Here is a 52,653-nt window from a genome sequence, read left to right on the forward strand (position 1 = left end):
GACTTTACATCACTACCAGGTGAGACCTCAACCCTGCTGTGTGACGAGGTTTACAGGTGCCTATCTGCATTCGGTTTGGTGGATAAAGTGGTCGGCTTTTGTGCAGACAACACCAATACACATTTTGGAAGAAAAGCAAGACGAGGACAAAACAATGTTTTTCATAAACTTGATCAGGCCACCCCCAACGGTCTGGTTGGTGTAGGATGTGCAGCACACATAGTGCACAATGCAGTCCAGTCTCTAGTAGACACACTCCCCTGTGACATTGAGCACTTTGTTGTCAAGGTTTTTGGATATTTTCACATCTACACTGACCGAACTGAGGAGCTGAAAGACTTCTGTTCATTTGTTGATGTTGAACATGCCACTCTCCTTGGGACCAGCAGAACCCATTGGCTCTACCTGGCTCTCACTTATCCAGCACTTCAGTCCTACTTCAGGTCTCAGGAAAAAGCACCAAATTCAATCATCAAGTTCCTAGAAAACCAAGTGTGTGAGGCCTGGTTGTGGTTTATACACAACCAACTGTCACTGTTCAATGACACCATCAAAAAGATGGAGAAAGAGAAGAGCACAGCTGTCCACGCTGCACGGCAGCTGTGTGATCTACAGGAGAAACCTTTGGAGAGGAAGGACGCCCTCTTCATAGGATTAAAGGTGAGTTTAAACATATTCAAATTAAAAGTAATGTAAAAACAACGCTCTGATATTAATGCTTCATGAATTATTATTGGTGTTTTTTCAGGTGAAGAGCATTCTGACTACCCAAGAGCGCCCTCAAGTGGAGGTGTTTAAGCAAAGCGTCCACACCTTCTATGAAGGTTGCATCTCATATCTGCAGGAGTGGAGCTCCTCATGTACTGACATGAAGTGCCTCTCTTGGACCCTGCTCGAAGATCCACCAGGTTGGGATGAGGTCGAGAGCTCCCTGAGGGATGTCTCCTCAAAGCTGCCAAACATTCTCATCAATGAAACGGAGCTCTTCGACGAAGTTACTTCTGTCAAAACTTACACATCTGACAAGATTGGACAGTGGATTGGACAGCAGATGAGCGCTGGGCTGAAATCTTTACACATTTTAAGCATCAGAATGTCCCATTTAAAAGCGTAGCCGTCATCCGCCAGTTTGCCATGTGCCTACCTGGCACGAACGCCTCTGTGGATCGCATTTTTTCTCTCATGAACAACACTTGGACCAGTGAGAGAAATCGTTTGGGACCGGACACTCCGAAGGCACCGCTCGTTACTCGGGTGAACTTTGATGACAGCTGCTCTGAGTTTCATGCCAGACTTGTTGACAACCACAGTCTGCTTAAAACTGCCCTCTGTCCAGGAACTGTACATCAGCAGGACCAGGAAAAAGGCAGTGAATATTGTCCAAGATGCCACACATCCTGCATCTACTCTCTTCCATCTCCTCCCATCTGGCAGACGCTATAGATCGCTGTACACAAAAACTACCAGACACAAGAACAGTTTCTTTCCTTCAGCCATTTCTCTCCTGAATCTGTAGATTCTTTTAAAATCCTTTTATTATAGTTTTTAATACTTATTCAGTATGCTTATGGATATGTGTGTGTGTGTGTATATATATATGTATATTTGTGTGTGTGTAAATGAACATGTGTGTGGGTATACATGTTCTTATGTGTTTCTAGGTATTTTTATTCTCATTTATTGTGGTTGTTGTATGTTTTAGAGAGCGAACATCTACCGAAGACAAATTCCTTGTAAATGTAATTTCACTTGGCCAATAAATCTGAAATCTGAATCTGAAAAGATTCACTCAAACATGAAATACTCTTAAAGCGTTACAGTGACATTAAAGGGAACAACAGGGCTGTTCCTTTAGTGCAATATTTTTGTTTCTAAAAAACTTGAAGTCAGTGAAATACTTTTTTTGTTCACAAAAGGGCTACATTTAATATTGCCCAAACAAATGTGTTTAAAAAATACTGTATTGTTTTGGAAAACGATTGCACTAAAAATATTAGACAAACTGTCTTTATTTTGAATATAGATCAAATGTTTCTGCACATTCCACAATCAAAAGCTGTTATTAAGGTCAGTTAAATTCTTTATCTTTTCACAAAAGGGCTACATTTAATATTGCCCAATGTGTTTCACAAATACAGTATTATTTTGAAAAAGAAAATAACAAAAAGAATGTCCTTATTTTTAATAGGATGTTCAAATGTTGTTGCACTTTGTACAATAACAAGCAGTTATAAGTCACCAGCAAGGATTTGTCAGTCTTTACTTTTGTGTAAAATTTTGGTGTCCCAGCTTTCAGTCTTTTAAATCTGGTCACCCTAGATATGTCATTAAAGAAGGACATTATGGCACAGGAATTATTCACATCGTGAGTAAAGACCACTTTCCGTGGAGTCCTATAGTTCTGGTTGGTACCACAGGTTTAATGGTTACTTTGTGTGTTTGGTGCTGGACTACAACACAATCAGTGTCGCCTGCTGTAATCTCTCGTATTTTGCGGCCGCTTACGAAGGAAATCCCAATAAAACTTTTTATCAAGCCTCGAATGGCCTTAACGATCAACCATACGCAAAAAAAGATCCATCTGCTTCGCTAAATCCTCATCCAAACATGCAAAACATTTTAATTATAGGCCAAATACGTTGTTTCTTGCTACACAATCCCATGATGCAATATGAGAAACATAAACATTGATGTCACAAAAGATCTTTCGATTGGTCAGTGCAGTAGGCTTGTGTACATGAATCGTTTGGCTTTGAAAGCCAAGGGAGGGACCTAGAAGAAAAATAAAATATGAAAGATTATTTACATTTTATCATAGAACAGGGTCACATGGTCAAATTTAAGGATTTGTAAAGTTATTTAAAACTTGTACTATTTCAACTTGTCTACCACACCTTTAAAGTGACAATGCGTAGATTTTACCATTAATCTCTGGAAATATCTGTACAAATGTGGTTGTAAATGAATTAAAAGACGCTCAGTTGATGAAAAATATTGGCAGTTTCATAACAAATAACTATAAAAAATCTGTTCTAAAATACATGGGAGTGGGTCGGAGTCTCTGGGCGACGCCAAATTGGGTGCCATGTTTCCTTCTACAGAAGCCTGTGAGGACAAAATGCATTTACTGATTGGTAATAAATGGTTACAAAACTTTCAGCATTAATAAACGTTGTTGTTTTACACATTTACCTCTTCACTAGTTGCCGGTGATAAAAGGGAATCTGATGTTCTTGTTATTTTTCTGGAGGTTGTGCTCCCAGGGATCTTTGACCCTAATGGCCCTCCATTGGTAACGTCTGACTTGAACACAAAGTAACGCTTGCATGCAATTGCAATCATTTAGGTATGTACGGCCCCCTATCACCAGGGAAACTACACACTGTCACTTTTAGCATTATGATGACACATTATACTAATATTTGGCGCGTGTAGCTCCGAGTTTTCCCAACGCTTGCCTTGAGACATGGTGTTGCTAACTCCACAGAGAGAAAACTAGCTATTGTCCGACTGGCTGCTTGAATGGCTGTAAAATTGGATTTATGATAGAAATATGTTTCAGTTAAAACAATTCAAGAACTTGAGAAGGTTTTTGTAGCTAATGTAACCCAACCCGTGCAGGGGCCTACCTACACCCCGGACTCTGCATTGTGTAATTTTGTGTTGGATTGGGGTGCACAATAGAGAGACCAGTCGGACACAGGCGTTCAATTTTTGGCTCGGACCGCGCCGTCTTTTTTATTTAGATGATGGGGCAAACACCACTCCGACTCCGCTGCTGGCCCTTTACAAATACCATACCATACCATACCAATTTTATTTATATAGCACATTTAAACACGGCATGAGAGCCGACCAAAGTGCTGAACAAAACACACAATAAAAACAATCAAAAATAAAAACTAAATCCATTAAAATCAAGTAATCCAACCCTAAAAGGAAAGGTAGAAAGGGAATAAGTTAGACAGAATTAAAAGCCAGAGAATAAAAGTGAGTTTTTAAACGAGACTTAAAAAGGGAAAGAGAGGAAGAGAGTCTGATAGGGAGGGGCAAGTGGTTCCAGAGCTTCGGTGCACAAACTGAAAAGGCGCGCTCCCCGCGGGACTTACAGCGAGAGCTAGGGACATGTAGGAGGTGTTGGTCAGCTGATCGGAGGGATCTTGTAGGGACATATGGGTGAATGAGCTCAGACAAGTAGCCAGGTGCTAAGTTATTTAGGGATTTAAACACAAAAACCAGGATCTTAAACTCTATCCGGAGATGGATGGGGAGCCAATGAAGATTTGCTAAAACCGGTGTGATGTGTTCCCGCTGCCTGGTGCCAGTCAAGAAGCGAGCTGCTGCGTTCTGCACAAGCTGAAGTCGAGCGAGAGTGGAGGAGGAGATACCGTATAGCACTGAGTTAGAGTAGTCGAGACGGGAAGTAATAAATGCATGGACAAATCACAGTAAACACTGCATCATTATCAAATCATAGCGTAAGCCAACAACAAATATAAAATAAAACACATTGACCAAGAAATAATCATGTAGTCAAGGCATCTTTACACCATTCTTGGGTCTCAGGAATGAGTATGACCCAAAACACAGTTTGCAGGATTATCAGCAAACCGTAACTGAACCGCTAATGTATTACTTTGCCCGAATGGGGGCTATGCTAACTAGCGGGGATGTAACACGAAATTGCAGCTGATATCACACAACGAAACGTGCACACAAACTACTCATACTGTCATCAGACAACACTTGAACCTCCCAACAAACACACTATATGCTTAGCAAACCGCCATTTTACACAGTGGAACACTTATTTTAAACAAAACCATTGCAGTACACCACGGATAGTGCTTACCTTTACAAATCACAGTAATCCAGCTCAACAGCGACACCTTGTGACTTATTCCAGTCACTGCCTTACACTAACATTAGCTAACACACGAAAATGATCATGACTCGATCTGTTTTATTGACATTGAGCTACAAAAAAAATTGGATGTTGGCAGCTGATGCTCATTGACACTGACACACATTGTATGACCATTTTCTGATCATGCAAGTTTTGTGTTTTGAGTCAGGCCTGTTGGCATAACTCGTATCAACCACTTGAGAGAATTTAATAATGACTTTTATACCAAGTTGGCCATTGTAGAAAATCTTCCCAATCAAGCCGACACAGAAAACGCCTAAAACTGGGTGAAGTTAGAACACGTTGAATTTATTTTCAGCGTTGACTGCGTTAACTCATGGTAGTTAATGCACACATAGATTGGCACATTTTATTGGATAATTGATTTTACACAGAAGTGAACATTAAACAGACACGACCCAAAACTGACCCAGAATGGTGTTCATCGGAAAACGTTGTTTCTTTTATTGGCTGGCTAACTGAAGATTAATCCCAATCATAAATTAGAGCTGGTTTTTAATTTACCTGGGATTTCTCCCTCCTGAGCACTTTCATTGTCTTCGTTATCATTGACGTTTGCCCTTCTGGATGCTGGATGAATAATAATTAGTCTTCTTGCAGATGTCTCCTTCTTGTTTAACAGACAGCTCTTAGATGCTTTGCATAATCAGGGCTTTGTGAAGTCTTGGGGTACACAAAGTCCTGTTTATTAGAATTGCACGACTCTAACTTAAAACTGTATTTTCTGTGAGCACATCAACCCTAGGGGCCTCTACCAGGAACATGTTTGCTTTGTGAGGTCACTTGCCTTTTCAGAAGCAAAAACCGATAGGACACTTACCTTCAAACAAAGCAAGCTGACCCTAAGGTCCAACTAAGCCCAAATAACAGCTCTACTGCCAACAGGCACCGTGTGTCTGTTTGTACCCGAGCTTTCACTACCACCTTCCCGGAGCTGCACAACCAAACACTGAAACGAGGATTTAAACCAAGTCCGATTCACGATCCGTTTTCATCTGAAATAGGAACCGATCGGTAAGCTCCTGCGTGAACAGATACACCCAGAAGAAGAGTTTTAGTTTTGGATATCAGACCTTTTTTTTTTCTTAGATGACCCAACATGCCAGTGGGGTCGGTGAGACTGCAAAGCATTAAAAAGGTGGGACAGGATAACAGCAGCTATGAGGTTTCAGATGAAGGTGAGTCACTATTTCCTAGTTAGAGCGGTTTGTTTAGCAAAAATCAGGTTAGTCATAAATAACCTGATGTTTCATTTAGTTACTAACTAGAAAATTATATAATAAACTTGAACTAGACTGGAATATATTTTTGTTGTTGTGTTACAGAACCAGCTGGCTCCTACATGTAAGTAAAACCCTGTATGGAGTTCTCTATATGCCAAAAGTTATTAATCATTAAGAAAAAACCTTTCTGTGTCTAGTAGTCTGTCTACTGAGAAATTGTCTTAAACATCTGACAATAGTTTTTAAAAAAGTAATTAAATAATTAAAAAATGATTTATAAACATTTATAAAAGCACAAGTATAAACACGTATGTTTGTCTGATAATTTCTGTGTTATTTGGTGATAAATCAATCTGATACAATTGGAAAGCCCGATTACTTTCTTTAATGGAACTCACACATGGAAAAAAACCCACTAATAATAAAATTATTTTTAAAAAGTACAATAATAAAAGTAATAAATTTTTAAATAAAAATATATTACTTTTTTATCTAATTATATATTTTTACATTCATCATAATAACAATGAGGCAATCACCACGTGTAAAACAGATCCTTTAGTAGAGGGCAGAATTAGATAAAGCAGGGTTTTAAGGGAAGTCCTGTTACATGTGCAGAGCACTGATAATAAATGGTGCCCATCTGGTGACATTGAGGAAAAAAAAAGTAACTTGTGGCCACGAGATACTTAATGCGTTAATAACTCGTTCCCACGCATTAAGTATCTTGTGGCCACGAGTTATTTTTTTCCTCAGTGTCACCAGACGGGCACCGTAGAAATCATTTAGTGCAGCTTGAGTTATGCGCTAACAGTGAATCAAGCTACATTTAGCATATTCAAATTTCCAACTACTTGCAGCTAAAACTTCAAAGCATGCTAAAAATAAGCCCGATGCTAACTGATTTATTTTCTGACCTTATATAAAAGTTTTTTTTTAAATTCTGGACCGACTTCAGCCAATCGAAACCACGATAGTAGTCTTTAACACAATCATAAAGGCTAAATGGCTAACATTTAAATGCTGCAACGTCCTCATCATGAGAGGCTTTAACGAACTCAGCTCAGACTGTTTTTGTTTATTTTTTACACAGGACCATGTCTAATTCAAAGGAGAAGGAAAAGTGAGTAACAAAAAGCATCACATGTTCTGAGTACTTCATCCCTTCAGCTGATATTAATACAATGTTGGTTTCAGAGTTCAGGGAGATCCAGAGCAACCGGCCATTAGGGTTGGCTTCTTTCAGCTGGTAAAAAACTGTTTCATTTTCTCTTCCCCAACTGTAAGTTTTGTCCGTTTATTACAACCATGCGTTTCTGGTGTTCAGTTCCGCTTTGCTACCGGTAAGGACATGCTAATGATGGCGGTGGGTAGCGTGTGCGCGGTGCTGCATGGCTCGGCTCAGCCCCTCATGCTGCTGGTTTTCGGCCTACTCACCGACACCTTCATCGATTACGACATCGAGCTCAACGAGCTCAGAGACGAGCGGAAGGAGTGTGTCAACAACACTGTCCAGTGGAAGTGGAACTACACAGGGGTTCAAGACCTGACTTTACCCCTGAATCTGTCAGCCATAAGCAATTCTACTTTAGAGATGCTTGTTCCGCTGGCCAACAGGTCATGTGGGTAAGTGGGTCATGAGAAAATCATGAGCTTGGCTTTTTTTCATCATCAAATTTAGTATAAAGTCATTTTTAAAGATTTATATGAGCTGCTGGGGATCTGTGTGACTTTCTAGGTCGCATGCATGTTTTATTAACTGCACACGTGCTGATTTTCAGGCTCCTTGACATTGAACATGAAATGACCCTGTTTGCCTTCTATTACGTTGGAATTGGAGTATCGGTATTCCTGCTCGGGTATTTTCAGGTTAGTCTCGAAATATCAAATTGCCTTTGTATAAACAGACTTGTCTCTCATGAGTCATATCCACTCAAAAACAAATCCAATCATTCCAGACCGTGTTTGATCCTACTGGCTTTTCAGTCTGTAAAAGGTGTTGGCGTGCAACAACAGAAATCCTTCCCTACTGCCTCTATACCCCGTCAACGTGCTTTTCCACAGAGGTGACTACAGCTGGTGAAATGACAGATCTGAGACCAGTGGGAGGCTTTTAATAACAATAATAATGATAATAGGTAGTTGTCCAAGGCTTTACAACAGAGGGTTTGTTAAAGACCATTGCTATCAATCAAAGAGCAGCAGCATTGAACTCACCAAGTAAAATGATAGATTTTGTAATTCATTCTTGGTTTGCACATTTCACTCAGCATATGGAGATGTTTAAAATCATATTTTCATAAAACTCGTGAGACTTGAAATGTGTTGAAATGATAAAATTAGGTCATGACGACTGTTCTAACGTGGAAACATCTCTACTATTATAACTCTCTGATTTGTTGAGTTAAAGAAGCCAAATCAACCTCTGAAGTTTTGCTTCTGTATTAAATGCATCCAATCCCTAAAATGAGAAATGATGGAGACAACAGCCAATCGGTTCTCATATAGGGTCTGTATCTTCCCCAAGGAGATAATAGCAAGTTAGGATCTCCAGGTAATACAACTGGAATGCACCATTAATACAGGGGGAAGCATCAAATCTGGAAACACTGGTCAAAGGTGTTGTGTCTACCACTAGGTGGCAGTATTGAACAAGAAAACGTAGGTAAGAGGAGAGAAGAAGATTGACGAGTTCAGATGGATGCCTGATCTTGCTGCATGTGATGCAAGTTCGAATTAAGCTTGGAAAATGTATTCTTGCCTCCTCTTACTACTTTGTAATATAACGGCCGACCATAACAACAGATGCATCTGTATTTTTTTTTCCTTTTTATTTATTTTTTGTTCTATACTAATTAATTTGGGGCTACTTGTTTTAGATTATGAACAAAGTTCTATAACTTTTCTTCCCTAGGTGAACAAGTCTGAAAATTCATTCACAAAAATGTGAAAAGTGACTTAATTAAAAGATAATTAGCATTTAGATGTTTTGCACTTTGAGGCACCCTGTTTCTTTCTACTGTGGTTAGAGAATGGTAACTAAACATCCTCCCAGAGGAACTCCTCCAACCACCCGAGAACTTTCTTTTCCACCATGTTGGAGAACCAGACCAGACCCTAATGTCAGAACCAAGTAGCCAAATGTTTTCATTTTATGGCCAAGAAACATCCCAGACATCAATCCCACTGAAAACCTGCAGTGAATCGTCAAGAAACAAAATCCCACAAAATTCAAACTTCAACCACTAATGATGAAGAATGACCAGAAGTTGATTGACAGCATAGTATTGTGAAGGACAGAAGACGGGAGTTTCCGGATTCTGAGGGCGTGGTGATTGGACGCCGGCTGGTCCTTGTTATGGGTAATGAGGCCGGAGAGAACAAAAAGGTGACAAATCTACCAAGGTGGTGTGTGTGGTCGACCTGTCATTGTGGCACCAGATCCTGGGGGGTGGGATCGTTCGCAGTCATTTAGGACTGCCGGCGATGAAGATAGTTGAGCAGGTGGGCCGTGTTCCAGCGATAGGAGGGAAGGCTTGACGCCTTCTTTAGGTAGCGAGGGCTGGGAGTAGTTGGGTGGCGAGACCACGCCGACATCTGCCGCCACAGACTCTGGCAGCCGGACCTAAGATGTGGATTTGCCCGCCGTCCTCGCAAGCTGCACCCTGGGGCGTTGGACGGTGTCGGAAGCTCAGACCCCGGGAAGGGGGTCGCATCAACCGGGACAGCTAAGTACCGCTGCTTGTGTTGATTTATGCTGATCAGCTGGCTTTTAGTGTGAAGGACTAGTGTTTTATTATTGCTTGTGGTTGTTTTATCATTGCCGGTGTAAATAAAGGCTCTTTTGGATACGTTTTTACCTACTGGTGCTGTTTTCGGGTTCTGGCTGGAGGGCAAGATATTCTGCCCATGCTCCCACTGAAACTTATATTACACTATGGTTAACTGTAGGGATCTTGGAAAAACCCTGCAAATACTGTCTTGTTTCAGCAATGCATTAAAGCTTTTGACACGTAGGAACACCTGACAGAAAAGGCATGAATAAGAAATGGCAACATGGTATCCTACCCGTGTAACCTCCACCCTACCACTGACAGATCTCCATGTGGGTGACCGCAGCAGCCAGGCAGATTCAACTCATCAGGAAAATGTACTTCAGCAAAGTGATGAGGATGGAGATTGGCTGGTTCGACTGCACCTCTGTAGGGGAGCTCAACACTCGCATGTCTGAGTGAGTGTGAACGCCGTGACTTGATACCAAGCTGATGCGCAGCTTGGCGGTGTTTTTAAAGCGGCTGTATCTGCTTTTCAGCGACATTAACAAGATCAACGATGCTATTGCAGACCAAGTTGCCATATTTGTGCAACGCTTCACTACTTTTGTGTGTGGCTTCAGCATTGGGTTTGTAAAAGGCTGGAAGTTAACGCTCGTCATCATCGCAGCCAGTCCTCTGATTGGTGTTGGAGCTGGCCTCATGGCTCTGGTAGGAGTCCGCTTCCTTCGACATAAGTTCAAATGAAGCTTGATTTTGAGAAGATGGCTTTGCATCTTCACTTTTGCGACTTGATGTATTTATGTTGAACTTGACCTGAACAATGGACGTTTTGGGGAATTTAAGGCATCAACTTTGCCTCTGTTTTAATGTTAGTTTGTCGCTAAGCTAACGGGGATGGAGCTGCAGGCCTATGCGAAGGCTGGGGCTGTGGCCGATGAGGTCCTTTCCTCCATTAGGACCGTTGCTGCCTTTGGGGGAGAAAGAAAAGAAGTGGAAAGGTAGGAAATGGTTAAAACTGAAGAGATTTTATGTTTTTTAGGGTGTAAGATGAGTTGAGCTCCCGTTCTTCTCTAAAGGTACGACAAGAACTTGATCTCGGCTCAGCGATGGGGCATCAGGAAGGGTATAATAATGGGTTTTTTTACCGGATACATGTGGCTGATCATCTTCCTGTGCTATGCATTGGCCTTCTGGTATGGCTCCACTCTTGTAATAGACACAGAGGAGTACACACCTGGAACACTACTGCAGGTATCACCTTTCACAGGAAATGACATGGAACCATGACCAACTGTTGCTTCTTTTCATCTTGAATTTCAACAACTTTGACCTCTTTGTTTGGATTTCAGGTGTTTTTTGGAGTTCTTGTAGCAGCCATGAACTTGGGACAGGCATCTCCGTGTCTGGAGGCGTTTGCAGCGGGCCGTGGAGCTGCTACCATAATATATGAGACTATTGACAGGGTAGGGATTAGATACTGGTGGTCCAATTGAACGTTGATGCACACTGATTGGAAGTATTTGCCTCCATTTCATGACTGCCACTTTTTGAATGTCTTACCGCCAGGAGCCGGAGATAGACTGTTTATCAGAGGCTGGATATAAACTCGACCACGTCAAAGGAGATATTGAGTTCCACAATGTGACCTTCTACTACCCATCAAGACCAGAAGTTAAAGTAATTGAGTGATTATATCCAGTGTTGGGAGTAACGCGGTACAAAAGTAATTAATTACTGTAATGCATTGCTTTTTGCTGTAATGTGGTAATGTAAGGCATTACAGGGAAAGATAATGGTAATATTTACTCGGTACAATTGTCAGTAACGCGGTAATTACAATGCATTTATAAACCCAGAATCAAGCTGCGTTTCTTAAAAATTCAAATTGCGGGAAACCCGAAAAAAGTTCCAGTATCTGCATATATGACGTAATTTATGGGCTCAGCTTTGCAGGCAGAGAGGACGCAGTGGTAACGGCTCAAATACTCCAGCTGCATCTCCACTAAAACAAAATAATTCACCTGCAATCGTTCATATCAGCGCATGTTCTCTGGTATTCTGTACTTTTCTGACGTGCTTTGCCTCAGCTGAGTTAATCTGGGCTCCGGTGATTTCAACTCATTGCTGCTGGAGCGCCGCACATGTGAAGATCCCTTTGGCTGATTAGTTAGAAAGTAGGAAATCTAGGAAACGGGTTTTCTGGAAGACGGAGAAAACATGCAGCATGCAGGACGGTTAGAGAGAGAAAGGGCCGGAAATTATTCAAATAAAATCAAGAAAACAAAACAAAGTGCTTGAAAAGAAAAAAATGTAGGTAGATTTATCCCCAATACTTGAAAAGCAATAATATATAAGCATTTAATATTTATACGTGTGATAGAATCAGATCACCCCAGAAGTCAGTCCCACATCCAGGGCCGTATCAAGGCATTTGGGGACCAAGGCAAATAGGCTTGGAGCCCCCACCACCTCACTCGCCGCTCAGTTAATCTAAGATGGCAGCGTGCTGAGAGTACAGATTGTTGTTTCATTTAATTCATAAACAATCCTTCTAAAGAACAGTTTTTAACAGCATCCTAGCTCAGACACCACATCACCTTCCACCGGATGTGTCATGAGCTCACCAGGCATCAGATTACCAAACTCATACTGAAGTTGTTTTGTTGAAAGTAACTTAGAGTAATGCAAAAGTAGTGTAATGCCTTACATTTTAAAATCAGTAATATTGTAATGTAATGAATTACTTTAAAATGAGGGTAACAAGTAATAAATAATGCATTACAGTTTTGAAATAACTTGCCCAACACTGATTATATCCTTAAACATTTCTTGGATTAACAAAAAAACAAATTTTTTATTTTTTATTCGGAAAACAATTCATTTTGTTCTTAACTACTAAACCTGCTGTGGTCTCCTTGTTCTGCAATGTTTAAACTTTGATCTATTTCCACATCAAGGAGGGTTTCATATTCAACAAAAGTGTTTACAATTTCAATGTATTTTCTTTATTAACATTCTTTATTATCCTATAAATAAAATATTCCCAACGTAATACCACCTCAGTGGGGTTAAAATCAGGCCAAGTGGTATAAAAAATTTTTTTTGCATTTTTTTGCATGATTTTATGCAGATGGAGATGCAAAATGAATCTAAGAATGCAATAATTAACGTAACTTGACCCATGATCATGAATAAAATATAATTTACACAGTGATCATTTCAATTTGAATAATTTTCCCCATCCTAAAAACAAGAAATATTTGTTGTTTGTGTTTGTTGTGTTTAAAACACGATTCTTTGTGGATGCAATGCTGAAACAAACAAACCGAAAACCTTATTCCTACATGGCTAGTACCCAGTTTTACACATATGCTAGTAACAAAATTTAACTATTTTCCTCAGTATGTAAAAATATTTAGTTGTTTCTCGTAGAAAATGATACATTTTCGGTCATGTTTTTTAAAGCTTATGTTATGGTATAACCTCTGACCTTTCTGTATTCAGATCCTGGACCAGCTCAGTGTTGCGGTGAAGTCGGGAGAAACCACAGCCTTTGTGGGTCCAAGCGGAGCAGGGAAGAGTACTGCCATACAGCTGATCCAACGCTTCTATGATCCTAAGGAGGGCATGGTAGGTGTTAAACCCCCAAAAGGTCAGGCTCATAACAGACTGGGTTCTTTTAAGTTTTTCTTAGCTTCCTCCTTCCATTTCAGCCCTCAAAAATAACCTTTCCTCGAGGATGATAGAGGCACTTGGTAACCTGTTTCATTATTCAGTTAATGGCTGCTAACAGCCTCATTTTTCATTTTTATTGAGATTAGAGAGCCTCACATACTTTACTTTCTAATTCTGATTCCTCCTCCTCCTCACTCAGCATGGCCCTATTGAACACCCTCTCTGTTAACAATAAGACCTTCCTGCTCAGTGATCTAATTCTGTCTAAAAACCTGGATTTTCAGTTTCTGACTGAAGTTTGGCAGCAAACATCTGATTATTCTGGTCTGATTGAACTTTGCCTGAGTGGTTATTCTTTTCTTAGCCAGCCCCGGGGTTCTGGTCGTGGGGGAGGCCTAGCTGTTGTTTTCAGAGACCATTGTAACGTGAGGAAATATGGGTTTTCTGTCACAATGGTGGTGTTGGACGCAGCTGGGTCATAGCTGGGTCGCTGAGAACTTTCACCCACAGATTAAGACCTGAACGCCAGCGAGTCTGGGAGGAAACCATAACATCTGCCACCTGCAGTCTACCAGAAGATGTGTTTACATGAGTTGTACCCAGACTAAGTCAAAACATAAAGTTTAAACTTCTTTTCCTTGATTTTAATGTTAAAATAACCATTATCATTTTGCTCATTATAAATGTGTTTAATCAAATGAATGACTATTATGCTTTGGGGTAATTATAATGGATTAATGAATCCACACTTAAGTAGATAATGTTGAATGTGTGGTACTGACCTTCACACTCAAGCACACAAACATTCACACACACCCACACACATCTGCCCACAGTAAACTCCAGACACATTTGATGACGCACATGTTTTGCTTTGAGAAGAGAAAGGTTTTTGGTAAGTTTTCAGTCTTATGATTCAGTTCGTGTTGGACAACGAGAGAGTGTGGACCTGAAAACCGAAAGGGGGGCAGAGCCGGCTGGCTCGTTTCTCACCCCCCCCCCCCTTCACGCTGTTTCTGCCAAGCCAGGCAGAATAGCTGAATCGCAACTTCTAACGCAGACTCATTACCGAGTCTTTTGATTTCTGAGTGAATTAACTTAAGAAAGCGCGTCGACAAAACGCTTTACCATCAACGTGTACCGAGGGCAACTCTGGACCGGTTTGCAGCGCATCTTTGTCTTCTTTGCCAGCCAAGGTGCCCTGGATGAAACATCCTAAGGTGACGTCCTGGGTCCAACAGAGGGTCCAATTTTCGGTGAGGCAAAACACGACAGATAGCGTTTTGATGCATCTTTTCCACTAAACCTAAGTTTATTCAAACCATCACTTTTCACTCAGACACCTGTTTCTTCCTGAAGCAAAATCAGATGCACACACGAATCCATCTCACCTCAGATCACTCCCACAACATTCTCAATCTTCATAAATTCACCAGAAGGTCTATTTGAGCAAGAACAGCATATAAACTGTTAAAAGATTGTCCCACAAAGTTGCCAATGTGATTGTTATTTCCTGTTTGTCAATTTTCAAAATCATTAGTTTAATTTGAAGAATTAAAACTTTTAATCCTTCAAACTGGTTTCCTCATTGAACTGAAACACAGACACTCAGATATTATCGGCAGTTTATGGATGAAAACAACCTTTGAGTCTTCTGAACAATATAAAATTTGGTTATTGATTTATTAAAATTAATATTCCAAATTAATACGTAGCATGGTTTCTCTTTCATAAAAGAGCATAAATCCATTACGCTACACCATCTTCCATGTAGCACTGCCTCTCCATTCTGGACAACATCTGTCCAGTCAGAACCAGATCAGTTCCTGCAGTGAACCCTACTCCCTGGTTTACTGACAGCCTTCGCAGCCTGAAGCGCCAATGCAGAAAAAATTGAGCATTTGTGGAAGAAAACCCATCTCCACGTCCATCTGCTGCACCTAAAGGATCTTCTGACATCCTTTAACTCTGCAGTCAGAGATACAAGGGTTTCCTATTTCTCCAACCTGGTGTCCCAGAGCAAAGGGAACCCCAAGGTGCTGTTTAACACCATCAGCAGCATCGTCTCTCCTGCCTCTCCTACAGCCTCCATCCACTCTGTTACAGACTGTGAGAACTTTCTGTCTTTCTTTGTGGACAAAGTCAATAAGGTTAGATCTAGCATCTCTCCTTCAGCCTTATCTCTGCCTCTCCCGACTCCAACCAGGCCCATCCTCCTAGAAAGCTTTGCTCCTGTTTCTTTGCCTGAGTTAACCAAACTAGTTAACTCTATGAAGACCTCTGCATGCCCCCTCCACATCTTACCCTCATCTTTGTTTAAAAGTGCTTTTCTGTCCATCGGTCCCAGCGTGCTCTCTATAATTAATGCTTCTCTGGTTTCTGGTCAGGTCCCTGCTTACATTAAGAACGCTGTAATCCGCCCGCTTCTTACCAAACCGAGTCTTCAGACCCATCTCTAAACTTCCGTTCATCTCCAAGATCTTGGAAAAGGTTGTGGCTAAACAACTCACAGCTGCTCTTGATGAACATAACATCTATGATAGCTTCCAGTCAGGTTTTCGTAGAGCTCATTCTACTGAAACAGCTCTTCTTAGGGTCTCTAATGGGGGTTGAATGAACTAGTCGACTAGTCGACTTCACTGCTCTGTAGTGACTTTTTATGCCTTTCATTGACTAGTCGCTGTCACGTGATGGTGAGCGACAAGATGCAGTCCTCGGAAAAGACAGCAGGTGACGAGCCCCTGCACATCGGGAGGCAACGAGCTGTGCCAGAGCGTCGGTACTGACACCCGCCGTAAAACGGACATTTAACCAAATTGTGACGTTTACCCTCTTGCAATTTAACCTTCCCTTCACCCCCATCCTAACCTTAACCAGCTTGCGCATGCAAAGCTCTGATTGTTGACGCACTCCAGACATCTGCGTCCTGAGCACGGCCACAGTAACATCAAATTAGTTGTCGCCACCTCAAAAATAAATTTAACACGCGATCGTTCATGTCGGCTCATTTCCTTTTATGTTTTCTGTCTTTTATTTGTGCCTGATGCGTTTCGCTGCTGTGGAGCGGAGCGCATCACCTGTTTTGTCCTCCAATAACTTCACATCACTGATGCGGCCGGCGAGCACTCCGCTGTTTTTGCGGTCGGTAGATCTTTTAGAACTGCAGTTCAAAGGTAACTCATAAGGTGAATATATATGAACCCAGGTAGCAGTTTTTCTATAGGAATGAGAGGAGATGCAGGAAGATAATAAACAGACAGGACAGAAAAATAGTCAAATAAAAACAAGTTAGTTTTTGTACCTGGTGGTTGCAACAAACAGACACCACTGAAGGTAATCAGAAGTGAGGAACAGAAAATGAAGTAATTATTTTAATGTTTAGAGCAGCAGGAACTCCGAGAGGCTGCAGACGCATCAGTGAGTTTGCGGCCGCTGCGCAGGGGGAGGGGGGGAGAGGGCTGAAGCAGAAACTACCGTTGTTAAAAGAAATGTGTTTAACTTTGAAAATGTGGGCGCAATTGTAATTGTCAAAAACTCCAGCGACCCCCCCCCCCCCCCCCCGCGTGCCGCTTCAGGTGTATGACATCATCAACAACTAGTCAAAGTCGACTCGCATATCATTAAAAAATTAAGTCGTGCAGCCCCTAGTCTTTAATGACCTTCTGACTCACAGTGATGCAGGGGACTGTTCTGTTCTGGTCCTGATGGACCTGACTGCAGCCTTTGACACTGTTGACCATCACCTGCTACTGGAGAGGCTGAGAGACTGGGTAGGCCTATCAGGATCTGCTCTGGAGTGGTTCTCCTCTTATCTCTCTGAGCGCTCCTTTTCTGTGGCTGCCTCCAAGTTTAGGTCCTCTACCACCTCTCTTACCCATGGTGTCCCACAAGGTTCTGTGCTGGGGCCTCTGCTCTTCCTCCTCTATCTGCTTCCTCTTCAGCACATCCTGACCTCCTTCAAAGGAATCTCCTACCATCTTTATGCAGATGATATCCAACTGTACATCTCCTTAAAGCCCCATGAGATGTCTAAGCTGCAGCCGTTACACACCTGCTTAGACTCTATCAAAACCTGGATGGCTGGGAGCTTTCTTCAGCTGAATGAAGATAGGACTGAGATCCTCATCTGTGCCTCAGACAAGCTGGTTCCCAAAGTCAGAGACTCTCTTGGTCAGCTTGCTTCCCACACTAAACCTTCCGTCAGGAATCTTGGCGTGACCTTTGACCCAGCTCTCACCCTGGATTCTCATGTCAGTTCTCTTGTTCGCTCTTCCATCTCAGGAACATTGCTAAGCTGAGTCCCATTCTGTCCCGCTCTGAACTTGAGACAGTTCTCCACACCTTCATCTCCTCACGCTTAGACTACTGTAACTCTCTTTTCACGTGTCTGAGCAGAACCTCCCTGAACCGTCTACAGGTGGTTCAGAATGCCTGTGCTCGGCTTCTAACCAAGTCCTCCAAACACACCCACATCACCCCGCTTCTCCTCCAGCTTCACTGGCTGCCAGTCAACTTCAGGGTTCATTTCAAGATCCTGGTTCTGGTCTACAGGGCCTTACATGGACAAGCACCATCTTACATTGGTGATCTTCTTAGTCCCTACACCCCCAGCAGGTCCCTGAGGTCCAGTGATCAAAGCCTACTGGTTGTGCAGCACCAGGCTAAAGACCAAAGGTGACAGATCATTTGCTGCTGTGGCCCCCAGACTCTGGAACTCTCTCCCCCTGAGCCTGAGATCAGTGGACTCAGTGGTCTCCTTCAAAAAGCAGCTGAAGACTCACTTGTTCAAGCTGGCTTTTGTATGACCTTCTTCACCACTCTCTCTTTATTCTGCTCTCCCCACCTATTCCACCTTCCTCAGGATCCACTAATTTCCCTATTTCCAATTATCTCTCTCTTTCTTAACATTTTTTGTAATCACAATTGTCTATTTTTGCACATTTTAAATATATTTTAAACATTTTCTAAATGCTTTTATATTTTTACATTTTTTTTGTGAAGCGCCTCGTGATTTTTATCTTGAGAGGCGCTATGGAAATGATACTTTCTTCTTCTTCTTCTTCTTCTTCTTCTTCTTCTTCTCAACCTCTTGGAAAAGACATAACTCCTTATAGCTCCCTTAAGGTTATCCCTATGAAAGCAAACCCCTTTACTTGGAACTACTTTTGTTTAAAGGGAAACAGTCCAATCTTATAGTAGCACATTGGTTTAAGAGCACCATCCAGGTATAGGAACACCATTTTCTTTATGCCTGTTATTTAAGGTGACGATTGACGGTCATGACATCAGAGGCCTGAACATCCAATGGCTACGTTCTCTGATTGGCATAGTGGAGCAGGAGCCGGTGCTGTTTGCTACCACCATTGCGGAGAACATTCGCTATGGTCGCCCCGGCGTCTCCATGGAGGACATCACCACTGCTGCGAAGGAGGCAAATGCGTACAACTTCATCATGGATCTTCCACAGGTAGACAGTCAAATAGTGACAAGTGTATTACGAAATACCATAGAGTAATGTTTTGTATTTTATATCCATTAGAAATTCAACACATTGGTGGGGGAAGGTGGGGGTCAGATGAGTGGCGGGCAAAAGCAGCGAATTGCCATCGCTCGTGCACTGGTCCGAAATCCTCGAATCTTACTGCTGGACATGGCAACCTCTGCTCTTGACAACGAAAGTGAGGCTATTGTTCAAGAAGCTTTGGATAAAGTATGTCAGCCGTGTTTATGTTAATAATTATCATTGGGTTTAAGACATTCATAAACGTTAAAATCTCAAGGGAAGATTGTGTTATTCATATCTAATAGCAACGGGACCAAAGATTATAGCCAGTGGTCTTTCCCTGCAGGTACGCGTGGGACGCACCACCATCTCTATTGCTCACCGGCTGTCCACCATAAAAAACGCTGATGTAATTGTTGGCTTTGAGCATGGCCGAGCTGTGGAGAGAGGCAAACATAATGAACTGTTGGACAGGAAGGGAGTGTATTTCACTCTAGTCACCCTACAAAGTCAAGGAGACAAGGCTCTTAATGAGAAGGCCCGGCAGAGTGAGTATCAAATCTTAATGGATCTTTACCAAACCATTACTGTTACTGACTTGTCAGAAATGATCACCCTAAAATCGAATAGATTCAACCCTTACCTCAAAAGCATCCATGGCCCTTTCGAGGCACAAATTCCAGTAGACCTCTGAAGATAGATAGTGGCGCTAAGGTGTCAATGTTAAACCATTTGTTGCTTGTTCCTTACAGGGTTGCAAGGAACTGTTGCCTATCTCTAGTGGTCATTTGGTGATGGGGGAGGTCACTATAAACAGGTTGCCATTTGACAGATCCACTTAAAAAAGCTAACTATTCACGTTCAAACTCAAACCCAGGGCCAATTTATGGCAGGCAATCAACCCATCATACATATTTTCGTACCCAGAGACAACCCAGACATAGAACTAGAGTAAAGCCTAGATTTTCCTGCTCTGTCAGCAGGTTTGTACTCACACACACATATATTGACAGAGACTTTCTCTTTTATACTTCTCCGTTGGTGTGCCAAGCAATTCTCCGCCAGGACAGCAGGAGGAGTAGACCTTTCTTGGCACGTCAGACTACCATACCATACCATACCATACCATACCATACCATACCATACCATACCATACCATACCATACCAAGTGTATTTACAAAGCACATTTAAAAACAGCATGACAGCTGACCAAATTGCTGTATGGTAGTAATAAAAGGAAAACCCCAAGATAAAAACAAGATAAAGATCATAAAAGAGATAAAAGGGATAACTTAAAAATTTAAAAGAAACATACTAGAGTAAAAACAAAAGTCACAATAAAACATAATGCTAAAAGGTTAGCACATTTCAAGAGGGAAGATTCTAAAACAATAAAAGCTTGGTCATTGATCAAAAGCTAAATTATAGAAGTAGACCTTCAGTACAGTCTTGAATCGACCCAGTTCTGGGGCCTGTCGAACACTAAGGGGGAGAGCATTCCAAAGTTTAGGAGCAGCGAACGCAAAGGCCCGCTCCCCACGAGATTTGTACTTCATTTTTTGGATGCACAAAAGCAAGTGATCTGCTGATCTCAGGGCTCTGGGTGGAACATAAGGCTTGAGCAGTTCTGACAGATAAGCAGGGGCTTGACCATTCAGGATGTTGTAAACAAAAGTTAAGACCTTAAACTGGATACAACATTTAACTGGCAGCCAGTGCAAGCGTGCAAGGACCATTGCTTCTATTGCTGTGACGTCTCTGGTCGTAAATCTTCCACACCAGCTTTTCTAAATACTTGAAATTTAGAACTGGGGCATACTGATAGATACAAGAGCAGCTACCATACAAAAGACTGGGTCTATGGTATTTTTAGGAGAACGTTGTCTACAACACCACACTGTTCTGTTGGTTTATCTTCGGCTGAGAGAACACCTGAACAGTTGTAACAGCGTTTCTCAGCAGCCAAACAGAGATTTCCATGAGTCCACTATGGTTTTGGCCTTGGACAGAGGTCTTTTTTCATCATTTTTTCATTTACAATAGCTCCAACAAATTAGACCAGCCTTCTTTCCCATGCTCACCCTTATCAAAGAATAGGGTTTATGACTTGCACTAGACTTGGTAGTTTCTGAACATTGAAGACAATATTTTTGCTGATGAGGCAGCTATCAGTGCATGTTCCATTAGACAGGGAGGCTTTCTGGCTAAGCCCCGGCACATAAGCCATACAAAAAATTAATTAATGTTGGATATGTCAGTGTTTTACTCATTCAATACCTCAGTTATTTCAAGCTGCTCCAAACACAATGCAACAGCTTGACCACATCCTTTTTAATTCTAAAGCAGCTGCGTTGAAGTACTTCCTCTCCAGGACTCACAGCATGAGCGGCATGCCCCGAGCCGACTTGAGCAGAGCTGTAAATGAGAGCAATGAGCCAACTTTCTGACCAATTCACTATGGTAACATTCCAAAATGCATAAGAACACTGCCACACATAATCCTATTTCACAGTTACTGACTTCGAGGAGGAAACCGGTAACCTCGTTGTCTTCAGTGAGACATGACATAACGGACTGGAAGGCAGATGAACTGGTAGAGAGGGAAATTATGTTTGCAAATAAAACAAATTTCCGTAAACCTTTAAAACCCAATGTCTGATGTAGTCATTAAACATTCCAAAGCTTACCATTGATTTGATAATAAGTATACAGTACATAGTTTTGTATACAGTACATAGTTTTTACAAAACTATGTTCTGTATACATAGTGGAGGCAGGGTCCCCCAACCCCAGCTCCTACCCCATACCCATTTCAAAACTGATTAATAGCAAACTTTATAAAGACACATAGCGTTATAACACTTATGCAGAGTCTTGATTGTATTGTATCGGGTGTGGTAATGGTATAGTATAAATATAATCTTTGTAACCTCAGCACAAACTAATTTGTGGGGACCATTTTGGGGAGTCACAGACCCCAGGTTGGGAAGCACTGACTCAGGTCGTCTACCAGAGGTCAGATTTAAAGACAGTAGCAGCTTTAAATATGGGCAACGTGGGTGGTTGCCCAAAGCGGCATCACAAGGGGTGAGTGGTTGGGAGGTGGGAGGTGGTGGTTGGGGTGGCAAAATGGGCACCCCCCCCCCCCCCCCCCCAAAAAAAAACAACAACAACAGACAAACAAAAAAAACTTTTTCTGTAGCTTTTATTTCGGGAGTGCAGTGCTCCAATGTCAGTGTATACGTCTTCTGGTAATCACAGGCATCTATCAGTTCTCTATCCCCCATTTGTGGGTCAGGGAGCAGCAAGGTTTGTTCTGCTGGGTGCTGCAGAGGGAGGAGGGCAGGTCTGCTGAAGCATCTGGAAGTGAAAGAGCATCTAACAGCTTGCAAAAATAAAACAACAAACACAAAATCGCCATGGCAACACAAAGATGAACATGTATAATTACCACCGATGAATTTTTTTATTATAAATTAAAATTTTTGCAGCTGTTTGCACCCTCAGTGCACCTGCTAGATGCTGCCTGCGCCTGTTTCAAGAGGTGTGTGTGTGTGTGTGTGTGTGTGTGTGTGTGTGTGTGTGTGTGTGTGTGTGTGTGTGTGTGTGTGTGGTAGCAGCAGCTTTTAGCGTCTTTGCCCAAGACACCAAAAGGGCTAGGACCGCCCCTGTGTAATGGACTCAATACAGCAGGTTTTGGAGGAGTGTACTAATCCTGTAAAACTGGTTAACTTTTACGAATTAAAAAGTATACAGTTGGAATTATAGAGTTAAGCAACCACAGATTTTTGTGGTAGATTCGGTAAATCAAACGTATGTTTGGCAAATTGGTTTTTGCAGCTAACCTTGGCCAAAAAGGAAGACGTAAGTTTCCATTGTTTTCACATTTCATGTCACAATACTTTGAGCCTTTTCGCAATATATTATTTAGAAGACAGATGACCCATTATGTGTTAGTTATTTTATTTGAATAAGATTCACATTACCAGATGCCAAAGGTTGCCTGTCTCCAATACATTATTAGGCTTGTAGTTTCAGAAGTATTTGTACTACTAAAGATGCAACTAAATACAGTATATACTTCTTCCATGTCCTTTTCAATTAATATCCTCAGCCTGGATGGATAAATATCATGGTTACCATGGGAACAGATACAGAGCAAGCATCAAACAATGCATCACAAATAAAAACACAATGAGCCAATTATCTATGGTAAAATTAACTTAAGTTTTAATGCCAACAAGCCATTACTGGTCATAATCTTATGGCGGATGCAGTTATTTATTCTAGGGAGAGTGATGGTTAAAGGTTCTCCTGTGTTAGTGGCTGATGGTGATGAAGAGGAGACGGAGAGGCTGAATCTTTCCAGAGCAGGCAGCTATCGGGCCAGTTTGAGGTATTGTGCAAACACATTCTCCATCACCCCTCCACTTTATCAGTTCCTCGTTTACTTACTGCGGTATTTCTTCATTTCCTCAGCCCTGACTGAGCACCTAGATAGGTTTATAGCAGGACTCCTTTGGTGGCTAGAATTGACTGATGTTATTGCAGTCACAGGCATCATAATTGACTTAATTAGCCTCTTACATTTACTTCAACACTTGGACCGTTTAGCGGACATTATCATCCAGAGCCTCTTGAAATGTAGCGAGAGCAGAGATGTTTAAGGCCCCCTATCGCCACCAGTACAAGTACCCAGTAATGAGTTTAACCAAATCAACACCGTTAAGCAGCTACAATTAAGCAGACAGCTGGAAGTCTCAAGATATGAAAACAAGTGAAGAAACTATTTGTTTGAGCAGAGCCTCGATCCGCCAGCGTTCCCGATCCCAGCTGTCCAACCTTGTCCCAGAATCCTCCGTTCCCATCGCTGGAGATCTCAGCCCCAGAGGTTTTCCTGTGTCACAAGAAGAAAAGGTGTGGTGACGTAATTCTTTCATTTTGTGGGAAACTCATGTGACACCGCTACTGATTTCACAGTTTGACTGTACTTTAATGCATAGAATGCCACACCGGAAGAAGAGGACGGACTTGTGGAACCTGCTCCAGTTGCCAGGATTCTGAAGTACAACTCACCCGAGTGGCCATATATGCTGTTTGGATCTTTAGGGGCTGCGGTTAATGGAGGGGTCAACCCTGTTTACTCACTACTGTTCAGTCAAATCCTGGCGGTGAGGTTCAAGTTCAGTTCTCCACAATCTAAAAGAACCTCGTGAAACATCCTCGAGAGATTCACAAGGGAAGCACTAGAACTCATTTAGGCTGAAATATCCAAATCCAATTTGTCTGAAGACTGAAAACAAAATGTTCAAAAAATTATCAAAATGTATCAAAAAAAATTTCAAAAAAATCACTATACGATTGAAAAAAGATTAAATACTGAGAATAAAATGGACTGTAAGTCAAAAATTACTAGAACAAAAAGTTTTCAAGATAAGAGCACAAAGTTGAGCAAAAATGTCAATGTAGTATTTTGAAAATATTAAATCTCTAGATTAAATGTAGAACCAGTTTCCAGCAGATGGTCGGCAAGGTAGCTTTATTTGAATAGCATATTTCAGCTATTCAATGTGCTTTTTGTGTGCAGTAGAGGTGATGAAGTAGAATTACTGAGAAGAAAAGTGAAAATGTTGAGATAAAGTCGACTGTAATAGGTTTAAAACACCATAGGAAAAAAGTCCAACTGTTCGGAATGAAGTTAAATATTACGCCAAGACTCAACGTTGAGTTTAAAGATGGCTGCATGGAAAGTAGAAACTGTATGAAAATGATAAAAACAAAAAAATATTGTTTTGACTAAAAAGTACATTTCCGAGAACAATGTCAAACAGTTGAGAAGACACGGAGATGTCGAAATCAAAGTTATGCCAATTGTGAGAGCCATTTTAACTGAAGGTGTAGTTATTGGTTTTTGACACTAGACGGAGGCAAACCCACTGATCTTTTGAACAAGTCACTGTCTCCACCTCTATTTAATCATGGTGTAAAATGGGCACAGGTGTGTTGGATGGAGACGGGGGCAAACAGTTTTGGACCGTGCTGAAGCAGGTTAGATTATGGCCTAGTCCACACATAGCCGTTTTTTTTTTAAAACGAATATCCGCCCCTCCAAAAACTTGCATCCACACCACCTCGTTTAAAAAAAAAACTCTGTCCACACGTACCCAGATAAATACGTTGTTAAGGACATGCCAAACCTGTAGGCGGCAGTACTTCCCCCGTTCTTAACCTCGTCCTTCGTCTGTGGTCTTCCGCAAGGAGCAGTAATTCCGCTTGCAAAAACAAACAAGCAAAAAGCGCTTGGACAATTGATAAAGCGAGCGCAGCTCTGAGGGCATCCATGCTGTCGGCTAGTGTAAACACAGGTCGCACACGTGATGTCAGCATTTTTTTGTCACGGAAAGTGACGTTGCAGACCTTAAAACTCCGGTTTTGTCTGTCCACACGCAGACACCCAAAACGGAGAAAACGCAGATCTTCACTTTGGCCGGAGTTTTTAAAAAGATCCGTTTTCGTGTGAAAAAACTCCGTTTTCGTGTGGATGACAGGCCAAAACGTAGAAAAATATCTACGTTTTGGCAGAACCCCGGCTACGTGTGGACAGGGCCTAAGTTGGAGCTTACAGAAAGAATTGATTGACTATGGGAACAAATGTCCGATGGAGCTGTAAGAAAATAAAAGAACAACATTTTATTTCACCCCACGCGTCAACTGGTTTGTCCTCTTCCATCACTTGTGGTGGATGGGTTTCGTTTGGAGAAACTTTGGCCCCACACCAATAATAAAGTCAAAACTTTATTGGAAGAAAACTCAAAACACTAAAAAAAAATCAAAATGTTGAGAAAAATGTTGAAACAAGATGAAATTCTTGAAATTAAAATCAATATTTTTAGAAAAAGTGGTTTGTAATTAAGTTGAAGTAGTAAAAAAAATGTAAAATTTTGATAAAAAAAAAGCAGATATAGTATTTCAAGAGTAAAGTAAAATTTGATTAGAAGAAAGTTTTTGTTTTAAAACAGTCAAAAACTAAACCATCCTTTAAACTACATGATGAATATTTCAAAACAATCAACTGACCTTTACTTGGTAGACCAAATACGCCATTGTAGGTCAAAAACCAACACCGTGAAAAAAGTTTAGTCAAAATTTCATTAATGATCATTTATGTGAATGCACATTATGAAAATGTAGCCATGATGGTCCAGACTGAAATCCTTTTCCCGTCTACTTCCACACACTTCAGACCTTTGCTATAACAGACACGGTGGCTCAGAGGAACGAGATTAATGGAATCTGTGCGTTCTTCGTCATGGTCGGCGTCGTCTCTTTCTTCACCCAGATGCTGCAGGTAGAGAAGCTCTCTGGCAAGACTGATTGATTTAATGTTTCTTTACTGCTTTCAACTACTTGGGATGAAGGTTGAAGGAAAGTCGCAAGATACCAAATGAAGTAGATTTTCTTTACCTCCAACATGAACATAATTACACCGAGAGTTATTACTTTGTGTTGATCACATAGACACCGTTGGTTCTAATTCCTAATATATTTAACTTTACGCAGGAAAAAAAAATTGTGAGGGTGTTTCATGTTAAACAATAATAAGTAAGTACCCACGTCTACAGGGTTATGCCTTCGCCAAATCTGGAGAGCTGCTGACCCGCCGGTTGCGGCGGATTGGATTTCAAGCCATGCTAGGCCAGGAGATTGGCTGGTTTGATGATCACAGGAACAGCCCTGGGGCTCTGACCACGCGTCTGGCTACTGATGCCTCACAGGTCCAGGGGGTGAGTTACAGCCTCAAAAAGCACAAGCCAGCTGCAAAAAACCTTCACTGGAGAGTTCAGATTTAAGAGTGGAATTATTAGGAAATTTAACATTTTATTTAACAGTTTATTAAATTTAAACATGAAAATTCACACACACACACACACACACACACACACACACGCACACGCGTACGCACACACACACATGCACACACACACATTGATGCATCTAAACTCAAATAAATTGAGTATATTCAGTTAGTTTATTTAAGTTATTAGCTAAGCAGAGTATCTATGCCACGTTACATTTACCTGGGAAGTTGGCATCAGACACACACACACACACACACGCACGCACACACACACACACTCACACACACACACACGCACACGCACGCACGCACGCACACACATTGATGCATCTAAACTCAAATAAATTGAGTATATTCAGTTAGTTTATCTAAGTTATTTGCTAAGCAGAGTATTTATGCCATGTTACATTTACCTGGGAAGTTGGTATCAGACCTTATATAATAGAATAGACTTTGTTGATCCCACAATGGAGAAATTCACTCGTTAGAGCAGCACCAACACTTAAGGGAATACTTTGAAGAAAAATAATAACAAAGGTACATGTATGTACACATAGCCAGTAAGCTATTACTGTAGCCTTCATCCACAAAAAATACACAAATAAGAAAAAAAAACGTGGGTTCGAGAACGAGTCAGCATACTTTAAGGGACACAAACACGCAATGTAAATCTGGTATTGCACAAGTATTGAACACATAATGAATAATGCATTGTTGTTATTGTGTAACAGGATCATGCCAGTACCAGTTAAACTGAGGAGTTATACACTCTTACTGCAGAAGGGATGAATGACCTACGGTAGCTTTCTGTTTTACATCTGGGATGTCTCCGTCTGCCTCTGACGGAGCTGCCCATGGTCTCCACAGTGGAACGTAGTGGGTGGGGGGTTTATTTTTTTAAGATGGAGGTCATCTTCCTCAACTTCCGCCTTTCACACGTCGTCATCTGAATCCAGTGGGCTGTCCAGAACCAAGATGTCCATACCCTAGGTGTAAACCCAAAAGCTGGCAGGTTTTGGTTTATAGTGCTCAGTGTTCAAACTGAATACCATTAGCTATATAAGCTGATGAACACCTATTGTTCTGCATTCCAACACTATGGCAACTGTAAGCTTTGATTATGACTGGTTGTTGGTTGGTTTGAACAAAGGTAAGGTAAGATAAACTGGGTCAGTCACCACAGCTAGCACCAGCCTGGGGAAATCCGTTGCAGATGTCAAATATCAGAGTAAGTAACAGATTTTCTCCTGGATTCATCCAAAGGCTACAGGTTCTCAGATTGGCATGATCGTCAACTCTTTGACCAACATTGGCGTGGCCATCATCATGTCCTTCTACTTCAGCTGGAAGCTCACCCTGCTCATCCTCTGCTTCCTGCCCTTCATCGCTCTGTCAGGTGGCTTCCAGGCCAAGATGCTGACAGGCTTTGCTAAGCAGGACAAACAAGCCATGGAGGCCGCTGGACAGGTCATAAATCACACAAAAATCTATTTTCTCATGCCTTAGATGCTATTTCAAACTAGTCTATAAATATCACTGCTTAGATATTCGATGACAAGGAGCATTAAGGCATGGGGTTACGTCAGCTGTCTCTACTACTGACAGCAGATCAGAGGAGACTTGACAGTAGCGTTTATTTTAGGTTTTCCATCTTTGAAATAAAAGAAATAACATTTTTTGAGTGGAAAAGCACTGGGTGGATTCAAGCTTAGCAAGAGCCGGAAAGGTGCTCAAAAGTGAATTTACTATGAACTTTCCTTATGCCACGTTAATTGTACCATTCCAGTAAACTCCCACCTGCTGTAATGTGGATTAGTTGATAATATAAAGATCCCCATGGGGAGACATCGGCTTACTGCGGCAGCACAAATCAGATAAGAACAGAGCAGATGGGTTATCTACGTCTTATTCTTCTCCCATTGAGAAACACGTGAAGAAGAAACCGGTTCTCATCATCTAATCGTATCAACTTGCAGATCTCTGGCGAAGCCTTGAACAATATCCGGACCATTGCTGGTCTGGGCAAAGAGAGGAGCTTTGTAGAGACATACGTAGCTCACCTAGATGCTCCATACCAATCAGCGCTGAGGAAGGCCAATGTCTACGGAGCTTGTTATGGTTTCACCCAATGTGTGGTCTTCCTGACCAACGGTGCTTCCTTCAGATTTGGAGGCTACCTAGTGGAACAGGAAGGGCTCCATTTCAGCCTGGTGTTCAGGTGAGAAGATCTTCTTTAAGGGTGTGAAAGGAATATATGGGAATATGGATATGTTCTCTTTTTCTGACCAACATCTGTAAACCCCAGATGGTTGTGGGTGAAAATCCCAGCAGATCAGCAGGTTCTGACATACACAGACCAGCAAGTTGGTGCCAAAAACCATACCTGTTCAAAATCATTGAAACCTCCTTTCTTCCTCTCTATCTTAGTTACTTGATACTGTTGAATTAGGTTGTAGCAACCCTCAGTCATAACAAGGGGGAGTTAGCATGTTCTCCTCATGTACGGGATTTCTCCAGGTACTCCGGCTCCTTCCCACCAGCCAAAACCATCTGGATTTAGGTTGGATTGTAATTTACTTTGGAGAAGAACGTCTACAAAACAAATAAACATAGACTTCTCTACGGCACAAATATCCTATGTTCAGGCTTGTTTCTGACATAAATGGGTCTGAAACATCTTAGAAAACTGGGAAAAGTTATAAAAAAGTCTGTTGGTTTTCTGGACGATGGGTCACAGCGTATTAACGTTTCTGTCAGGGTTATCTCTGCCATCGTCACCAGTGGGACCGCCCTGGGCAGAGCCTCCTCCTACACCCCGGATTACGCCAAGGCCAAGATTTCAGCGGCGCGTTTCTTCCAGCTGCTGGACCGTGTGCCTCCCATCAGCGTCTACAGTGACCGGGGAGACAAATGGGTGAGGAGGAAGGTTTTTGTGCTCCACCTCACACTGACTAGGCTAGACAGATGAAGCAGTCTTCTCTGGTTAGATAAAGGAGCTCAAAAGCTGCTGATTTCTTTTTGTTTCATTTTCTCTTACATCAAAATAAAAACCTGGTCGTAGAATTACAGACAAAACTCCTTCCAATATTGGAATAGCCAATACGTACAATAACTGTACGTGGACCCCACCTTTGTACCGATCTCTCTTCCCTTTCTGTCTGCTGTGTTTCTAGAATAACTTCAAAGGCAACATCGAGTTCATTGACTGTAAGTTCACCTACCCCACCAGACCAGACATCCAGGTCCTGAATGGCTTGAATGTGTCGGTGAAGCCTGGCCAGACATTGGCCTTTGTGGGCAGCAGCGGCTGTGGGAAGAGCACCAGCGTGCAGCTGCTGGAGAGGTTTTATGATCCAGATCATGGCAGAGTGGTGAGAAAACTTTCAACAGGTGATAAGTGATCATTTTGTTGCTGCCAGAACCTTTGGAGACAGTAAGGCCTGATTCATGCTTCTCCGTCTGCGTCAGTGCGGAGACACGCAACATCCTTGCGGGCCTGCCGGACAGCTCCGCAAGTACGGACGGAGTCGAGCTCTCTTTTCTAAGCATCCGTCAGTCGAGACAGACAGCGCAAGCTTGTGATTGGTCAGAACGCCGCTGTCGTCTACACCGCCGGCATTGCGCCCTCAAAAACATAAAGAGAGCCGAGGATAACTAGCGGCAGACACGGAGCAGCTTGCAGAATACCTCGCGAAAAAACTCTAAAAATATGAATGTTTCATTCCCCCGTGACTGGAGGAGTGAAAAGATGCGCAGCAAGCGTTTTATTTGTGGACGGAAATGACGAAACGTGGGTTTAGAGGTGGCGAGTGCATGAAGAGGTGGAGGAGAATGAGAGACAAATTATTCCGTGTTAAAAAGTCTCTTATAAACAAAAAAACACAATATAAACACACCATCTTGGACCGATACATGACAGGATACCACAGAACAGCGCTACGCCCTCTGTTGTCATGGTGGAGAATTGCTTTGCAACACTCCCCAGGAGACGGAGAAGCATGAGAGCAAAACGCTTCCGTCAGTCCGTGCGTGTCTGTCCCTTGCGGAGCTGACGGAGAAGCACGAATCAGGCTTAACTGTGAAAGTCTACGGTTTATTTTAGGTACAGCCGAATAAACCTAAACACCACTTTTAGTTTTTTCTTGAAAAAGCTGATTTTGGAGCACTTTTAAGCTCATATCAGGTTCTTTTGAAGCTTTCTTCCTGTTAAAGGAAAGTTTTCCTCCCCACTGTCGCTGCATGCTTGAGGATTGCTGTAAAGACTCTGACACAACAAGTCAGTGACTTGATACAGTTAGCTGGGTTTCCTTACATAGAAAACTAATTGGCACGATGAACTAAACTCAGTTGGAATGTTTACTTTGTAAAGTACCTCGAGACGACTCGTGTGATTTGGCGCTATAGGAGTAAAGTGAAAAGGATTTTTGGAAAGCTCATTTTGGTGAAATGTGCTGCTACACCGTGTTCCAAATCATTACCAAAGTGATGCTTTTCTCTGACTCGTAAACGTTGAGTATATTTCAAATGCCGTCATAGTATGAACTTAAAATTTACCATTCCAAGTCTAGACTAAAATATTTATTGCTTACAGTATATCACAGTACATGATAAGATAATCGGATTTCTGAAAAATCATACATCATTTCTGGAAGGGGAAATCTCTGGAAAGCTACTTTAATAGAAGGCTTATTCATGAGAGTGAGCATCTGAAGGATTGTGCACGTTGATGTTTGCAGGACTCTAGAGGAACCAGCAGCTTCAAATACCTGTTTGCTGCTTTCTAACGGTACTTTATCTTCTACTCAATGTATTAGTCGGTCAGAAACCTGACTCATTGCATCGTTATGTACATAAACCTGAATCAGCCAGAAATCTCTACCTACATCCGTAACTTTGTCATGTGTCTGTCATGAGGCAGAATATAGACTATAAGCAGTGGAGGCAGAAACGGTGTTTATAAAACCTTCAAAGAACAATAATAAACAGGAGAGTTTATTATAAAGTGACAATAAAATGAGAAAATGTGGACTATTGAACTGGGATGAGCTGGTGACGAATGCAGAGAGAGGTAAAACAAACAACTAATATCTTAGGGCTAGCTAAATAAAACATAAAAATGGTTTTATTCCATTTTAGCTAAACAGCTGTAGGGTTTGGTAAATTGAGTGCTTTAAGAGCTCAATGTCTATTACCTCTACTTATGACCAATAAGCTGTGATTATCTAAATATAGAATATCACCCTGCTTGGTCTTTACTGTGTTAAACAGAAGATTCTAGGATTCTTTACTTCCCCAAGGGATTGTACACACTTTGTTTTGATTCAGAAAAGAGTCAGGGTTATAAAAGTAAGAATTTATTTTAGAAACAATTAAAACATGACAGGTTAACTAACATTTACTGTGATGGATGGAACTAGATGTGATGTATGAACCTATGTGTGAATGTGATGTTATCAGAACTTCCGTATCTAGGAGAGCTGAGTTCTGGATGTAAAAGAATTTGGTTTGCGTTAAGCTATGAAGCTGATTATTATCAAAAAGCATCAGACGCAATCTGTGTTTCTACTTCACCCATTCTCGAAGACCCTCTTCGTGGATCCGAAGGTCAGAGAGGTCGGATGACCTCTGGCACCCAGGTCCAGTAGATTGACCACAGCACCGACTTCTCCAGTCCAGAGATGTCTCGGGTCACAACAGATGGATGGAACCGCGTGTCTGGGGGACTCTTAAGGAGTCTAAACAATATCAGCTTGTTCTGCAGGAACTGTTTGCTGTATCAGCTTCGCAGGTGCAAAAAGATTTTGACGTGTCAAAAGCTTTGATGGGTTAAAGAGGTCTTGCTTCAGATGGCCGGTCTGAAGCTTTTCTCAAGAACTGATGAATCACCAGAGTGATCCAGTTTTAATGTTCTCATGTTATGATTTGTGTAGCCAACCAGAGGCTGACACGTTGAGGAATATTACCAAGAAAACTCAGAAACACGTTTTCTTTGACCCGGATGCTCTGATCTGGGGTAAAGGACCATTTATGTGCCACGCGTTTAACTTAACTTTGTCCTGTGTGAGTGCAAATGGTGATGACCTTGTCATGTAAACATGCTGAAACATATTTCAATTACTGTAATCATAACATAACATTCATTTCAAACTTCAATCATTGAGCACAGATTAATGAAAACATTTCATTATCCTATAATTATTATAAGTAGCAATAAACAAACGTTAATTTAATTATTATCTAGATTATACGTTTCAGAAGTTCATATTTAATATACAAAATCATTCTTTGATTTAGCAACTAATCCGAGCAGCGAGTGTTCCTTATTTAGAGGCATGAAGAATCCTGTAGGACGATAAGGGAAGCTTGGACCTTGAGGAGAGAACATCATTGTTGACAATTCGTTATCACGTGTTCAGAGCTGCAGAGAGGCTCTGAGCTCCAGCAGATGGGATGAAGGCAGGCCGATTTAAAGGGAACACATGCAGTCTCGGGTCTCTATTTTGACCAGATGTTGAATGGTCAAACTGTACCTAAAAACTGACCATTGCTGGATGTTACACAGCTTTTTAGCTTTTTGGCAAGGGCGCCCCTAAGGGGTGGCCAGGGGTGGCCAAGGCCACCCCTAGAAAATTGCTGGCCCCCCCAGGAAAACTCAGTATTAACAAATCATATTAATGTTCAGTCAAACCATATATTGATCTCGTTTATTCAAGACATAATTGTAAAACTAAATAAAAATATTACAATTAATGAGTAAAGAAATAATCAGAATAAAAAAAACATGTTTCTGCTGCTCACCATTTTAAAAAAGTTATCTCCATAGTTTTTTTTTAACACAGCAACAGGTGAATGAAAGTAAAAAATGCATTTTTAAATTAAATTTGGGATAACATTTTAAATAACTGAAATGTACATTTCTGAAATGTTTGTGTTTGTAAAATTTAAGTTTAAGTATCTCGGGGTCTTGTTCAGGAGTGAGGGAAAACTGGAGCATAAGATCGATAGGCGGATTGGTGCTGCATCTGCAGGGATGCGGGCGTTGTACCGGTCTGTCGTGGTGAAGAGAGAGCTGAGTCAGAAGGCGAAGCTCTCGATTTACCGGTCAATCAACGTTCCTACCCTCATGAGCTTTGGGTAGTGAACGAAAGAACGAGATCGCGGATACAAGCAGCCGAAATGAGTTTTCTCTGAAGAGTGGCTAGGCTCTCCCTTAGAGATAGGGTGAGAAGCTCGTTCATTCGGGAGGGGCTCGGAGTAGACCCGCTGCTTCTCCACATCGACAGGAGCTAGTTGAGGTGGCTCTGGCATCTGGTCAGGATGCCTCCTGGACGCCTCCCTGGTGAGGTTGTCCATGCACATCCAACCGTAAGGAGACCCAAAGGTAGACCCAGGGCACGGTGGAGGGACTATGTCTCTCACCTGGCCAGGGAACGCCTTGGGATTCTCCCGGAGGAGCTGTCCCAAGTGGCTGCGGAGAGGGATGTCTGGACCTCTCGACTTAGGCTACTGCCCCCGCGACCCGACTCCGGTTAAGCGGATGAATTTGGTTGGATGGATGGATGTAAGATAGAAACCAACTATTTAGTCTATTTCCAAGACCTTTTGAAAGTCCAGGTTCTGCTTCATAAACTATAAAGTTAAGTAAACTTAACCAAGTAAAATTTATAGTTTTTGAATACCAGACCACTAAATGCATGTAAACACTTATTAAAAGGTATGACACTTGTTATATAAACACTACCCAACCTTTAAATGAAGATGTGAACCTTCTGGATTCATTCCAGACTCCATTATCATCTCAGCTGATGCTGACCTTTGTTGAAATGTCAGATATTTATTTCTAAAAGAACGAGGCGTACTCGTAGTCCGCTAACACTTTCTACTATAATTATGCCTTAACGTCACGGTGGATTTAGAGCTTTTAATTGGTCACAGCCAAAGAATAATTGTCAGATGCTCAGAGTAGATGGTGATGGAGGTATTTCATCAGTGAGACGTTTATGCTGACTGTGTCCTACGGTTTTAAAAAAGGGACACTCCACCTGGAATAGAGGTTTGTCTTTGTGCCAGTGAGGGAATCCTGCCAGGATTCAAATGGTCTTAATTACGACACAAATGGGTTGGAAATGGATGGCCCTGATTGCCTGTCTGAGGTTTAAAGAGAGCAGAATCACCTCTGCATAGTGAGGAGGGAAATGACAGAGGAGACAGTAATATGATAGCTCGTTAAGCGAATTGTATTTCCTGTCTGTGATTATGACATCACTTTTTACTAATGGTCAAATCCATTTTTTTCCTGCAGCTGATCGATGGCCATGACTCAACTCGTGTCAACGTTCCCTTCCTTCGGTCCCAGATTGGTATTGTTTCCCAGGAGCCAGTGCTGTTTGACTGCAGCATCGCGGAGAACATCAAATATGGTGACAACTTACGAGAAATCAGCATGAACGAGGTCATCTCTGCTGCCAAGAAGGCCCAACTTCATGACTTTGTTATGGCCCTCCCTGAGGTATCAGAGACGTTTAACGTCTGATGTATTCAGCTGTAGATCTAGAACAGCTTAGATTGGCTCAGTCTGTGTTAAACTCAAGGCCAATCCAATCTGCAAAGTAAGGAGATGAAGACAGAAACTAGCTGGGTATCAACTTATTAGATTAGAAAAGCCTCTCAGATCTATGCTACACTGTCACTTAGACATACTATGCATCTGTTTCATATTCTTAAAGCATTTTCTTGAGCCGGTATGTACTAAAACGACCGTTTACAGGGTTAATTATATGTCACTCAAAACCCCATGTCCTCTGGGGCCAGAATATCGCACCTGTAACTTCAGAGTAGTGGGTCGCCATCGATTAGACAAAGGCCCAATCTCTTTTTCTTTTTCTACAAATAATTCTGGATCATTCTGGCTCTAATATTTTTCAGAATGGCGAGGGATATCAAAGAGAGCGGCAGATTACAGCCAAACATGAATTCAGCCAATATTAGTCTCTTGTTAAAACCATGCAAAGACCCTGTATTTCCTACCAGCTACCGCCCAATTTCCCTCATTAATGTTGATCTCAAAATAATTTGTAAAGCCTTGGCAAAAAGATTAGAAAAGGTAACCCGCTTCATAATACACCCTGACCAAACTGGTTTCATCAAGGGTAGACAGTCATCCACTGATTCACGTAGATTACTTAATTTGATAGATTTCTCTTACAGTAGAAACATAGAAACTAGTATATTATCTCTAGATGCAGGAAAGGCTTTTGATAGAGTTAACTGGAAGTTCTTATTTGCAACTTTACATAAATTTAGGTTTGGGAACTTCTTCATAAACATGCTACAAACATTATACAGTTCACCAACTGCACTTGTCAGGACGAACGACCAAATATCAGCTAGCTTTTGTCTTCAGGGGGGGACCAGGCAGGGATGCCCACTCTCCCCCTCACTGTTTGCTGTCTTTATCGAACCACTAGTGGCAGCAATTAGGCAAACAACAGGTATTAAAGGGATACAGTGTAAGAAAATAGAACATAAGATCAGTCTTTATGCAGATGATGTTTTACTCTTTCTCCGGAATTCTCAATCATCTCTCTCTCATTCAATAGAACTGATAAACTCTTTTTCAAAAGTTTCAGATTACTCTATAAACTGGTTAAAATCCACAGTTCTACCAATTAATTTCTCTTTTGTCAATTTACTTAATACACAATTGGACTCAGGGAATGTCACATACCTGGGAATTAATGTCTCTCCCAAGTTAGCAGATCTAACCAAACTAAACTACATCCCACTTTTAAAGAAAGTGGAAGATGATCTTGTAAGATGGAAATCCTTACCGATATCACTCATGGGGAGAGTTGCTACAATTAAAATGATGGTCTTACCCAGAATAAATTACTTATTTTCAATTATCCCAAACAAACCACCAGCTGACTGGTTTAGATCTCTGTACTCCTCAATTACTAAATTCCTTTGGCAGGATAAACCTTCACGAATTAGCGTAAAACGCTTCAGAAGACCAAAGACAGAGGAGGACTGGATCTACCCAACTTTTATTATTATTTCTTAGCCAATAGGCTGCAATATATACCAAGATGGTTGCAAGATAACCCACTAGATGAGTCTTGGTTAGACATAGAACAGACACTTTGCATTACGATAGAGCTTTCAGACTTACCATTTATTAGCTCAAGCATAAGAAAACATGAAGGCTTCAAAAGTATTTGTATCAGCACCTCTCTGACAGCATGGTGGAGGGGCAATTGTTTCAGTACAGAAGAATTGGTACTGTGGTCATTCGCAACAAGAGTCCCACTACCGTTAGATAATAGATGAAGAGGGGATTACATGAGGAGAATTGGGGGAGGGAAAAAAAGGCCGAGCAGAGTTACACCCAGCAGGGAGTAGCTCTATTATGCAAAAAAACACCTCAACATGTAAGCACGAACGTCACAGTTCACAACATGAGACCCGGTAGGGGGGGGGGGGGACCCAACCTTACCTGGATGTCCTATGTCTTTTATATTCTGAAAGTTGTGCAAATGCAGGGATGGGCATAGATATTCTGCTGGGGTGGGGCTGGGTTGGTGCCCTCGGACTCCGTGAGGCTCTGTAATGCTTCTGCTTTGGGCCCTGGCAGGATGGGCTGGGGTCTCCATGCCCTGGGTGGCAATTTGACAGCAGAGGTGCCTATTGGGGCCCGTGGGGGAGCTGGCTCCCTGGAGGGCTAAGCCCAACCAGCCATTCCTCCCCATCCCCGCATATTTCTCTCCTCCTGCTCCCTCACATCATCACACAAACATGCACATAGGACCTTGGGGGTGGACAAGTCAGGGAGTGCGGGTATGGACCCCATTTCCGCATTCCTGTGGCAACCTGCCCCCCAATTTTATTTGCACCTTAAACACTTCCACCGACGGCATTCCACACAAACACACACTCAGGGCCTTGGGAGTGAGCACATTCAACGGCACTTGGCAGGGGGATTTCTCAGCCTCCTCCCGAGTGCCGGTGCCCACTTCCAATTTTAAACTGCACTTAGACACCGAGGGCTGTGGGTGCAAGTGGGGTGGTGCAGTGACATCAGCTGGCATAGGCCAGACAATGCCCGCCCTGCCCGCTCACCACAGCCAAGGAATACACCTCATTAACATACAACACTATATTGGAGCAGGTGGAGGGAGACTAGGGGTCTTAGCACACCTCTGTTGTTGCTTGGCTTCCTGGGGCTGGAGGCTAGGAGGGAGATCTGGCCATCTGGTTGGGGTCTGGGATGGTGGGTTGCTGTGCTCAGCGTTGGGCGGGGGAGCCTGCTCATCAGCACCTCAGCAGAAAGGGTCAAACTCTGGTTACCGGTGATGGTTGTACCCCATGTGCAGCAGTACCGGGACCAGAGTGAATAGGGTATGTATGGGGAGCATGAGTGGATGTCCGGCGTGCATTTTTGTAAGTCTTTGGTTGTATGTGCATGTGTGAGCATGAGGGAGGGAGTGTGTGACTGTGTTTGTGTATGACTGTATATGTCAGGTGGGGCCTTTGACTCCTCCTCTCTCCTGGCACTTCTTTTGATGATATAGATCTTTGTCTCCCCTCCCCCTGCCACACCTGGTGTGGGGTGTGGTGCCTTGGTCTGTCTGAGTGTTTGTGGCTCCCGGGTCAGGGGGTTTAAGATTTTTTGTCGTCTGCATTATCAATCCCGGTGGCGGCCTGGTGGGGTCTGGGTCCCTGGGCTCTGCTGGGTCCCTGGCGGGGTTGGTCGCCCCTGGGTCCCGGGCTCGGCCGGCTAGGGGGTGGGAGACTGCGGGCGGGCCTGTGGGCTTGCCACCGATGTCTCCCGGGACTCTGCCGGCTGCTGGTTGTGGTCCCCCGGGGCGATCCTCTGTGCCTCTCGAGGGGGGCGGGGGCCTTTCTGGTTGCAGTCTCCTTGGGGTTCCTGTGTTCTGTGGCAGCGCCTGGATCTCTGGGACTTGGAGCTCCCCCCGTCTCCTACGCATCTTTGGGGGGCAAATCTGTGGTCCCTCACACTCTCTATTGGACGCTCCTATTTCTTGTCTCTTTCTGCAGGTCTAGAAGCAGACTTTTGTTCATTATTGTTCATTTTTGTGGAACCCCCCTCCCCCCTCTCTCCCCACCTTTTGTCTTTTCCTTTCTCTTTCACCTCTGACTCCATGTCTGGTCGGAATTACAAAGCATTCAAAAACAATAACAATAAAGTTTTAAGTATCAGGTGTGACATAAAAAGCAGACGTTTTGATGCTCCACCTGAGAGTAAATCTGTAAGGCTTATTACCAGCATTCAGACATCGATTCTGTTTGCTTCACAGCCAGACAGGACACGGTAAAATAAAAAAAATATAAATAAAAAAAACAAAGGCCCAATCTCAATACTCGCACTTCCCCCCTTGCGACTTTCAAATGACCGATGCCGATCAGGGGTGCAAGTGCGTGGGGTGTCTCGATTTTAAAGTGCAGAAGTTGATCACGCCCCAGTGAAATTAGTGCTTTGAAGCCTTACAGTGCACTTTCTCCAAGTGCACTTTGCTGAAGTCCGCAGGGCGAGTATTTAGATTGGGCCTTAAAAGAAGTGGCGTTGATATGCCTGGCATTGAAGTCTGCTTCCAGCCCCGCTCCTGTAGAAACTAATGAAAGCTGAGGAGTAGGCATGGGCGGTATCCAAACTTTCCTTCCGTCTAGCTTCCTCCACGTTTTACCACGGTGTACGGTATCACCAGGACTAATTTAAGAATGATGACATAAGCCTCAAGTGGAATTACCAAACTATTAGTTTGGACCTTCACTGTTCAGACACTGAATAGCAAACACGGTAACTAAAACAGTAACAACATAACACACATAATATTAAAAAAGTATGAAAAGATTTTTCGCCTGAAAAACCAGAATGTTTACCTTCTCTGGCCTAAACCTCGGACTGCTGAAAACCCGCTTCGATAAGCTTGTGGCCGACACTCCCCAGGAAAGTTGACCATTGAGCAGGGTTCATGGTTTATCCCTTGGGTCCATGTGGCAGGGGTGAGGAGTGAGCACCACCTAGCCCCTGCCACGTGGACCTCAAGGGATAAACCATCAATCCTGCTCAATGGTCAACTTTCCTGGCGGGGTCACCCATGAGGATAGCGGGAGGGTTAAGGGCTAGTCGCGATATCTGGGGAAGGCTGGCTACTTATCTTTCACCAGAAAAGTTTGTTGTTGATGTAACGTACCAGTGGCCAATCTTTCACCAACAAATTGGCCAGAAGTGAATCTTTCATTTGCAGACACAAAAACATCACCTGTCTGGCCTCCAAATCCAAAACAAAGTTCTGCCCCAGTTCCTGTTGCCGCAAAGAAGCCATAACAAGCAGAAGCCAGACTGCTGCATCCTCCCTCTAAATAAAGTTCAAACTCCTCAAAGTTCCTATGAGACTTTACAACTTACAAGTTGAAATGATCATACAGTATGTGTTGAATGAACAAGACGTTAAATCAAATGTTTGAAAAATCTGTGCTTTAATCAATATCACACACATTATAATAAGATAATTATTATCTTCAGGAACATCATCCAGACCTAAAGATGCTTCAATCTATCTACTACTTTAGCCTCTAGTTTGGAATCACAGGCAGTCAAACGTCTTCTGGACAGAGACGGGACAGGAACCTCATCTCACTAAATGAGAGGTAACCGCGTCGCTAAACTCACATAAAAACACAAATCTTTTCCAACGTTTTCCAGAAATATGACACCAACGTGGGCTCCCAGGGTTCTCAGCTGTCCCGTGGTCAGAAACAGCGCATAGCCATCGCCAGGGCAATCATCCGTAACCCCAAGATCCTGCTCCTGGATGAGGCCACCTCGGCACTGGACACAGAGAGCGAGAAGGTACGTGGCTCTGGATGACTGGCTTCCTGCCTCGTCTCAGTGCAGCTGCTCGGTGCTCCTCAGGCTCTGGGAGCAAGGAGAGCAGATAGTTAATTACAATCATCATTAGGACCATTATCATTCATCATCTCTGTTATTACCACGAGCTGCTCAGACCCAGCCTACTGGAGAGGCTCTTTAAGATGAATACTTCTGTGAGTATTTTTACCTCCAAGGTTGAAGCAGTGGAGACCTGCACACTGATCCACTGGAACATGCTAATGATAGTAATCAGTGCATGATTGTGAAATTGTTATAATTGGGATTCCTTTGTCTGCTTTGTGGGTGAACCAATGATGGCTCCTGAAGCAGTGTGTGTCAGTGTGAGTGTGTGCACCACTTCAAACATATCTGCATATCCATGTGTGTGTGTGTGTGTGTGTGTGTGTGTGTGTGTGTTTGGATGCAGACAGTGCAAGAAGCCCTGGACAAAGCAAGAGAAGGTCGCACATGCATCGTCATCGCCCACCGGCTGTCCACCATCCAGAACTCGGACATTATCGCCGTCATGTCCCGAGGCTTGTTGATTGAGAAGGGAACCCACGACCAGCTCATGGCTCTGAATGGAGCCTACTACAAGCTGGTCACAACGGGTGCACCCATTAGCTAGCTGCTCATGGACACAACGACCACGTGGACTGAAGATAGCCAGAACTCTGTGTTAGGAGGAGAAAAGATAAAGGGACAGCTGCTCAGTCGTGGAAAATGTGGAGTCATCCTGGTTTTCTGACAGAAAGAGGGTTGCCAGGGCACTTTGAGCTTGTTACTCAGTATTTTCATGAGCTACTTTGGTAAATGACCCCAGCTTACCATAATGCTACTGTAGATTTAGGTTTACTGGTAATGGGTGGTTACTAAAGTATTCTACCTTGAAATAACCTTTTTTCTGAACAACAAAATGCAACAGTAAATACCTCTAAATGTTGCAGGTTGAAGTGCAGAAACATAGCTTAAAAATTATAATTTTATTTGCTTCTCTTTAGTTGGCATATATGATTATTTTAGTTCTCTGGCTAACAGCATCAGCTGTAAGTTTCCCTTTAACTGCTCCTACACTGTAAAAAATATCTCTAAAGCTAATAAATCTAATTTAGATCCTATTGCTAGTTTAAAAAATTTGGTCAAATTTTACAATAAGGGCCCCTTTATTAACATTACATTATAAAGCATTAATAAAGTATCAAATAAAGCATCAAAAACCCTAACCTCCAAGACCCGCAATTGTATTTGGCAGAGGTGTGGACTTGAGTCACATGACTTGGACTCGAGCCAGACTCGAGTTATTACTTTAATGACTTTGGACTTGACTTGATAAAATCTATAAAGACATACGACTTGACTCGGTCTTGAACGCCACTGACTTGCGACTTGAATCGACTTGCATCTGTTGACTTGAGCATATTTGATATTTTTAGCACAAAAGCGACACGACATAAACAAAAATCATAAATCATTCTTGGTTCTGGGTTTGATCTTGTACTGCTAAATGCAGCAGCACTTTGTTTATAATCAGTTTCAGTTGCACTTTCTGCTTGTTTGAGCAAATAAATTAAGCTTTAGTCCTGGAATTTATTTATTATCATTGTCATTAAATTGAAGTTGGACAAATGACTTGATTATGACTTGAAAATTCAAAGTTGGGACTTGGACTTGACTTGGACTTCCACATCATTGACTTTGGACTCGACTTGGACTTGGTGGTCTTTTACTTGAACATGACTGCAAAGACTTGTGACTAACTTGTGACTAACTTGTGACTTGTAAAGCAGTGAATTGGTCACACCTCTGGTGTTTGGTGTGATTTAGAAGGAAAAGCATTTTCACTTGAGTTGTATCGATGTTACAATTGAATATAAATTTATGCTAACTGGGAGAAAAAAATCAGTACATATGTTAATATTTTAATCTTTGCTATATATTATTTTGGATGTTGTTAAAATAAACGTTTTTTTCCTGCCAAAGGAATGTTTTAGCAAATGAAACAGTAATCGTGCAATTATTTTTGGTACATATGCACACCTGCTGCGCATTGTAAAGCTTTGAATATAGAAAATATAATTAGCACTAGCTAGCACTAGCTAGCTAGTGCTAAAACCACTTTCATAATAAAATGTGAGCAAATACCTGTAGATGTGTGCTTCACTGTCAACTGTATGATTAAACTCTGCAGCAAGGAGAGCATTTTTACTTTCTAAGCAAAATTATTTGACTAAAGAAAACATTTAAGGCGGAATTGCCTGAACTGTTGACAGACGTTTGGGGTTTTTAATCCACAGCAGAATGAAAAGCTGCCACTCTACAAAGCTCTGAGACACATGTTGGGATAACGCACGGCGGGGCTTTCTGCTGTGTGAAGATAATGCTGGATAGCGCTGTTTCAAGGCTAAGCCGCTAACAACGGTTTGCGGATAGCCCCTCCCCCAGCTGCTTCACAAACACCACCATGCCAGAGCAGTGTGATTAAAAACCAGTCAGTGACTGCCCCGCGGGTGTTTCCACCTCCCTGTGTGACAGCCACACCGACAGGGTGCAAGATGTCAGAGACACTCCATCAGTTAGTGGTAATATGTGATCACGCCACACTGACCTCTGGGAAATTGAGTCTTTAATCACGACATCTCCAGACTCCAGGTAAATTAGCATTCCTTGGACGCCGTCTAATCTATCGGCTTCTCAGCTCGATCCATCCGGCGAAAGGACAACGTTTGACTTTCTGCCATGTAATGTCAATGCCATTCTGATTGATGAGAGCAGGTAATGCAGGCTGAGTGGTGTGTCGCCAAGGGTGGAGGAGGCAGAAAAGCAATGATTTTTATCATTTCTGTACATCTTCACTCAAAAGAGTGCTTTCATCGGATGCTATTCTGCTATCATGATCATCAGGGCAGAGTTTACCCATACGCAACACTGGGATTTTAGTGAAACGGGTAAAAAAGCCTCGCCTCCTTAGGAGCTCTACATCTCAGATTGAGTTTGGAGTAAAAACGTCATTTGGAGTTTAAACTGGTCACAGGAAGTTAGGTTTTTTAGTGTCTGAACTGACATTTCCATATTTTTTATGGTCTTTATACAATCTTAGTTTATAACTGATAAGTTTTCAAGATTTTACCATAACCTAGAACGTGATGATGTCACAAACGAGCTTTCGCTCCATCAAAAATTGTCCAAACATAAATTGACAAGTTGAAAATACTTTCTGCATCAATTGATGGTTAAATGGAAATTTGTATTGCTAAACAATTCTTTAGAAATTAAACATTTGGGTACATTTTTTCTTGTAGAAACATCTGTAGATATGCGACAAAAAGTTACCCATGTACATTTGACTGAAGTTATAAAGAAAACCTTCAGACTCCACGGATCCGATGGACTGGTTGTTTTCTAGTTTCAAGGTCTGTAAAATAAAGGTTAGTCCATTTTCAGGATCAGGAATGGGAACGCTGCCCTTTATAATGTTTACCGTATTCGTTCAGCTATTTAAAATGTTGCTCAAAAGTAGGGCTGGGCTTTAATATATTGTTATACTTATTTTAGGCTATATCGCTCGCCCTACTCTTATTAAGTAAGGGTCAGTTGTGGTTAATTTTTGTCAGAAAATGAATTAAAAAACTAAAAAACAGGTTGAGCCTTTTTAGGGTTAATCACCATGCTTTGTGACTTGTACATGCTTCATGTTTTATTTTTTTATATTAATTAAATATGATTTTAAAAAGTGTTTTTAAAAGTACAAATGAAATAAGTAGAGATGTTAAAAAGTAAAATAAAAAATGTGAAAGACTGGAATATTTCAAAAAAAAAGAAGAAAGAAAATATTTTATTTTCATATTTTTATATAGCGCCAAATCACAAGAGTCGTCTCCAGGCAGTTCACATGGTAAACATTCCAATATAGGTCAGTTCATTAAGCCAATCAGAAAAAAAATTCCTATACAAGGAACCCAGGAAATTGCAGCAATCCTTATATCAAGGAAGCATTTAGCGACAGTGGAGAGGAAAACTCCCTTTTAACTGGAAGAAACCTCCAGAGGATCCTGGCTCAGTATAAGCAGCCATCCACTACGACTCACTGGGGATCAAGAAGACAGTGCAGACAAACGCATACATACACATATTTCAGTAGCCATCAATAACATTCAAGGGTTGAATTGTTAAATGTTCAAGAATTTGAGCGGAGCCACGATTTAGACATCTAAACTTTCCGAAACTTTGCGAGCAAAGTTCCCATTATCACACAAACTTTACACTTCTTATACAATTTATACGTCAAAACGTTAGTAGTTTTGTCTTCTTTCTCTCGTGTGTGTCTCACTGCCATAGGACTTAAAGAGACAATGTGTAGTTTTTACCACTCATTTCTGGAAATATCCATCAAACTGTTAATGAAAATGAATTAAATGATTCCCAGTTTTAGAAAAATATTGGCAGCTTTGTAACACATACCCATAAAAATCAGGTCTGAAATACATGGGAGCAGGTCCACGTCTCTGGGCGACACCATATTAGATGTCATTTTTCCTTCTACGGGAGCCCATGAGGACAAAATGCATTTACTGATTTGTAAAAAATGGTTACAAAACTTTTGTCATTCTGAAATAAGAGGTGAATAAGAGGTGTGGCTCATCAATGGGTTAGAACTAATTTAGAAAAAAGGAAACAGTTTGTTCAGATAAAGGACCATAAATCAAAAGTATGTGAAATTAATTGTGGAGTGCCACAAGGGTCGGTCCTCGGACCAAAACTGTTCATTTTGTTTATTAACAACTTGGTAAATGTATCTAAGACACTCGGTACCATTCTATTTGCAGATGATACAACACTGTTTTACTCAGGATCAAATATTGAGGAGGTGGCTAAAGTGATAAATGATGAACTGATTAAAATAAAAAACTGGTTTGATATAAATAGATTGACACTGAATCTTAGTAAAAAAAATTATACTGTTTAATGATAAAAAGAACAGTGATGTGGCATTGGAAATAGATGGGATTGAATATCAAAGAGTAAAAGAAACCAAATTTCTTGGACTTCTCATTGATGAAGACTTGTCATGGAAATCCCGTATTAGTTACATAAAAGGTAAAATTGCCAAATCCTAAGGAGTGTTACATAGAGTCAAGTTTTTACTGACTCATTCTGGTTTGTTTGGCATTGTACAATTCACTGATTGTTCCATACTTGACTTATTGTGTAGAAATCTGGGGAGCAACATACAAAAACTATACACAACCCTTATTTGTTTTACAGAAAAGAGCTCTGAGAATCATCAATTATAGTGGTCGTAGAGATCCATCAAACCTGTTGTTTATTAAATATAAATTACTGAAATTTCATGATTTAAAAGACTGGAAAATCTTACAAACCATGAATAAAGCCAATTTAGGTACTCTGCCAACAAACATTCAGGGGATATTAGAAAAGAGAACTAGTAATTACATGCTGAAAGAAACTGATGTGTTTACAAAACCCAGATTTAAAACTAAAATTAAGGAGTGGAATATATCTGTAAATGGTGTTAAATTATGGAATAACCTTAAAGGGAAATTTAAAAAACTCTGTCATTTAATATATTAAAAAATGTACCAAACTGAGTGTACTAAATAATTATCGTCTCTCGTCTCGTCTCGTCTTCCTCCGCTTATCCGGGTCCGGGTCGCGGGGGCAGCATCCCAACTAGGGAGCTCCAGGCCGTCCTCTCCCCGGCCTTGTCCACCAGCTCCTCCGGCAGGACCCCAAGGCGTTCCCGGACCAGATTGGAGATGTAACCTCTCCAACGTGTCCTGGGTCGACCCGGGGGCCTTCTGCCGGCAGGACATGCCCGAAACACCTCCCCGGGGAGGCGTCCAGGAGGCATCCTGACCAGATGCCCAAACCACCTCAACTGGCTCCTTTCGATCCGGAGGAGCAGCGGTTCTACTCCGAGTCCCTCCCGAATGTCCGAGCTCCTCACCCTATCTCTAAGGCTGAGCCCGGCCACCCTACGGAGGAAACTCATTTCGGCCGCTTGTATCCGCGATCTCGTTCTTTCGGTCATTACCCAAAGCTCATGACCATAGGGACGTAGATCGACCGGTAAATCGCGAGCCTGGCTTTCTGGCTCAGCTCCCTCTTCCCCACGACAGATCGGCTCAGCGTCCGCATCACTGCAGACGCCGAACCAATCCGCCTGTCGATCTCCCGATCCCTCCTACCCTCACTCGTGAACAAGACCCCGAGATACTTAAACTCCTCCACTTGAGGTAGGACCTCTCCCCCGACCCGGAGGTGGCAAGCCACCCTTTTCCGGTCGAGAAGAAATTATTTAGTCTCCTCCTTGAACCGTCACCTTATCGTGGTGGAGGAGTTTGAGTGCCCTAATGATCCTAGGAGCTATGTTGTCTGGGGCACTTAGGGCCCCTGGTAGGGTCTCCCATGACAAATTGGTCTTAGGTGAAGGGTGAGACAAAGAACGGTTCGAAGGATCTTTCATGGCGGTTAAAACGAAGAGTCGGAGTACCCGGCCCGGAGGGTTACCGGGGTCCCACCCTGGAGCCAGGCCTGGGGTTGGGGCCCGTGAGCGAGCGCCTGGTGGCCGGGCTTTCGCCCATGGGGCCCGGCCGGGCCCAGCCGGGCCCAGCCCGAACCGGATACATGGGCTCGTCCAACTGTGGACCCACCACCCGCAGGAGGAACATGAAGGGTCCGGTGCAATGTGAATCGGGTGGCAGACCAAGGCGGGAGCCTTGGCGGTCCAATCCCCGGACAAGAAAACTAGTTTTTGGGACATGGAACGTCACCTCGCTGGCGGGGAAGGAGCCGGAGCTTGTGGCAGAGGTTGAGCGGTACCGGCTAGATATAGTCGGACTCACCTCGACACATTGCATTGGCTCTGGAACCCGAGACCTGGAGAGGGGTTGGACACTCTACTTTGCTGGAGTTGCTCCGGGTGAGAGGCGGAGGGCTGGGGTTGGCTTTTTGTTAGCCCCGAGACTCTCTGCCTGTGTGTTGGGGTTTACCCCGGGGGACAAGAGGGTAGCTTCCTTGCGCCTTCGGGTCGGGGAACGGGTCCTGACTGTTGTTTGTGCTTATGGGCCAAATATCAGTTCAGAGTACCCACCCTTTTTGGAGTCCCTGGGACGAGTGCTAGATAGTGCTCCATCAGGGGACTCCATTGTCCTGCTGGGGGACTTCAATGCTCACGTGGGCAATGACAGCTTGACCTGGAGGGGTGTGATTGGGAGGAACGGCCCACCTAATCTGAACTCGAGCGGTGTTTTGTTATTGGACTTCTGTGCAAGCCGCAGTTTGGCCATAACGAACACCATGTTCGAACATAAGGATGCCCACCGGTACACTTGGTACCAGGGCAGCCTAGGTCACAGGTCGATGATAGATTTTGTAGTCGTATCATCTGACCTGCGGCCACATGTTTTGGACACCCGAGTGAAGAGAGGGGCGGAGCTGTCAACTGATCACCACCTGGTGGTGAGTTGGATCAGATGGCAAGGGAACATGCCGCGTAGACCTGGCAGACCCAAACGCATAGTGAGGGTCTGCTGGGAACGCCTGGCAGAAGAACCTGTCAAGATGGTCTTCAACTCCCACCTCCGGCAGAGCTTTGACCACGTCCCGAGAGCAGTGGGGGACATTGAGTCCGAGTGGGCCTTGTTCCACTCTGCGATTGTCGAGGTGGCTGTTGCTAGCTGTGGTCGTAAGGTGGCCGGTGCCAGTCGTGGTGGCAACCCCCGTACCCGCTGGTGGACACCAGAGGTTCGGGGAGCCGTCAAGCTGAAGAAGGAGGCCTACAGGGCGTGGCTGGTCAGTGGGTCTCCGGAGGCAGCAGACAGGTACCGGATAGCCAAGCGGGGGGCAGCAGTGGCAGTTGCCGAGGCAAAATCTCGGGCGTGGGAGGAGTTTGGTGAGGCCATGGAGAAAGACTATCGATCGGCTCCAAAGAGGTTCTGGCAAACTGTCCGGCGCCTCAGGAGAGGAAGGCAGCAACTCGCTCACACTGTTTACAGTGGGGATGGGGAGCTGCTGACGTCAACTGAGGCTATAGTCGGACGGTGGAAGGAATACTTTGAGGAGCTCCTCAATCCCACCAATGCGCATTCCGAGGAGGAACCAGAGCTGGGAGGCCTGGGGATGGACTGTCCGATCTCGGGGGCAGAAGTTGCTGAGGTAGTCAAACAACTACACAGCGGCGGAGCCCCGGGGGCGGATGAGGTTCATCCTGGGTATCTCAAGGCTATGGATGTTGTAGGGCTGTCATGGTTGACACGTCTCTACAACATTGCGTGGTCATCGGGGGCAGTTCCTAGGGAGTGGCAGACCAGGGTGGTGGTCCCCATCTTTAAGAAGGGTGACCTGAGGGTGTGTTCCAACTATAGGGGGATCACACTCCTCAGCCTCCCTGGAAAGGTCTACTCCAGGGTACTGGAGAGGAGGGTCCGATCGATAGTTGAATCTCAGATTGAGGAGGAGCAATGTGGTTTTCGTCCTGGCCGTGGAACTGTGGACCAGCTCTATACCCTTGCAAGGGTGATGGAGGGGGCATGGGAGTTTGCCCAACCAATCCACATGTGCTTTGTGGATTTGGAGAAGGCTTATGACCGTGTCCCCAGGGGCACCCTGTGGGGGACGCTCCAGGAGTATGGGGTGGGTGGCTTTCTGTTAAGGGCCATTCAGTCCCTTTACCAGAGGAGCGTGAGTTTGGTCCGCATAGCCGGTAGTAAGTCGGACCTGTTCCCAGTGAGGGTTGGACTCCGCCAGGGCTGCCCTTTGTCACCGGTTCTGTTCATCACTTTTATGGACAGAATTTCTAGACGCAGCCGTGGTGTGGAGTGTGTCGAGTTTGGTGGCAGGAGAATCTCGTCTCTGCTTTTTGCGGATGATGTGGTCCTCCTAGCTTCATCCAGCTCTGACCTTCAGCTCTTGCTGGGTAGGTTCGCGGCCGAATGTGAAGCGGCTGGGATGAGGATCAGCACCTCCAAATCTGAGACCATAACTAAATAATTATGAAAATGTAAATTAAATCAATGATCATGATCACACTGGAATTTAGAACAGGAAAAAGTTTAAAATGAATCTGTATGCGTGTCTGACAAATGGAAATTATGTATAAATGGATTATTCCTACAGGAAATATTCCTTTTCGTTCAAATTTGATTTTTGTTATGTGTTTCTTATTGTTCATATGTTTTATTTGTTTTTATTTTGAATGAAATAAACAAAAAAAATGTTGTTTTACACAGTTACCTCTTCACTTGTTGCCAGTGATAAAAGGGAGTCTGATGTGCTCGTTATTTTTGCTGAAGTTTGCACTCCCCAGGGCTTTTTGGCCCTAAAGGGCATCCGTTGATATGGTCTTACTCCAACACAAAAATACCGCTTGCTTGCAATGATTTAGGAATCTACTGCCCCCTATCGCCAGGAAAAATACACACTGTCACTTTATGGGTTCTTTCAAATTCTCTGATTATCACATGAAGAACAGCAGATCCAGGTCACCAAAGTGACTGACAGGTTGTTCCCATGGTTACACAAGTGAGCCACTAGCAGCAGCTTTAACATTTCTTTTGGCCTAGATTATTATTACGAAGGTAAGCACTAAATTAAGATTAGGCTTTACTAGATAAAGTAAGCTGAAATTATGTGGACTAGGTTTCTATTTTTGTTTATTATCAAGATGACAAAAGATTTTTGTGATGAATTTTATCGTGAAAACATCAAGTCTGACTTCCTGTTCCTTTCCCTGTGGGCTATTCACACATGTTCAACAACACATTTATTTTCCTGTGACCTCACAGAAGACTAGTGAAGCCTCAGCACATTTTAATATTGTTGGAGTCCTGCCCGCAGTCTCGCGGGTCCCGTGAGAGGTCCAGACACAAAATACATAATTTAATATCGGCGTTGCAGCAGATTACACAGAAAACTAATCTGAGGGAAACAAATGTCATTTTGGTTTTGCAGCCATGTTTAATTCAGTTTGTCCTCATCACACTGGCCGTTTTGTGTTTCTCAAAGGTCACGCTTGTATTTTTAGAATGGATTTAATATTCTTAGCGAAGAGGGCACTTCAACAGATCTGCTGAGCAGATGAAAACCATTTAGTCTGATTGAGCTGAGACTCGTCTTGAGCTCTTGGCTGGAATATAACCTCCAGCCAGCTGCTCCCTCACACCAGACATCTCTCTTCTCTCCCTCCGACTTGCCTCAACATTTAAATGTTCACTGCTGTACAGCCAGCTATTGACCAGACCAAAATCATGGGTCTCTTCCATCTTATTTAGTGCCCCAGTGAGCAGACCAATTTGCTGGCCATTAGTGAGCTGTAATGGCTTTTAGACTAGAAAAGCTTTAAATCCTGCGGAGTTCTTCTGTTCAGCTGAAGGTAAGATCAGGATGAGAAGATAGTAAAAAACATAATTTGAGACGTACTAGTGTAAAAGTCCAAGCAGTAGCAACATTCCTGATTTTTAAACAGGATAACAACTGTAACAAGAAGCAGGGTCAACAGAAATGGGGAAGCTGCTGCCAGTGGTTCATTAGGGTCACCACGGTAACCAACAGCACAATTGATTCAGTTTTAGTAGCGCTTTTAAAGGCACCCTATGTGCTTTACCCTCTGGGGGTAAAGAGAATCAATAACTTATTCACACCCAGTTACTCAGTAGAGTGACCACGGCAGCCAGCAGTGGCCTAATACAATCACCATAGCAACTGCCGTAGGACACACCAATGACTCAATACGGTCACCACTCTTAAGGGTCACCATGTTAACCGTCAGAGGCTCATTATGGTCACTATGGTAACTGTACTCCTCGGTAATTTGTTGTGAAGATTGTTCTCGAGATCTCGTTTATTTAAAAAATGTGTTTCCAGTTTCGACCAGAAAATTCTAAGCTAATATTTGGTGGAATTCCTTTGGTCTATAAGGTTAACACTTTAAAACCGTTAGTGCTACAGCAGTGAGGTGAAGGAAGACAAAAAGGACGTGTCTGCTCAGGTCACCTGATCACTTCGGTCCACCATGTCGGTCGTCTTCAGTGAAGAGGGTTAGCGTTAGGATTCAACAAAGGGCTGAAGTGGCGACTAGGGTTAGTTTTTTTTTGCCAGTTTAAGCTGGCTTCTACTGGTTCAAGCCCAGTTCACTTCTGAGAAGATTTAATGTAACCGCTGGGTTTATAACATTATGTGATAAACATTTAAAGAGTAACTAAACCCCAAAATAACATTTTTTTTGCTAATAAACTGTATAATCGGGTCTTTATAAATGCAATCTTTGTGTTTCTGCGCATTTTTTGACTTGTTTGTGTAAACTTGATGACATCTAGAATCTAGGTGTAAAAATGTCTCAGTGCTGCCCTCTGTGGCAGAACAGCAGCTACTGCATTTTAAACTAGTGATTGGCTGGGGCTGTCACGTCTCCTCCCACTTCCCCTCCCTCCCAGGATGGAAATTCCCCACACTTGGCTACGCCACTCTGTGCTTCCTGGCAACGCCCACTTTGATAGCATTTTTCAAATCTTGACTAGGGGTGGAGTTACATTTTCACAAAGTGTAAATAAAAAAAAGTCTGCATAATTTTTGTCACTGGCTGGGTCACCAGCTCCTACTCTCACACGGGGTGAGACGAGATATCTCATAAGAGCAAAACCCATCATGCTAAATAAATGACATCATTCTCACACACCTAATCCTACACTGGAACATTATTAGTGTTCACTGTAGTGGTACCATAGTCAAACGTAGAATTATCATTAATAAATAATATTAACCGGGAAAGGGTGGCTTGCC

The 52,653-nt window shown here is 42.8% G+C and overlaps 1 protein-coding gene across 5 annotated transcripts; it reads left to right on the forward strand.

Annotated features, from left to right (window-relative positions):
- Positions 1-5,756: 5,756 nt before the first annotated feature.
- On the forward strand, positions 5,757-42,998 carry abcb11b (ATP-binding cassette, sub-family B (MDR/TAP), member 11b). Of its 5 annotated transcripts, XM_015952424.3 has the most exons (29): positions 5,761-5,941; positions 6,017-6,105; positions 6,253-6,271; positions 7,244-7,273; positions 7,348-7,399; positions 7,478-7,776; positions 7,932-8,019; positions 10,248-10,381; positions 10,463-10,634; positions 10,800-10,924; positions 11,003-11,177; positions 11,276-11,389; positions 11,493-11,603; positions 13,431-13,556; positions 18,865-19,068; positions 19,141-19,311; positions 19,451-19,652; positions 23,429-23,501; positions 23,908-24,022; positions 24,109-24,276; positions 26,349-26,453; positions 26,728-26,889; positions 28,227-28,430; positions 28,940-29,181; positions 29,721-29,877; positions 30,137-30,334; positions 35,266-35,472; positions 40,690-40,836; positions 41,285-42,998. In XM_015952424.3, exons 2-29 carry the CDS (start codon positions 6,027-6,029, stop codon positions 41,483-41,485), a joined length of 4,080 nt encoding a protein of 1,359 aa, XP_015807910.3. In that variant the 5' UTR covers positions 5,761-5,941; positions 6,017-6,026; the 3' UTR covers positions 41,486-42,998. The 5 variants fall into 5 exon arrangements, with proteins under 5 accessions (XP_054599179.2, XP_054599178.2, XP_054599180.2 ...); XM_054743203.2 differs by lacking the exon at positions 30,137-30,334 and having other exon boundaries at positions 5,759-5,941; XM_054743204.2 differs by lacking the exons at positions 40,690-40,836; positions 41,285-42,998 and having other exon boundaries at positions 5,757-5,941; positions 30,137-30,170; positions 35,266-35,429.
- Positions 42,999-52,653: the final 9,655 nt, after the last annotated feature.

The sequence above is a fragment of the Nothobranchius furzeri genome, chromosome 14, assembly GCF_043380555.1.
Source record: "Nothobranchius furzeri strain GRZ-AD chromosome 14, NfurGRZ-RIMD1, whole genome shotgun sequence".
Lineage (NCBI taxonomy): Eukaryota > Metazoa > Chordata > Actinopteri > Cyprinodontiformes > Nothobranchiidae > Nothobranchius > Nothobranchius furzeri.

What these genes read in the sequence shown, in the direction of transcription:
- abcb11b (XM_015952424.3), top strand. Translation starts at nt 6,027, where the DNA reads ATGCCAGTGGGGTCGGTGAGACTGCAAAGCATTAAAAAGGTGGGACAG. An exon ending in CTCAACACTCGCATGTCTGA is followed by an intron (nt 10,382 to 10,462) that starts GTGAGTGTGAAC and finishes TCTGCTTTTCAG; the next exon opens with CGACATTAACAAGATCAACG. An exon ending in GAGCTGGCCTCATGGCTCTG is followed by an intron (nt 10,635 to 10,799) that starts GTAGGAGTCCGC and finishes TTTTAATGTTAG; the next exon opens with TTTGTCGCTAAGCTAACGGG.